The sequence below is a fragment of the Mytilus californianus genome, unplaced genomic scaffold, assembly GCF_021869535.1.
Source record: "Mytilus californianus isolate M0D057914Y unplaced genomic scaffold, xbMytCali1.0.p SCAF_8, whole genome shotgun sequence".
Taxonomy (NCBI): Eukaryota; Metazoa; Mollusca; class Bivalvia; order Mytilida; family Mytilidae; genus Mytilus; species Mytilus californianus.
The window spans coordinates 8,787,617-8,859,705 of NW_026262734.1; the positions used below are offsets into that span (position 1 = coordinate 8,787,617).

The following is a 72,089-nucleotide window of genomic DNA, read 5'->3' on the forward strand; positions in this document are numbered from 1 at the left end:
TCAACTAAGAAATAACAGTAATATGTGGTTAACGATATGTAGCTGTTTACTTCTTATTCAAACCTTCAAGATGTTATTGCACCATTTTGTCTTTATAAACAATGTATTTTGTATTTAAAAATTGTTATTTGCAAAATTTACAGACATATTAGAAACGTTCCACCGGACAATTAATGATAATTGTAAACGCTTGCAGACTTTAAGATAATAAACTCATCATAGATACCAGGATTAAAATTTTCTCACGCGTTTGGTCTACAAAGGACACACCATTGACGCTCGAATCATAAAAGTTGTGAATTATGTAAACATTTATCGTATAAGCTACAAAAAGTAAGGCAATCATCAATACTGAAACTTTTTATTTTATAAAAATAAATAATAAAGGGAGTTTACTATAATCACAATTGGCAAGATATAATTTCTACTGACTTTATATAATATAAAAGTACATAGAAATAATGGGTTACAACGAATACATCATGAAAAAATCAGCAAGTCAACAAAAGCTTGATCACTTTTTGAATTATCGAATCCTAAAAAATTAAAATATAAAAAAATATCGGACAACGGCCTCTCCTTGATCTTAACCCTCTTTTTTATATTACCAACATTTGATTTCATTCGAAATCTTGAAAACATACATGATACTTATAAATCAAATTTGAAAAATTATGATTACTTTAAAAAAAATAGGAAAATAACAAGCAGGTCATCAAAACCTACAAATCAAAGAAAGACAGCCAACACTCTTTGCCAACCCTTATAAAATGTAAAATAAGGTACCCTTCAGTATTTAATGAAAAGACATGCAGGGTCAGGGTACCGTATTGTAATACAAATCCTGCTCCAATGTTGTAACTTTTCAGTACGATTCAACACGTTCAACTTAAATAGAACCAATCAAATCATACTGGTCGATGAAAGATGGGTGACGTCGACGATTATAACTACGATGTGCATATACCCTACCAATATTACGAATATATCGTCACGTTATTACAGGAAATGCTTATTCAGGTTTCAAATAGGAGAAATATTCGACTTTTTTTTTCTTTTTTGTCATGGTGTTGTCCGTCAGCATTTAATTCAAGTTTTCAATTGCTCCATTGATATCTTCTTTCTATTTTGAGTAACAGTCTTTGTAAGAATCTGACAATTTAGAAAAAATTTCAAATATAGATAAAAAAAAACCGCTAACCTAACCATCATATTTTGAAGTTGCCTTCATCCTGAGTTAGAAATGATAAGTCGTTCGTTTCTGTGTGTCTGGTAATTAGAGAAATCTCTATATAAATTTAGTTTAGAATGATAGCAAATTATGGAGTTAGCTCCCCTTAATTGGTAATTTCTAGTCCATTTAAACCAAATTATATCCTAAACTACTATAACAGGAAAAGAAAACAAATGTTATATTCGTTCACCATTATACATTTTGAAATTAAATTAATGTAAACTTTAGTGGGGTTTTTTTGGTCATGTTTTCACCACTGTTTGATTCTTAGACAGATTGGCACTTAAGTTTTAAATAATTGATTAATCAAAGTATATATTACGTTAACACAAATCTATTGTAATGCTTGAAATTCGTCTAATAAAAAAAGCTAAGTCCATTTCACTCAAGTAAAGAAAACAAGTGCAATTTGACATGTATAAACAAAACCGCATATATGAATGGCTATGAGATTTCAAGGCTTATGGAGGTACCTGGTCTAAAATGGGCTTATTGCATATTTATCCAGTACATACTGAGAGAAAAACATCCTGTCAAGTTATTATAACAAATTTGTTGAAACAACAGTGTAATGGGTCTTTTTGTAAATCCACATAAGGAATATTCGATTAATTTTTTTTATTAACGAACGCATTTTGTTTGAGAGGACACATTATTCATTTCATTGGTAAATTATAACGGCCTATTTGAACAGAGTTTCAAATGTACGAAAAACAGCTATTTGCTCTTTTTTTTGAAAATGTAATTTGAACTTTGTCTGTAGTCAGGTTTTTTTTCTTTTAAAGTTTAATTATGCAAGTCTCTACCAAACATAGCATGCGAGGCGTCACGGTTTATATAAGTCGTAGTTCTCAAATTGACGGTGCATTAATTATAATGATGCCATTTTAATGCTTCTATCTATGAAAACTCTATAGAGCAGATAATTTTGAAAGCTTTTTTTATTAATTTTTGCAGCATAAAGTAATTTCAAAGTCAAACAAAAACGTAAAACTTAATAAGAATGTAACCAAAGTAAAATGGTTAATCTTCTCCACAAATACTCCCAAACGACAATTAAATACCAGAGGAAATTGAAGGAACTATCTAAAAACAATCTTTAATTTGTAAACTTTGGATTTACTTTAAATTTATATATTATTTCTACCAGGCTTCAACTTATGAAGTAAAATATATTTTAAATATACCATGCTAACAACGACTTCTTTGGACCTCTATGATAAATGTCTAATATTGTTTCTGATCTTTCTGTTTATTTATATATGGATATTTCGGGGATTTCGACTCCTCATAATTCATCACATATCTTCACGTCCATCTAATTACGTGTATTGTCTGGACCTAACCTAGACAAATTGTCGTGTGATACTTATATTGTTCAATGGCAACTTTTGATAAAAATTGGATTATAAAGTAGTATTTGACTTTCACTTCAGTATGTTTACAAAATGTGACGTAATGTTCATATTTAACGGCGTTTCTCTATCATTGACGTTATACCTCCATAACCCTTAAAATGTCATGGCGGGTCACATATAAGCGAGAACCTTACTCAGTATGATTGTTGTATCAATATAGCTTTCTTATATACATACATAAGACGTCTTAGTTGAATGACTAACACAAAACTCATGTGATACTTGAACATAAAAAGACTCACATTCAGTTAATCAAAGTCTAGTAAACAGGTATAATATATTTTTCATGGGGTATTGAACATATAAAATTATGCGGCATATATAGGTGCTAGCCTTAAATAGTTAGATTATGGTATAAAGATAGTAGACATCTTTGTCGAATGACAAATTTTAGTTATATATCAGATTTGTAAAAACCCAAATAGACGTTTGTAAGGATAAACAGTAAATATAAGAATGTTGGGTGTTGAGTATGCAATTAATAGAATATCCTTAGGTGCGTACATAACGCTTGATCAGGCGAAAATGATTAAGTTATTACACACAATATGTAAAATATACGTATGTATCAATAAAACATTTTAAAAACATGTATATGTATGTATACATCTGAAATGAGCATTTTCCATCAGGCACTTCACCCTTTTTTTTATTTGGAATATTTCTTTGATTTGCCCTCAATGTTTATTGAGATATATTTGAAACAATCTAAAGGAACTACAGACTCGGTCAACAACAAAAATAGCACCAATAGAAAGATTAGTATCAATATTTACAGGGGAACTGTTAAAACATAGTACTCATTTTTTTCTGTAAAACTCATAAATATGTTCCTAAAAGTCTTATTAAAACAAGTGTTTGTTTTTATACTGTATCATTGTTACAATTTCACATCAAAGTTGTAATATTCTATAGCCATTCAAAGCATTTAACTACATTAAAGAGGTTAAAAAGAAGACAGAGAAGCATAAATTGTCCTGATTTACTTTCGAAAAAAAATGTCATATGAACTACTGTTTTCTTGTTCTTTTCCACAGACTATAAGTAATATATAGACATATGCATGCATCAATAAGACCTAGAATATCAAATTCCTTTCTTGAGCTTCGATCACTACTAATGAGACATATAGTTTTGAAATGCAGAAAAGGTGGTCTAACAATTTTGAATATATATGTGTCTGCATTATTTCCATGTAAGTATGCAATAGCAAATATGATAAAGCATAATGTTACAAATAATTTACAAGTGATAGCTATCATTTACAATGTATATCATCAACATACTATGATAATTTCAATACACTGGAATATAGATCAACTTTAAAATGGGTTCGTATGATTTATTAAAGCAGGTATTCTAAAATGTTTCATTTTCAAAATTGCTTTTATTAAAACTCAAATTTCACAACATATAAAATGAAGTTTTTAGGTTTTTGTACAAATTTGACAGATAAATGACTTAAATATAAATTCAATTAGAAGAATTCAAATGAAAATTATAAGCTCTTTGGAAATTGTCAATGACCCCTATATACTATTGTTACCATAAAATTAAGCTATAGTTTTAATTGTCAAACATTATGAAATTATGCAACATCTTGCATAAAAACAAACCAACATTGTGTGTAACAGGGAAATCATATTCTCAAATAAATGTGTATACTTCAACTTTATAAAAATGTATAAACGTAAATTTAGGATAAAATGCTAGCTATTGATTTATTAATAAAATATGAAATTTGTATAAAAAACAATAAACGCTATAATTTTCAATTTTTTAAACTTACTTTAACCACCATATTATTTATCAAAACACACAAAGTAAACAACTTATTTTCACAATGTTTACGATTCTCATGTTTCATTCTGCAGGTCATATCGGGAGCAAAGTAGATATCTTTCATGAATCAACTTTGAAATCACAAAGTCGTCTATTTGTTAAAATAACTGATAAAATAAAATCACTAAAAACAAATCATACAACCTCTAGCAATACTATCTGCAAATGAACGAATGAACACAAAATTTCTAGCAATACTATCTGAAAATGAACGAATGAACACATTATAAAGTTGCACACTCCAAACCCTGCATAATGATGCTTGTACTCATCAAGTAATGTAACTTGGCCAGTGAATAGGAACAGATGTTAAAACATGCATCACCCTACCAATCCGTTAACTTGCAATTCAGACTTGTTCATATACAATAACTCACTGATATAGAGACATGAATAGTTTTGATAAAACTTTTGTCTTTATAAACCGACAATGTATAAATTGAAAATATATTATATATGTATAAAATTGAGAATGGAAATGGGGAATGTGTCAAAGGGACAACAACCCGACCATAGAGCAGACAACACTTAAATACTTATTTAAAATAATATAAACATTATGATTTACTAATTGATTTGAAATATAACTTTCCTAGACTAATTTTTTTATCCAATTCTGTATATACTCTTATATGAGATTGTGGATAGGGGTTTACAGGATAGAGAATAATGGGCAAAAAATATAAAGAATAGAGAAAAATGGACCCAAAAAATAAAGAATAGAGAATAATGAGGTGCTCAAATATAAAGAATAGAGAATAATGGGCAAAAAGTATAAAGAATAGAGAAAAATGGCTTAACAATTTAAAGAATACAGAAATGAAGGACCCCCATCCAGACCCTCTTATATGGGATCTCAACCCTAGGCTATTTCTCAAATGAAAAATGTTCACAAATCTTACACTGTAACGTTTAACATCTTTTATACCCTTATATAATGCAATGAAATACTAACAACACTTTTAAATTCCTAAGTTTTTTCTCTCTATCACAATGAAATGAACACCATTTGAGATACATTCTAAATGGTATTGTTGTATGCCAACTTAAAAAGGCAATTTTACAAAAAATCAAATTCGTAGCAAATATCTGTGTAAAACTATTTGTATCTAACAAGTTTTAAATCATCATGATAACAAAAAAATATTTTCATATATCATAAAAATAAAAATTTTCACATCTATAAATCTATTAAGCAATGTGTAAAACATAATATGGTATTATATCAAAATAGATTTATACAAAAATAATGCGGATTATGAAGGAAACGAAAGTATAACATTTCATTTTTAAATTAACAGCAGGTAGCAGGCACTTAAACTTATTCTTCTTTAGTTTGATTGTTGTTTCCATTGATTTTGAATTGTTCTTTTCTTTTGCTTTTAAGAAAAGGTCGAATTAGATCTGTCTTTAACAACCTCCAAAATAATACAACATTAACAACAGCAACTATAACCATAATAACTCTAAAACAATTCACATAAACAACAGATAGCTGTTGTCTATGGATAATACCATGGCTACCAAAAAGATGAAAAACAATAAATCCTATTGGTATAATTCTACACAAGAAAAATGAAACTAAATTCACGTAGCTACATGTTCGGTAAAGAATAGTGTCAAATCCGACATTTTGTATTTGTAACAATTTCCGGGAATGTAAAAAGAAGCTGTTTATTTCCGCTGTCAAAGCAGTAAGGCTGTATCCTATACAAATATTAGTATGCCAATTATACCAAAATCCAGGAACTACCTAAAATATAAGAAAATGCAAAATTAAAATGGGAATAGAAATAATACTAAAAGTAGTGTTTTCTAAACTATGTAATCGCCTTTGTCACTGAAGTTATGTGTCTCATCCCTCAAAATACATCCAGTATAAAAAAATGAGTGCACGAGAACCAAACAAAAAACCAAATCAACTACATACATACCCATTGATCCAGCTTAGATGTAAGTGAAGATTGATATCTAGAAAAGCTCTAATCTAATAGCTCTGATTCCTTGTCAGTGTTTGGCTCTATTTTTTGTCTTTTTTAGTTTTATCAGCCCTTAAACAATTGTATGAGGTTTTGGATTTACAATTACTTCGGCATCGAACATCACTGAAGCCGTGAAGGGACATAAATTGTTGTAACGCGCATCTGGCGCAGTGAAATGGGTACCGTTAATGTTACATGTGTTATTTATAATAATAATATAAACGTAAACCAGAGGACAAGACAAAAGCATTATTCCCAATAATAACAACACAAATAACAGACAATATGAAAATTTCAACTAAAGCTCAGTAAATGAGGATTTTGAAGAGTAGCAAGCAGTAAGTATGGCAGCTTTTCGGAATTTTCGGGGTTTTAGGCTCTTTGTATTTGATTTAGCCTTCCAATTGTTTTGATTCGAGAGCAACTGATGAGTTTTATGTCGATAGGCGAAACGCCCGTCTGGCGTAACAAATCACAAGCCTACTTTCGTTGATAATGTTTTTTCTAAAGAACAAGATTCCGATGCCGTATATACACATAGTTGCTTGGACTGGAAAAAATGTTTTATGTATCTTATTGTCTTCCCAATTTGGTTGCTATTTTAACACTATCGTAAAATGTCACGACTATATCATGACAATTTTGAGAAAAAAGACTGTGAGTTCCGGCATCATATATCTGTGACCAAAAGATGGAGAAACTACCAAGGGGGGTTGCAAAACAATAAGCCGAAGAAAAACAGCAAACACAAACAACGGAAAGACCAACAACAGTTTACAAAACATAACACAAAAAACCAAAGATTGAGTAACACAAACCCGTACCGATACTGTGTATACACTTAATTGCCTTGGACTGGAAAAAATGGTCCATGTGCCTTATTGTCTTCGAAATTTGGTTGCTATACTAACACTATCGTAACAAGTCACGATGGAAAAGAAAATTAGTCACATTTGTGACACAAGTTTTCCATAACAGTCAACCAAATCATGATGTTTTCTGTAACACTTTCCGTAACACTTTCGAAGGTAAGAGCTTCCTTGTAATATTTAAGAATCATGATAGGAAATGTTAGCCCTGATATATCGTATCTACTGGGAGATATGCACTCGTATACAGACGCTGCTGGAATGTTGCTACTCTCTGAAACCATCTCATGTGTCGTAAAATTAGCATGTTTAGTTCTCAATCAGCCCCAATAGTGAATGTCTAGATATAATTCAAGCTTATTAATGAGTAAAGTTCAATGGGAAAGATGCGATAAACATGGTCACCAAACTTTGAATTATACATTGAGAGGGACGTGAAGTTAAAGGATAATACTAGATTCTTTAATTTTGTCGCGGTTCCCAGTTCCCAGAATGCAATAGTCCATTTTTTGTCGACGGAGATCAGATGATGAATTGCAATAATACGAAGCAGACACTCAACTTTACACAGAGAGCCATCCGAGAGCATCAGTACAGGTATGTACTAAACCACAGGTAAGCAGACGTAACAGTTATTACAGGTATATTTGTCTATGATGCAGACTCGCATAGAGGATTGGTTTGACTGATAAAAATGTTGATAAACAAAATTATTTACATTGTTATTAGTGTCTTTTCCGATCATTCGTTTGTTTTGCAGTTTTGGTGTTACCTTTGGTAACTGTTCAGAGTCATTAAAGTCCATAATATCATGTAGCTAAATTATATATGGTCGCGTGCGACGATCATTATCATTGATATTAGAATGTGAAATAATCGAGTTGTTGTTCAAACTATACACAAAAACGTCAGCAATTAGATGAATCGTAAATATTCATATTCTCTTTAGACCTGTTCTACGCATAAAGAAATCTTTAAATTAAACAGACTGGTATATATTCTTTATTTCATTCAGCAAATTAAAAAATACTAACTGCAACTGACACTACCACGGCACTTATTATTTACAATTGAGAACAACGGTGATGGGACGAACAGGGGTAAGGGATTATGGAAATGAGGGTGGGAAGTGGGAGTCAGGGGAGCGGGAACCCGAAGAAAAGAATTAGTAAAAATAGGGATATTCTAGGGGGAAATGTTTGAACGATTTTCGTCTGGGAATAAAGGGGAAGGAAGTGGGAATCAGGTTTCCCCCTGTCCACCCCCTCAACGGTCAACGTTGACGTCATAATGTGTTTAAATTCGGATTTTTTTATGATTAACTCACAAAACAATCAATTGTCAAATTAGACAATATCAATTCGAATACACCAGTTTCACATTTAACTGCGCATGTCTAACCTAATTAGCCAAACTATGAAATCGCGCGATAATTCCCGAGAATTCATCAACTGGGGGCTTACGGTTGATAAGCAGTGACCATGCAGACTTGGAAAAACAATCACCTGATTAAGTGTTTGCGTTTACATGTACATGCAACACGAGCATCATTTGAATTTATATTGACGAGATAACTTTATTAACAATGACACATTAAAAGATTTTAAAACGGACTACTGTTGTGAAGTTGGTTGCAGTAATAGACGATCTGATACGCCGCCTGACTTTGTACCTTTAATTGTCACGAAGAAGTACTTTGATTCACGCTGAGGTCATTCACTTAGCGGGTAGAATAAATTAGATAAATAAGCGGGGCTCACTTCATATCCATAGTATTAGGTCATAAATTAAGAAGTCAATTAACACCTTAGCAATGTGGAATCCTCGTTTTACCTTGTACAATCTCACCAGGTGACAATTGATAAAAACGTACCTTTTTCTACATACAGTTACTGAAAAGGGGACGACCATTTGATACTATGACGGAAGCTAGGAGGGATTTATTCAACTTTTGTACACAATTATTTCCTGCATTTTGTGTTGCAGATTATTCGTTTTCAACCTGCCTTGGGGAAAATTATTTATTTTCAGCTCTTACTTGACCAGGTTATTCATTTTCTAACCCTCCCTCCCCCAAAAAAAATCAAATGGTCATCCCCTAATATAGATAAATAAAATTTTAACCCTGGTACCTAATTTACACTGAGATATCATGACCAGTACGGTTAATGCAACTAGGTATATATTTTTTTTAATAATTTAGAAGGGGGGTCATTCAATTTGATCTTATTTTATGGTAAAGCGTGGTAAATACAGGATATTCAATTACTTTTAATGATATCTTGCTGTAAATTTTTAAATTAAATTGAAATGTCATTAAATCTATCCTTTTTTTTTTTATAAAATTTTGAAAATTTTGTACACAAAGTATGCTAAGATATGCATTATATAGAATTTGCAAAAGTTGAAAATATGTAGAAATTTACTCTGGCCGTTTGCACTAAACCACTGCTTAGACAAAGTCGATCATGAACATAGCCTAGAAATTAAAATGGTATTGAATGCATTGTTTAAAAGTCTGATGTTTAAAAATTGAAGATAAACCTGCATGTCTGATACGTATTCTAAAACTTCCTTAATTATATCTCACTTCATTATCATGATTGTCTAAAAAACATCACTGAAGCAGAAATATTTGAAACAAATGTATATATAAATAAGAAAATATGGTATGAGTGCCAATGAGACAACTCTCCATCCAAGTCACAATGTATAAAAAGTTAACAATTATAGGTCAAAAGTACGGCCTTCAACACGGAGCCTTGGCTCACACCGAACAGCAAGCTATAAAGGGCCCCAAAATTACTAGTGTAAAACAATTCAAACAGGAAAACCAACGGTCTAATCTATTAAAAAAACGAGAAACACCTATGAATCACACCAACAAACGACAACAACTGAACAACAGGCTACTGATTTAGGACAGGTGCATAAAAAATGTGTTCTATTTTATGTTATATGCCATGTATGCTGTAGCAGGATAAAACGCATGGTGACCCCATTTTTTCTTTTGGTATTCTGAAAGCATTTTATAAGAGCTAGTGAGCTATCTTCTCATTCAGTTTACCTTCACTGAATATTCATATAATGATGCCTTTTCTCTGTACAATCCGTACAAAATGTTTCATATTTCCACAGCCGTTGTAGCTTGAAAACACACTCCGTGACCAATCATTGAGTTTTTTATATTTTCAACATATCACAATATACATGTATACTACATCTTTGGCAAAGGATATATGGAAAAATTCTATCAGTTTTCGTTAATACTTCCATACTATACCATTAGTGGAAATTTCGATTATTTAGTAGCTACATTCTTAACTGCCGGTAACTGGTCCTTGTACCCATAAAATTTCACGCAAAAGTCACCATAACAGTAGCAGGCTTTTGTTTTAAAAGAAGATTAAAAGTTTGAATCTATGGTACTAAACCAAACTGTGGGCCGTAACACTTTACATGTTACAAGAAGATGTAAAAAAAATCAAACTGACATACAGCACTGTAGCGCAGTAAGCAAAAGATAGCACCTGCAAGATTTAGTTCTTTAAACCATTTCGTTCATAAATACAACTATTATGAACTCTTTACATCAACAAGAAGACTTATTTTTTTCGTTTGAATTGTTTTGTGTCGGTACCTTTTATAGCTTACTATTCGGTATGGATTTTCTCATGTGTACTGGTATCATCTGTTTACCTTTCTCCAGCATACACCATTAAGGGGGAGATGTGTGTTATCGGTTGATTTATTATTGTGTTGCTAAATATAAGGGTCAATCGGTTAGCCCCCTGTCACGTATGATATCGTTAATTATCGCGGGATTTAAACTAAAACGCGCATAGGATTTCGAGATCAGCGTTGATAAGTCGCTTATGTGAAACTGGTCTATTTGAAACTTTACATAACAGTGTTAAATACCTATACTTACAAATATGTGATGAAGTGTGACCTCCCAATATGCTATCAATTTCTTGTTTAACACCATATCTATTGTATCATACAGAAAATACCCTGAAAGAATTGTTTACATATATTAATATGTAAGACATTGTATTTTTAACTGTAGTGTGCATGTTATCTTTTATATATTATACACTTTTATGCTTTTATGTTTAATTTATTGTAACCTAGTAGACACTGATGTTTATTGTTTTGTTGGGATACGGACTCATTAACATGATTTACTCAAATCTCTCCAATTCTGTTTTATTCACATTAGCTGTTCAGATGATTTTTGGAAAACTATTAAAAAACTAAAAAAGGAGAACTTCAAGGATCCTAGCTCTAACATACAACCTAAAGAATGGTTTGAATATTTTAATAGATTAATTAATATTGATTATGATAAAAATGTACTTAACGATCAGAAAATTTATACTGCTTTTAATGATTGTAATACTGAGATTTTAAACAATTATAATATTACAACTGAGGAGGTGGTTATTGCAGCTAAATCTTTAAAGAATAATAAAGCAAGTGGTTCAGATTGTGTTACAAATGAAATGTTGCAAATATCTTGTAATATGAATATTGATGTTTATGTAAAATTGTTTACTAGTAATCTTATTCTTAATTAGATATAGGAAGATGCGGTATGAGTGCCAATGAGACAACTCTCCATCCAAATAACAATTTATAAAAGTAAACCATTATATGTCAAGGTACGGCCTTCAACACGGAGCATTGGCTCACACCGAACAGCAAGCTATAAAGGGCCCCAAAAATTACTAGTGTAAAACCATTCAAGTCTGGTATTTACCCAACTTTATGGAGAGAAAATTTTATTAAGCCCATTTTTAAGGGTGGGTGTTTTAATGATCCATCTAATTATCGAGGTATAGCCCTTTCAAGTTGTTTAGGAAAATTCTTTCTTAAAGTTTTATAGAGAAGATTAGAAAAATATCTTGAAGGAAATAAAATTATTTGTCGTGAGCAAATTGGATTCGGAAAGGGAAGTCGAACAAGTGATCATGTTTTAACTCTTAAAAATATTATTGATAAGGCATTTAAATCATCAAAAAAGATATATGCCGGTTTATAGATTTCAGGAAGGCATTTGATACTATTAACAGGGAGGCTCTCTTTTACAAATTGTCTTATTACAACATATAGATGGCCTTTTTCGGTATAATGAGAGATATGTATAAAGAGGTTTTGTAATCCGTGAAGATCTCTGAAGGTGTCACTGATTTTTTTTAATTCCACAGTTGGGGTAAAACAAGGGTGTATTTTAAGTCCCACATTATCTTCTTTATATATTAATGATTTACCCCCTATTTTTGACTCCACATGTGATCCGCCCAAGTTAAATGATAATGATATTTCATGTTTGTTATATGCTGATGATTTAGTTCTTATTTCTGAAACTACTAATGGCCTACAAAAATGCCTTGATAAGGTAAGTTTATATTGCACTAGTTGGGACTTAACAGTAAATCTTGACAAAAGACAAGTCTGTATTTAATGATAATGTTTTGGAACACTGTACAGAATATAAATATTTTGGTATACTGTTTAAACCCTCTGGTAGTTTTACTGAGGCAGTGAGACTTCTTTGTAAAAAAGCCTCAAAAGCTATATTTTGTATTAGAAAACTGTTATTTTCTGAAGATATTAATGTTTTACCTCACCTCAAGCTTGTTGATGCTTGTGTTAAACCTATACTTAATTCTTTATTGTAGTGACGTTTGGTCTCTATATATGATTAAAGATATTACAAATCTAGAGACAAAATATTGGTCATTGGCTACCAATAAAATTCAGATTAAATTTGCAAAAACTTTAATCGGAGTAAATAAAACAGCTGTCAATTTAGCAGTACTAGCTGAATTTGGTATGTATCCAGTTTTTATAGAAGCATTAAAACTGTCAATTGGCTTCTGGTTGCATGTGATAAAATCTGGTAATAATTGTTTACTTAAAGATGTACATAGTTCAAACCTGCAATTAACCTATGGATTTGCGAAAAAGATTCAATTCAAATTCTTTATTTAACCTCAGACACATTAAGTGTACAAGAGGACAATAAACTAACATTGTATACAGATTGAACAGCTACTTGCTACATCAAATTTCTCACATGTTTGGGAAAATCATGATACTATTTCATAAAGGCGTTTATAAATATGCACTTCATACCAAACTTAATGATAGATATCTGAATTATTGGAAAGAAAATATTTTTTGTGATGATAAATCATTGCACGGTTATAAGCTCAGAACATATAGACAGCTTAAAGAAAATAACAAATTGGAAACCTATTTATTGATAAATATTGACAGAAAAGTAATAGGACATTTTGCCAAAATTCGCATAAGTAATAGCGTTCTTAAAATTGAACAAGAACGACACACTAAAACACCTGTAGAAGAAAAATTTGTCCCTTGTGTCTTTTAGAAGTAGAAGATGAATTTCATTTCTCTATAATATGTACAAAACTAAATACAATTAGAGAACAATTATTTTCCAAAATTAGTGAAATAGTTCCCTCTTTTTTAAATATGACTAATGAAGCAAGATTTAATTTTTTGTATACCTGTGGTGAGACTGATATAATTAAAATTATTGTAAAATTCATAAACACCATGTATAATTCGAGAAATGCTTTATTGAGTACTTAATAACTTTGTGGTACCACCTCCTCAGCAGAGATTATATACATTCATTTATTATTGTAACAATATTTTCTTTTAATAATGGAGGGGATATACAGTTATATATATAATATTTATAAATGTGGTCAGATTATGTTTGTATGTTTATGTATAGTCAATGTTTATTGTCTTGGTAACAATCCTATAATTTTGGATTTTAAACCAATAAAATTATCTTATCTTATCTTATCTTATCTTATCTTATCTTATCTTATCTTATCTTATCTTATCTTATCTTATCATTACCTAAAAATATCTAGCAGGGACTGGGTTTTTTTCTATTTTGATTATTTTCAACTGTTTCATATTTTTAATGGCTGTATTTCAAATGATTTGCTTTGATCAGGCTCTTCAACGTTTGTATATATAACATGTATAAGGTTTTTGATTTTCAAATATTTTTGCCTCGAGCATCACTGAAGAGAAATTAGCTGTCTAAAAGCACATCTAGTGCAAATTTGGTACATTTTTTTTTATTAATTTGCAACTTTTTTTACTGTTTAATGCAGAATATCTATTAATTTCGGTATGTTGTCCTATTTTCTCAATAACGAATTCAATGACAAATATTTTTTTTTCATTTTTTAGCTTTATGTTTAGGCATCGCAGAAAATATTTAAATTATTTTTAAATGCTGCTCATAAACATGCTCAATCTCAGCTCAAAACTTTACGCAAAGCAATTACGGTAACAAAACATGGTTTGCCTTAGGGAAACATACTTTTCTTTCATCCATTTTAATCGATCAGTTGATGACGTTCCACAGTAGTGTTCATGAGTAACAATTACAAAGAAATTCTTGAATTTATTGTAAAATGTCAATTGCACGTTTGTTTGTTTGTTTGTTTTTTATTTGGATACGGTGTAAGACATGAGAAAACAACATTAAGTAGAACGGCCTGTCACTGAGCAGTTTTTGGAACAGTTGTTTCGAGAAAAATATTTCCAAGACGGTTTATCATTGGATATACATTGAGGCCTAACGGTAGAGTAAATGTTGGTAAAATTATTCTAAATACTAAGGCACTTCTACCTCATGTACAGATGGCTAGTTATGGCACAACCTTTCTGGGTTTTTTCAATGCTAGTCCAACCTTATAACTGATTTAGCCTTCCAATTGTTTTGATTTCAGCGCCACTGATGATTTTTGTACAGACAAAACACGTGTCTGGAAGAGTTCAATAATAAGACTGGTATCTTTGATAACTTTTCTCTCAGTTTATTTCTGGATTAATTTTAAACTATTGATGGACTTTTCGTCCCCAAGGAAATATCACCTATACTGATATGAAATATTTTTGATATGGTCATGTTCGAAAAAATTACTGTTCATAAAACTGTATAATTTTTCAAAACACTGGTTTTTCTACCCCCGGGCATAGATGGACAATTTTGGAATTTTATGTTTTCAATGGTCTTCAAATTCGTTATTGATTTGGCTTTCGATTTTCGATTTGAGCGACACTAATGAGTCTTCTGTAGATAAGACGCAAGTCTGGTGTACTATATTATAAGTCTGCTGACACAGGATTGTTGCCTGAGGTATGGTTAATAGGAAATGTAATTCCATTGTTTAAAAACAAAGGCTCTGAAAATGATCCACAAAACTAGAGGCCTATAACGTTATTATCTACTCTGGGTAAACTTTTACCTCAATATTGAACACAAGATTATGTAATTATCTTGATGAATTATGTATACTAAATGAAAATCAAGCAGGTTTCAGAAGGGATTATTCTACGACTGAACACATTTTTACTATACATATTTTATTTGAATTATTGAAATTGGGAAAGAAAAGGTTACATTGTGCTTTTATCAACTTTGAAAAAGCGTTGGACTCTTTACATCGAAATTTACTTCTGTTCAAATTATTGCAGAATGAAGTAAATGGGAAATTTTTTCGTGTTATTCAGAATATGTATGATTTGGTCAAATCTCGTATTATACATGAGGGCAAAAAATCCGATTTCTGCCCTTGTGAGATGGGGGTACGGCAAGGGGAAAACCTTTCACCTGCTTTGTTTTCTATATTTTTAAATGATCTTCAAACTTTTTTGGAACAGAAAAATATAACTGTCGTAAAATCTATATCACAAGATATCGAAAATGAGCTGTCAGTATTTTTGAAATTATTTCTACTTTTATATGCAGATGATACTGTTTTATTAGCAGAAAATAGCACTGATTTACAATACATGTTAAATACCTTTTCACGAATATTGTGAAGAATGGAAAATGAAAATAAATACAAATAAAACTAAAGTTTTGATCTTTTCGAGTGGCAGAATGCCAGCAAATCTCAAGTTCATAGTAAATTGCAACGATATTGAAATTGTAAAAGAATACAAATATTTAGGTGTTTTATTTTCTAGAAGTGGATCCTTTTTATCAAATAAAAAATATGTAAAAGAGCAAGCCACAAAAGCTATGTTTAGTGTTTTAAAAAAAGGTAGACAAAACAATTTGTCAATAGAATGTCAACTTGATTTATTTGACAAAATGGTTTTACCAATACTGTTATATGGATCAGAAATATGGGGATTTGAAAATGTAGATATACTTGAACGTGTACATTTACAATTTTGTAAAATGATTTTACATTCAAAACAGTCTACTCCAAATTTCATTGTATATGCAGAGCTTGGCAGATACCCCATTACTAAGTGTATATCATATATTAAAAATATTTTTGATAATTGTGGTATGTCCAATATATGGAATGCACAGTTTGTTGATAAATGGGTGTCAAAATGTATTGAGCAAAAACTCAAAGACCAGTTCCAACAAGAATGCTTTGCTTTTGTTGCATAAAACTTTATGTTATCGTATTTTTAAAAAGAATTTTCAATTTGAAAAATATTTTTCTTCTTTGCCTTACAATCTATTCATACATTTTGCAAATATAGATGTGGAAGTCACCACTTGCCGATTGAGTCTGGAAGGTGGCAGGGTTTACCGAGAGAAGACAGAATCTGCCGTCTCTGTGACTCAAACGACATTGGTGGCGAGTACCATTACATTATGAATTGTGGAACATTTAAGTTGGAAAGAAAGACATTTTTACCGAAATACTGTTTGTCAAACCCTAATATCTATAAATTTGATCAACTGTTTAACTCATCAAATATTGTTATATAAGAAAAACTATGTAAATTTATCAAAGTTATAAATGTGAAAGTCAGTCCTCCAAGTTAATTTCATTGCATTGTTCACACATGCATGTAAAGATTTTACCTTATAGTTATATTTATGTATGTTCTCTATAACTATGTAATTGTAGTTTTATGAGAAATAAAGTATTCGTATTCGCTGTCGTTGACTTGTTTTTACCTGTTGAAAATACCACCATATAAAACACCATTGGACTGTTAAATGTTACAGGGTCGTACACGAACTCTGGATGGTTGTAAATACTGAAATATAGTAATGTAAAGAATATCAATAAATATATTATATTATATTCGTTTATAGGCATAAACATTCTTTGAATCAACAAAGTGACTTTTCTTTTCCAGTTTTGTGACTAGTTATAATAATTTCACCGATCAAAACGTATTTTGATGCCACCAATATGTATCAAAATATAATGCATTATTACAAATCTTATGATTCGTAACTACGGAGTGTTAATTTTTTGTATCAATTTATTTTATTTGCATTAATTAGTTTAATTTGGAGTATTTCATTTGTTAGTTCATTCATTTTTGATATACTACCTCTTCTCATCACCTAATTTGTACTTACCATGAGCAACACGGCGGGTGCAAGTAGTGGGGCAGGATCTGCTTACCTTTTCGGAGCACCTGAGATGACACCCAGGTTTGCTCAGTCTTTAGTTTTCTATTTAGTTTTTTGTGGACTAGTTTGTCTTTTCCTCTTTTTTAATGTATGATTTTGTATTTGAATTTTTCGATCTTTTGCCCATTTCCATACACCATGATTTCAAAACCGTATCGTGTACTGGTATTTGTAAAATGGCATAGTTTTCTCACACTTGTATAGACGATCTACAGCTACATTGATGCACTTGACCAGTCGCAGTTACCTGCATTTTCTAATTACTATTTCCGGACTCACGAAGTTGGCACTTAAGTTGTGATTTTAAGTATTTCCGGTCCGTGTAAAACTTATCAATTCAAAATTTTAAAAAGTTTTCAAATTTTAGTTTTTGGGATTTTAGATCAAAGTTTTGAAAAATTAAAATTCCAATTTTTAATTTTTTTGAAATTTTGAAAATTTCACCAAATAATTAAAATTTTAAAATTATAAACTCCGTTTTAAAATCTAATGGCTTAGATATTTAAGCAAACTTTAATAATACCAAACTGAACGTACAGTTGTGATCATTTCGCTTTTTGAAAGTTTGAATGTTTGATTTTTGATTAAAATATAGGAAAGGGGAAAGGCCTAAAAAGTGGATACCTGTTACAAGTGCGAAACGGAATAAGAATGGAACGAAACGAAATTAAAATTACAAAACCAATCCTGAACGAAAACAATATTTTCTGAAAAACAAAATATGATATTAAACAAGAGTCTAACTTGCTTGATCTACAGGATGAAAATGATAAATATGATTCTTTTAGTCGAAAAATTAATTAGTTAGACCTGATTTTTACACACTAAATAAATGAACAGCAAGCAGAAATTATTTGCCAACTTTGTGATTACTGCTCTGAATGTGGTTATTAATAGTATTTGTCTGTATATTTGACATGGATACCTCCACGAGGGGCTTCAATAATGCTACATTTTTCAGGTGCGGATCCAGGAATTTGAAAAGGTGGGGGCCTAGTTAACCAACGTTTGGACAAATGCTTGTAAAAAGTATATGCATTTATCAAGTATGTAGCTCCATTAGTGGTTGGCGGGATCCCTGCCCCCTAAATACACCTCTGTTTTAAATAGCGAATAAAAGGAAACGGGATATTTGATTTTTTTATTAAGGGATAGTTCCTTATTTGTTATTTGCGCATTTGTAATTTATCGTACGACAATCAGCTTTAAGCAAATGCAGCTACGTCCAGTCAGAATGGGGCGTGTAGTGAGAGTGCCACGCTCTCTGCACGTTAAGAACCCCTGCAACAACTCGTTGGTTGCCTGTAGCAAGGCAAAATTTCTGTCCCCATCCAATATACCCTCATTTTCCACTGGGGATCTTAAGTTTGCCGACCTTCATCCTGAACAGTTTCTTTTACAGGACCATCCTATTGTATTTATTGTTAATTTGATATCGTCCTGAACATGCATGAAATATTTGCAACCAATAATCAATCATTTAAAATAGGCCATTTATTTATAAATCATAAAGAAACTAAGGTTTCAACTCCCTCAGGCAAAGTTGACCTTAGATGGATTTTGCTTTTTTTAATGTCCCTTTTGGCCATACACCTCTTCAATTGTTTCTGTTCTTATATATACTTGGCTTTCAAATATTCAGCTTTGAACGTTTTGGATGTAGGTAAATATAGAAAAGCGCTTCGGAAGTATGCCGTCAAGTGTTATTTTAATTTTTTTATTGGATATTCCATTCACTTCAAATGTTATTGTCAACGGAAAATAGTACATGGGCGGATTAATGTTTTTGTGACTGCAATTTTATTTTTTATGGGGAGTCTAAGTTTCTTTGTAATTTATATATAAACGGCTTCTTCTAAATGATTGATTATTAGCTGCTTAACGTCCAGTGGCAAATATCTCATGCACCTTCAGGACGATATCAAATTAACAATGAATACAATAAGAAGGTCCTGTAATAGAATCCGTTCAGGATGAAGGTCGGCAAACTTTATTTCGTCACTGGAAAATGAGGGTATATTGGATAGGGACAGAAATTTTGCCTTGTAACAGGCAACCAACGAGTTGTTGCAGAGTTCTTAACGTGCAGAGAGCGTGACTCTCTCTCTCTCTCTCTCTACACGCCCCATTCTGACTAGACGTAGCTGCATACTCGTACTTTGCTCAAAGTTGATTGCCGTACGATTAGTTTCAAATGCGCAAATAACAAATAAGGAACTACCTCTTGATAAAAAAATCAAACATCCCGTTTCCTTTTATTCGCTATTTAAAAACAGAGGTGGATTTAAGGAGCAGATGGGCCGCCAACCCCTAATGGTGCTACATATTTGATAAATGCATATACTTTTTACAAGCATCCGTCCAAAAGTTTGCTAACTAGGTCTCCACCTTTTCAAATTCCTGGATCCGCACCTGAAAAATGTACCATTATTGAAGCCCCTCGTGGAGGTATCCAAGTCAAATATACAGAAATATACTATTAATAACCACATTTATAGCAGTAATCACAAAGTTGACAAATAATTTCTGCTTGCTGTTCATTTATTTAGAGAATCAAAGTGTGTCAAAATCAGGTCTAACTAATTAATTTTTCGACTAAAAGAATCATATTTATCATTTTCATCCTGTAGATTAAGCAAGTTAGACTCTTGTTTTATATCATATTTAGTTTTTTCAGAAAATATTGTTTTCGTTTTGATTTGGTTTTGTAAATATCATTTCGTTTCGTTCCGTTCTTAATCCGTTTCGCACTTGTAACAGGTATCCGCTTTTTAGTCCTTTCCCGTTTCCTATATTTTAATCAAAAATCAAAACATTCAAACTTTCAAAAAGCGAAATGATCAAAACTGCACGTTCAGTTTGGTATTATTAAAGTTTGCTTAAATATCTAAACTTTTTAATTTTTAAACGGAGTTTATAATTTTATAATTTTAATTATTTGGTGAAACTTTAAAAATTACAAAATAAATAAAAAAATTGAAATTTTAATTTTTTTTAAACTTTGATCAAAAATCCAAAAAACTAAAATTTGAAAACAATTGATAAGTGTTACACGGACCATTTCCCTCATATCCTTGGAAACAGATAATCACTTGTTCATAAATGGGATTTTCCTGGTTTATAAATAGATTTTTCTTCTGTTGTGAATGAGTTTTGATATTTCTCTACTTAAGATTTTCAACATGTGAGATAGTACATCCTATTTATAAGGGATTACATGTGATTGTTCTTTCACAATGTATGTATGACATTTGCGCATCATTGTTGTTTAAATGATAAGTAAACGTGCAAATACTTACCAATGGTTCTGAAAATGTAATGAATTATTTCAAGGTTTATACAAACTTACAGCTACTTCGATTAAAATCCAAAATTAAAGATGATTATAATCAAAATAAAGTTAAAAATCGGCTGACTATTATTATTACTATCAGTAGTAAATACTTGTAATCATAATGCTGTTTAAAATATTTGATCATACCGTTTGAGGTAAAAACCATGTGTTTCTAGCGTAATAGTCATCAAGTTACGCCCGATTCCAAACATGAACGTCGTGCGGAATTTACATGAAATATTTGCTACTGGACGTTAAGCAACCAACAATTAATCAATCAAACACACGTAAGAATCAATGAACAGAGGAATAAGTAAAGTAAAACGCGTCTAAAGTAATCTTTGCCTGTAGGACTTGCAAAATTCATTTAACTTGGTTTAAGTCAATAAAACATATTTCTTTATCTTTTTGCTGATCCCCTTGTGTGTAGTGAAACCACATACGATAAAAGCTTACAAATGTTATCCTGATACTACGAGTCATGGTTAGATTGTGTATCAACCCGAATTATGTTATCATTGAACTTCTCTTAAAATGTAGGTATGACATTTTTGTATAATTTATGTATTCAAATGAAATACAAACGTTCCGCTTGGTCAAATAATTGTTGATTTTACGTAAACATACTAATATTTCATGTAGTTATCAATGGATCAGAAGTCATTCCCTATTTCCTGTTTTTAAAGGTTTGAACAAGTTTACTATGACTTAAATGAAGTCAAAAAAGTTGAAATAATCAATAAAGTTAAAAAAAAATAAGCTGAATAATATTTTAAGTAATCATTTATGTATGATGTTTTAAAGATTTATTCATACAATTTCATTAATTTGGGATTAAAACAAAATGGACACGTATCCCTGGGATAAACATGTTTTACAATATTGAACAATAACATCGAACTATGACAGATATTAGATATAAAAATATAATAGCTTAATATCGATTTGTTTTGGGTTTATACATTTGTAAGAATGAAAATAAAATAATGAAAGTATTAATTACAGGGTAGTATTGGAATGCACATGTACAATATTAAATACACCCTACATATTGCCCTATACAAGGAGAAACACGCTTCTTTTTAGTCTCTGGAAATTATAACAACTGCAATGCAATTGATATAAATTTATTAAATACTATCTTATCTTATCCTGTTGTAATTTGTAACAATGTAACTTAGTAATAGTGAAACAAGCTTACAACATTGCTTCGTAGCGGATTATCGGGTGTTCGTCCTCAATTGGTGTGCCTGTATACAACTGTAATCATTATGTAGTATCAATAAAAGTACCTCACTGAGGCTGAACAAATTACCAAAAGACAATATCTTAATTTCATAAGAAACTGAAAGTTTAACAGCTTTGATAAACATACCTCAATATACTCCAGCAGCCGCAAACCAAACCATGTATCCAAGATATAACAAGATTTCGCCAACGCCAGGAATCTAAATTAGCACGTGCAGATTTTGGTTTGCCGCGACGTTCGACGAGTATATTAATACAGTGCAGCGATACTAAAGTTACAATGAATACACAATATCCTAGTCTGTTATCTACACCAAAACTTTCCTCCATAATGTATTGCATATACACTAAACATAAACCGACTTTAAAGATACTTTACGTTTGTGTATTTGTATTTCAATTTTCCACACACAGACAGGGTCGTTTATTTATAAACTGTGACACACGTATAAAAGTTATAGAAAGCTGTAATAACAAAACTAAACATCATGTTGTGGTATCGATTTTACTACGATTTAATTTATTCATTTTTTCGTTCTAAAAGGTTGTTGCACGGCGACAATAAACATACATATGTCGTGTTGTGTCGTATATCTTGATCAAATAATGAGCTTTAAATTCTATATTGGTCTCTTGGTTTTGAAGGTTTACTTCGGACACAGATTTTCTACAAGCGTTGGAGATTTTCAAGATATTTCACACTTGAGTTACGAAATGAATTAATCCTAATAAAATCCTCACATATATATATACGTCATTTAAATTGTATTTATTATGCCAAAGATTTGATTAGATGTTGTAATTATATTTAGACTCCAGATTTAAACAATATAGATTTGGATTTTAAATCAATATCAGAAACAGGGTGACGTTTATATGCAATTGTGCAATTCGCTGAAGATCATTTAACATTATTCTGAGTTCTTTGAATAGATAATTTACAAAACCTATCTTTTTAGTGTAAATGGCTATCTATGAAAAAAAAAAATAATTTTTCAGAAAAAGATTAGCATTACAGTACTGTTAACTATAATAATTCCAGAGATTATAGATATTATTTTAATATTTTCAATTACAAATTGCAACAGAAGTACACCAAAACAAAAAAAAATAGAAAGATTCTTAAAAACCACCTGGAGTTGTTGAAGGCGTACGGTTACCTATAGACTTGCTACAATTCCCTTTCTTTTATTTCTTTCTTTATACTAATTTATACTAATTTATATGTTTACTGAAAACTGTAAGTATACTGTTTTGCTTCCTCTGCAGGTGTCAGTATAATTGAAATCTCTTAGTTATAGCAGTAAAATTAAAAGGGGTAAAATTGAAAGAAAATGAAAATTAGGAAGGGACATGTAGCAAGTCTAGGTTGCCTATAATTGCTTACATCCACTTCATTTGAACTTTGGTGGATATTCGTTACCACTTCTCCTTATTTTTATATATGTTTGACTCCAATAAGAGAACAGCGAACAATTACTTTCGTCTTTATGTATATGAATGTGTTAAGCAAATTATTTCTACTTTCCAAGCGCTAAAAGAGGAAAGGTCAATATCCCCTAAATTTATTTCATACCTGGACCAGTTTTAAAAAGCAATCTTTCAATCTTTGCTAACATTTTCAGAATCACAGTTTAGTTTTACAACAACACATGGCGTTAATCTGACCGCTTTACAAAAAAATACGTCCAGATGGACCAATACTGCATTTTGGATGGAATTTGACAAATCGTGTGTACCTACAAAATACTTTAAAAGTAAAGCTATGTATTATTTTTTGGTTACAAAGAAATTTGCTTTGCAAATGTTCTTAAATGGAAAAATGTGCAATATAGTTTTAAAATTATCTCTAACAATAATGTGTGGCGCTGATTAAGTTCTTGTTTAATGGATATGTTTCAATAATGCGAATACTCTTATTTCGGTGCTTTGTGTCTACTCTATTCACTTTAATGGTTTTTGTGCCTCGTACCGATCTTTTGAGTTGGGCCAACTGTAACTGATTATTACAGTTTGTGTGTTCTTATGTTGTGCTGTTACACCACTGTCCCAGGTTAATGGCAGGGTTGAGTGCTCACAAACATGTTTAACCCCGCCACATTCTTTATATGTCTGTCCCAAGTCAGGAGCTTGTAGTTCAGTGGTTGTCATTGGTACATGTGTGTCATATTCGTTTTTCGTAAATTGTTTTGTTATAAATTATGCCGTTAGTTTTCTCGTTTGAATTGATTCACATTTTTTATGTCTGGGCCTTTTATATCCGACTATACGGTATTGGGTTTTCTCATTGTTGACGGCCGTACGTCGGCCTGTAATTGCTTACATCCACTTCATTTGAACTCTGGTGGATAGTTGTCTCATCGGTAATCATAGTACATCTCCTTTTTTATATATGTGTAAAAATGTTGTCAAATTTTTAATGTTCATTATTTAGACATTTTTATACTTAAATCCCAGCAGGTTTTTAAACTTTCGGATTTTACCGTAGCTGTTAAGTGAATCAACTTTAGGGGAGATTGGCCAAACCGTTTAATGAACAAATTTTTAGTATTTAATGCTTTAGATCATATCATAGGGAACATGTGTACTAAGTTTCAAGTTGATTGGACTTCAACTTCATCAAAAACTACCTTGACCAAAAACTTAAACCTGAAGCGGGACAGACGGACAAACGAACGGACGAACGGACAAACGGACGGACGGACGAACGAACGAACAAACGAACGGACGCACAGACCGAAAAACATATCCCGAACTCTAAGGTAAATTAAAAAGGAGTCTATAAAACCTGAGAAGACCAAATGCTCGACAATATCAACCATTAATTTATTTCATTGCTCTTCAAAGTGCAGGTGCTTTAGGTTTTGTTGGTCACAGTTGTTTGATATATAAATATATTTGTCTGTGAAACTACTTTTGGTCTCGAATGTATACGTACCTGATGAAGGTTTATTTCAAAATCATGTGATGTGCCCATTCAGTGAATTCGGTATCGTATATTTAGGAAATATTCGTCACACCCTGGCTGTCCACTCGGTGTCGTCTGAATTGTTTGTGTCGCTTAACTCCTGGTATACAGAAAATTATCCATCATTGCTTTCTTGTTGACCTTTATTTCAATACAATGAATGTGGTTATCCGACTCTTGTAAAATATTTATATAGGTATGTATATGTGCACACATGTTGTTTTCGAGTCCGTATGTTTACTTCTAGCGGTCAGTTAGCTTGTTTGATTTTGTTTTGTTGTGTTGTGTTGTGTTGTTTTGTTTTGTTTTGTTTTGTTTTGTTTTGTTTTGTTTTGTTTTGTTTTGTTTTTTGTTTTGTTTTGTTTTGTTTTGTTTTGTTTTGTTTTGTTTTGTTTTGGTTTTTTTTATGGGGGGAGAGGGGGGGGTCGTTGAGATGTATATCATTAACATCACTATTTATGCTGAACAGGTCAACATATAGCAACCAAACCCGCTCCTTTTTTCAAATAGCATAACTAATATTACTTTATCAACCTACAATTCTTCTGTTACATCTTTAACATACTAATCCTATGACGGGTTACCACTTATTCTTTCTTTCCTAATCCTTGATTAATTGGCCTGGTTTTATATGAATAACACGACAGTTCGTCATGTAGAGAACCGTTGACTGACGCTTCCGAAGTCTGCATTTGAAGGTAATCCTTAATGAATTACTTCTGTCTTTGTCGGGTTTCTCTGTCAATGATTTACTATGCTGCTCCTTGATTTACAGTTCATAAATTCATAAATAGGTTGAAACTTTTACATGATCCTATCACAAATATGGAGATATATTACATAGAGAATAATAATCGTGTCTCCCTGTACCTTTTATGGCATTACTGTGTGAAATCATTACAGTGCAGATGACATGATTCCATATCAGTAGGATAAAGGATAGAGTTGTAAATTATATATCAATGGATTTGTTTGCCATTTAGGGATTATGTATTCATCGCAGGTAGTCTCTGCTAAATTTATACACGATTTTCCTAGACTCCGGATAATTTAGAACTCTGCATATTGTATAGACATATGTCTATTGGTAGAGATCGTATGTTAACCTCTAAAACTTCTAGTGGTCATTTGAGTTATTGAGTTGTTGTGTTCTTGAGTTGTTGACACGTTGGTGTGTTGGTGTGTGCTCCGCATCTCATTGAATACATATCCATAAACAATATATAATATTTTAATAGATATAACCAATGGCAACCAATGATGAGATTCGATACTTGGGCTAGGTACATAAACATGTGATGGGTACTCAACCCTTCCCCTTACCAACCAATGGAATAACACATGGTGCAAAGAAGAACGAATATCTTACCCAAACAATAAAAAATACAATACACAATAGTTAATTAATAAAAAGAATGGTTTATATGACATGTTTCATCATCAATATAAATTACATTTGTACTTCACTTAACCCAGAACATTTTATTTTAATTGCCACTTTGGGTTTGACATAAAAATGTACCCGAAAATAATTGGAATGTTCATCTTTATGGATTTGCCAATCAACCTGTCAAACTCCGCCTCATTGTTGTTCACTTTATGGATTTGCCAATCAACCTGTCAAACTCCGCTTCATTGTTGTTCATCTTTATGGATTTGCCAATCAACCTGTCAAACTCCGCTTCATTGATGTTCACTTTATGGATTTGCCAATCAACCTGTCAAACTCCGCCTCATTGTTGTTCATCTTTATGGATTTGCCAATCAACCTGTCAAACTCCGCTTCATTGTTGTTCATCTTTATGGATTTGCCAATCAACCTGTCAAACTCCGCTTCATTGTTGTTCACTTTATGGATTTGCCAATCAACCTGTCAAACTCCGCTTCATTGTTGTTCATCTTTATGGATTTGCCAATGAACCTGTCAAACTCCGCTTCATTGTTGTTCACTTTATGGATTTGCCAATCAACCTGTCAAACTCCACTTCATTGTTGTTCATCTTTATGGATTTGCCAATCAACCTGTCAAACTCCGCCTCATTGTTGTTCATCTTTATGGATTTGCCAATCAACCTGTCAAACTCCGCTTCATTGTTGTTCACTTTATGGATTTGCCAATCAACCTGTCAAACTCCGCTTCATTGTTGTTCATCTTTATGGATTTGCCAATTAACCTGTCAAACTCCGCTTCATTGTTGTTCATATTTATGGATTTGCCAATCAACCTGTCAAACTCCGCTTCATTGTTGTTCACCTTATGGATTTACCAATCAACCTGTCAAACTCCGCTTCATTGTTGTTCATCTTTATGGATTTGCCAATCAACCTGTCAAACTCCGCCTCATTGTTGTTCATCTTTATGGATTTGCCAATCAACCTGTCAAACTCCGCTTCATTGTTGTTCACTTTATGGATTTGCCAATCAACCTGTCAAACTCCGCTTCATTGTTGTTCATCTTTATGGATTTGCAAATTAACCTGTCAAACTCCGCTTCATTGTTGTTCATCTTTATGGATTTACCAATCAACCTGTCAAACTCCGCTTCATTGTTGTTCACTTTATGGATTTGCCAATCAACCTGTCAAACTCCGCTTCATTGTTGTTCATCTTTCAAAACTTCTCTTAATGTTGAGTGTTTAATTAAACAAAATCGGCAACACATTTTATAAATTAAGGAAAATGTGACCAGGGAAAAAGCAGCTTCGTTTATTATTTTGGACTTTAATATAAATTTCTCAATTTTGATATTTTAGACTTTTAATTCTCTGGGTTTTATAATTCATATTATGTTCGTTTCTATTTACATTTCATATCCAGGACTTAAATCAACATGCTTTGATATGCATTTAATTCTCAGTTTGGACATTGAGTGACATATTTCACTCTGTTAGCTAATTAGTGACATTTTACCCTTTTCATAATTATATGTTTTTAAATATCATAATCAGATTAGTAAATTAACTTTATTCTTTAAGTTCTAAAAATAGTTTAATCCTTGACAGTAAACAATATCACTCCAATCAATTGTTATTTGTTATGTTTATTCTTGTCAATTTAATTGTGTATAAATACTTGTTTATAATTTTCATGAGGAATATTTTGGACTCAGGACTTTACACTGAACACAGTCCATCTGTAATAGTTTCAGTAACGAGAGGCCATTCTGTCAGGCTCCTGTTACACAACCCTACATGTCACCCAGTTTCCCCGGTGACAAAAACCAAAAACTATTACGTAAGCAAACTCATTTTTACTATGAGAATGAGTCCGAATTATAGAAGTTGGTATTGGGTAATAAGACATACCGAATTGGGAGGAGTAATTTGCATCAATTCTTCATATTTTACTCTAAAATAATCCTGTTACCATTCTCCTTCGTGCTATCTGTATTTATATATAATGAACCGTTTGATCAGGCTAGCCGCTATCATCATTGCACATTTCCTGTCGTAATTCACTTGTTTTTGTTCAACATATTTTGGCTGATGTTTCATGTTTCTTGTTTCGGTTGTATACAAACAATATTGGTTCTACAACGTATACTGATACAGATACATATATCTTTTTTTAACCTACTCTGACATCAGACTCGGACTTCTTTTAAACTGGGTTTTACTGTGCGTATCGCTGTGCGTTTCTTTATTCTACATTGGCTAGAGGTATAAGAGGAGGGTTGAGATCTCACAAAACATGTTTAACCCCGCCGCATTTTTGCGCCTGTCCCAGGTCAGGAGCCACTGGCCTTTGTTAGTCTTGCATGTTTTTTAATTTTAGTTCATTTATATGTTTTGGAGTTTAGTATGACGTCCATTTTCACTGAACTAGTACACATTTTTATTTAGGGGCCAGCCAAGGACCACCTCCGGGTGCGGGATTTTCTCGCTGCGTTGAAGACCCATTGGTGGCCTTGGGCTGTTATCTCAATTTTATAGTAATGCATATCTCTATTTCAAGTTCTTCGCAGAGAAACACACATTTAAGTTTGATATCTACATTTCCCATCTTCGCTAGTCAATGGTTACGATCCAGTCCCTCCCTTCATCGTACATTTCCATGCTTATTCTATTTCGATTTCCTATTTCTATTTATCTACATCAGGTGTATGGCGGTAAATTTTCCAATTAACATATTGATAAAGTGATTGACATACATACTTCTATTGTCTTAATGCTTTTTAATCTAATTGCATCATTTTCTTTCTCGTTTATGAACTTGTTCGAGATTAAAAGACCTTCTTTACTCCTCATAACAAATTGCATATAAAACTTCTCTACGAAGAACGTGAAAACAAAATTATATTTCACAAATACGAATACGAAATATTTTGAGCCCGTTACAAAGCATATTTATATATGAGGGGCCTGATGGGTTATTTTCGTTCTTCGTGATCGGCGCATTTTCGCTATCGTGATCCGTTTTACTGCAGATTTTTTTTTTTATATTTTGGTGATCCGTGATCATGGAAATTTATTTTCTGTGAATCGTGATTGACAAAAACATCAACTCGTGAATCGTGATGAGACCCCCCCCCCCCATCAGGCCCCTCGTATATATAGAAGTATTTTCAAGATAAATGTATTAAGCAGGCATTGAAAATAAATAAATATCCTCCATTTAAGACGGTGTTAAAAAATAAACAGAATAATAACCATTGTGTTGTTACTCAATACATATATATATGGCACGCCTGAACCACTTTTATAGATAATCCTAGATTATCTCAGATAAACTAGGATTATCTCAGATAAACTAGCATTATCTCACTATTTTACATTAAGCTCAGATAAACCGGGATTATCTCGATTTTTTTCAGATAATCCCGATTTATCTCAGAATTTTAAGATAAACCGGGATTTTCTCAGCTTAATGCATATTTGAGATAATTCATTATATTCCTCACAAAATTAGATAAATAATTAACTGGAGAAAATCCGGGATTATCTGAAAATTCTGAGATAATCCGGGATTATCTGAGAATTTTGAGAAATCGATTAACTGAAAAAAAAGTAGCCAATAGAAAGCCACGACACATTGGAGGAAAATTTCATGGTCAAAAGGGATAAGATATATAGATACAATGGTGCATCTATACAGATAGAGAAGAATGAAAGATTACGCTCTTACGGGAAACGTTTTAGAAGTTTTAAATTTCCAAATTTGATAAAAATAACAATTGATTTATTCAGGATGTACATGTATGACAAGTGTATCGATAATAATGAAGATCAGAGGGATCTAGAATTTAGAAGTTTGTCTTGAGAGTTTTTTTTTAAGAGACTTTGAATGTTATATCCGTATTTGTCTTTATGAAGATAGTGAAATATGTTACATAAATCTGGCATCCGCACAATTAACTAGGACAAATAACTAAAATGTTGAAATAAGTTAAGCAAAGTTGAAATACACCATTTCGAAGTTCTAATGAGTTTTCTTTTAGAAAGTTATAATCTTTAAAAAAAAAAATATCACGCGCCGTTTTTCTTTCCTTAATTTTCCCTATTAAAAGAGTAAAATATGGTGCAGGAATTTATCATCCATTTATTGCAAAGTGTTACATTTTAGTACTTACTTGGTAAGTTGTATAAAGTGTTTGTTGTCAATTAGATAATCTAATCATGATAATGACAAATGCCCAATACCTGAAATATTTATTACCTTACAACTCTATTATATTGTTAATCAGTTTGTTTTTAACGACACGTGGCCAATGCATAATTAACCTTTAAACAAACGCTGTTAAAACGGGGTTTTGATCCCTGAAGGACGCCACACTTTGCAATGAATTAGATCTATATTTGTTAACGTTTTCAAATTAAATAAACTGAATGGATTTCTTAAAATTCTCAAATCGCTTTAATATTATTACAAACAAAACGAAACGTTTATTTAACATTTTTTGCAACTTTTATCTTTATTTTTGTTCTAAGAAAACCTTTCTTGCTTGGTTAACTAGTATGTGTTGATTACCGTCACTAATTACTAAAGGTCAGACGACCTAATTAAGTATTTGTATAGACCTAATCAACATGATAATTGGTATCGAATATGATCATCGGTCATGCATGACATATTCCAAATAACGGCGCGTGTTAATAAACACTTCAATAACTTCTGAAATATTCAATTAATTTTATTCAAACAAAAATATTAAGATAAAAAAATAAATATTTTATCGGACGCATACCCTCAACGCCCACTAAAATATCTATTACATGTCCTGAGTGCACTCAGGAGGCCCTGAGTGGTTTTAAAACGTACCGCAAAATTATTACTTAAAATAATTTTTGTTGACTGTTAAATGAAATACATTTCAATTCATGGAGTGTCAGTGAGTTATAATATATTTTACAAATGAGGGCCCCACTTTGGTAGTCCAACTTGAACACATTGAGCGATCGTATATATGCAATCAGGAACAGATGTATCCACGAAATTATATTATTATTTTATGAACTTGCCTGCTTAAATAAATCATGTTTTAGTTATAACATACACTTTTAATGTACTATTATTTATAAATCAATGTTTAAAATTCACATATATGTGCTTAGATTAAAACTTCATGTAATATTTTAATACTTTATTCTTGTAAAATTTTTCATTAATAAATACTGTTTAAACTAAGATTAAAATTTCATGTGTCATACGGTCATTCCAAGTGTCATTCGGTCATTCGTGTTACGTATCTCCAGTACTTCTCTATGGATAAGAGCTAAAACTACCAAAAACAAGTTCACCAGAATTAATCGAAAACTTCCAGAAAAAGCTACTAATAAGCTTATACTCTCATTACCAACTTATGTAGCAGATGTTACTATCAACATCCTAAACGGAATACTACCAGTAGAAGCCCAACTACATATCCGAGTACTTGGACTATTGAACAACATCTGTAATCAGCCCGAAAAAAGAATAGATAAATTGCTAGCTGACGACAACTTAAACTGAAAAATAGCCAAAGTTCTAGTTGCGTGTCGCTATAAAACATATGCCCGAGAAGTACGATCTACAAAATGGTACATGGACAACACCGTTTGTCGAAAAAGGTCCAGGGTACCGTTTCACAAAGCCTTCGTAAGTCTACGTGTCATCGTACGTTCATCGTAAATAAATCGTAGGTTTTACAGCCGTTTCACAAAGCCGTCGTAAGTTAAGATGAGAGTAAATAATACGTAAATCCTGGCGTAACTTACTACAGCTATACCCAGTCGTATCTCGATCGTAGTTTGTCCGCGAATATGAATTAAACCATATCTAAGATGGCTTTATTCTCGATCAAGATGCCGCAAATGTTAGAAGACGAAGAAGAATCTTCAATATTAGAACCACACTTTCTTCGTTTGATCATTTTGAAAATGAAATGGATATTATATCCAGATACAGACTGGATAGACACAGTATCAATTAAATAACATTGGCAATAGAACCAGATATAAAACATGATACAAATAGGTCCCATGCACTTACTCCTGAAACGCAGGTTTTGTTAACTTTGCGCTACTCACTGGTTCTCCGGTAAAGCTCCCATTTTATGACGCTGATTTGTCCCACCGTAACAAAGCAAAACTAACGACTTCGAGTTATATACCCGTAGCTTGTTATACCTATATCTGAGATTTTTATATTTCTTTATTATCTACATATTGCACAACGATAGTGATCGTACCGGCCGTCATAATGTTTTCTTCGTAAACCTGTAATTCCCGTTAACGGATAGAAGACCAAGCAAGAATAAATATTTAGCACAACATAGAGTGTGATATGAGTTAAATTTGATTATAAAGTTACCATAAATAATTTTGTTTATAAAATTACCATAAATAATTTTGTTAAATCGTCATTTATTCCAAATCATATCAATCTTGAAAACTAAATAAAGTTGAAAACTGCAGAAATTTGTCAAGCATGTAATCTCCGTGGAATGGTATATCCTAACAAACACCTTTTTTGAAAATAAATTCTACATCCAACAGATCGACATCGGTGTCAACATACAATTTTAATACAGATCTTCAGATTCGCGTATTATATTTTATAAATGGGGGGGGGGGGGCTATAAATGACGAAATCATCGAAATATAATCTCCGTTCATGTTTTTGTGAAGAGTGCTTTCTTTCACGTCCGCACTTCTATCGAGTATGGCATGCCAAATAAACATTTTAGACAATAATTACGGATGGCGAATATATAAATTACAGATCACGACATAAGAAGACACCATGTGACAATTTTAATTAGTCAATTGTTTTAGTGTAACAGAGTTGCTTTTTTCTTAGATCTACAAAAAAAACACAAAAAAAAAACGCACTGGATGTTTTTATATCAATATTAATGCAAGTAAATAATTTTAACCCGTTTTCAATATTAAAGATCTGAAACTTTTATTATTAATATAAATTTGATACAGAATTTAATACGATTAAACAATTATGCAAGTAGTCATAAAAAATGCTCAGCCTAATGAGTTTAATAAATCATATTGCACAGGGAGAGAAGCTTTTAAATACTTTCTTTCATTAAAAATGAAATTACGACGTCGGCTGAGAGGGCATGGTATATATTGTCCGTTACATTTATTAACAACACCTTGTACAAATATTCTTTTCGAAAATAAAAACAGTTAAATAGAACAAACAAAACTATCCGTCACAATGATATATGAGGGTCTGGATTAGGGGGGGGGGGGGGGGGGAGGGTGGTGGGTGGGTTTTACATTTCTGTATTCTGTAATTCTTTTGGCCATTTTTCTCTATTCAGTAAGAAATATGCTTATTCTGTAAATTCTTGTGTTCAGACCGTGCATATGAAAATTTCCTGTTGTATCATGATTTTGACATGATAAGATCTTTTTGTCTGTATCAACGACATATAAATATTTGAATCTACATTTTAAATTGATACAAAAAATCAAAATTTTCTGATCTATAGATTTTCATAAATGGAGTCTAAAATATATCCATAATAAATGCACTGTATCAAATGCATATATGAGAACAACTACTTATAAACTGCTACGCGTCGCATACTATGTATAGAGACATGCATCATAAATCTAAGTTAAAAGACAAATTGAAAAAAGGAATTTTAAAAGCTTTCTTTGACAAATTTTATACTAACTTCATTTTAACAAGTTTAAATTACATTTTCTAAAATAGAGCCAAGAACTGTTTGTAATGTTGTAAATTTAATTCGTTTGAAATTTTTATTCAAATACGCTGTTGAAGATTACTTAGGCGCTAATAGAATACAATAATTTTGTATTTTATAAATTAGTGTCTTCGATAATGAAAAATTCTTCATCGAACAGTCTCATTATCATGTCGGTATTCGAAATGACTCGTTTCATTGTTATTACAAAAAATAGTTCATAATAACATGACAGAGTTTTTTTTGCTTCAGAATGTTCTAGATAAATATACAAAAAGCAAAGTTTAGACAATGTACCCTCATAAGCCTGGAAGTGGCTAGTCACATATAGTTAACAGCGTTTTTCTCACAATGATGTTCTACCTCCATAAGCCTGGAAATGTCGTGGCGGGTCACATATAATCAATCCTTCTGACTTCATAAATTTTGTTAGAGAGTCGGCTGAATTAAGACGTTATATGATGAAAATTAGTTAATTTCCTTCCGTGAAAATGCATCGCATGTACAATAGAAATGAATCGCCCCTACAGTGAAAATTAAAGTCTAGTATCATTATTCGACAGTAAACATGAATCGCATAATGAAAACAGCATACTAGTGGAATTTAATTCAATATCAACAAGCTGAATAACAAAACCTGTTTTAAGTTATACAACATTAATAATTATGTTAAAAGGTACATTTTTCTGCAAATGAAACTTAACTGCTGCTTTTAAATCTCTTGCACGCTCTGTTCGTGAACTATTCTTAATATTTATCTATTTGTGTATCAATTTTACACCTGGATGGCTGTAGGCGCGATGAAAACCCGTCCGCATCTCATACCTATATCATGAATTTATAAAAACAGTACACATTATATCTTATTTCTTATTCTATTCAAAAATCATGAATTTGTCGTCTGTTTATTTATCATTCTACATTAGAAATTCATAACGGATACAGTGAAAATGGTATTTCAGGATTCGCACATTATATACACTGGTTTTGTTTATTTTTATTGGACTTTCTTTTAATTCTTTTCAACGACAACGCATGCAACTTCTTATTTCTTGTTTGAAAATTCTTCTCTTGCTCATAAATCTGCATGAAATATTTGCCACTGTACGTTCAGAAAACAGCAATCAATCAATCATATCTCCTCTAAAATTGCAGTACTATAATAACTTTAGACATTATCAAATAATTGTTAAAAAATTCGTTTAATTCTTTGATCAGATATAAACACGTCTCGTCACTCTCCTATATATTATTTCAAATTTCCGATACAAAGAAAAAAAGTATTATTGAATATCAAAGGAAGTAACCCATCAAAGATACAAGGCTTGTGTTTCGTCTACAAATGAAAAACATACGAACACACCCACTCACCTGATTCGCTCGTCCTCACAAATATAAAAAAATCAAAATAAAGAAACAATTATATACAAAATAAAGGATAAGGTCACCCCCGGATGCCGCACAAATGTCAAGGCAACGAACGAGAAACCGGAAAGGACATACTTGGATTCCAAACCGATACCGCTAAATGCCCAGCTGTATTCCTGGTAGAGGAAAGCCGAAAATCCTACAATAAAGCATCTCGGAAAGAAACTACCGATCCATTAGGGGAACAACAGCTAAAACCCTCAGACATCAAATAGATTGGTCTGATAGTTTCCCACATGGAAACTTCTTATGGATTCCATCTGACCACATGTCTCAAACAAACCTGAAAATATCTGCAGAAACTTTCCTCAACAAAAAAATATAATCCAAAACATAAAATATAAGATGTAAGGATAACAATATTTATCCATGAAACCAATTTGGCAAAACAATTTCAATGATGTTGAAGGATTCTCCCTGCAAACATTTTCACGTCCGCTCTCATCGGCATGCTCGATTCATCGATCTGTGAAAGAAGAGCGTGCCATATTCCGATGTAAATAAACTACGATTCACACCTCCTGTTTACAGCTAGAGTTCCGTTTTACGATACACTTACGATGATACACAGTGCGTAACTTGCGATCAACTTAGTAGTCCTTTACGATGCCTTTGTGAAACACACGTAACGGGAACGTAGAATCACACGTAAACGGATCGTAAAATGATACGGTGATCGTATGTTAAGAAGGCTTTGTGAAACGGTGGCCAGATCAACACAATACAGACAAAAAAAAGTATACCAATAAATAGGACACAAAAGAACGATCTGATAGTACTAGCATTTCATAACCTAGTTCAACATGTTCAAAGTCGGTAAACTTTGATAGATCATACAGAGTGGTGATAGATATGCAGAGTGGTGGTAGATGTACAGAATGGTGATATATAAACGAAGTGGTGATAGATATACAGAACGGTGATAGATATACAGAGTGGTAGTAGATATACAGAGTGTTGATAGATATAAAGAGTGGTGGTATACATACAGAGTGGTGATAGATATACAGAGTGGTGATAGATATACATATTGGAGATAGATATGCAGAAAGGTGGTAGATATACAGAGTGGTAATATCTATACAAAGTGGTGATAGATATACAGAAAGGTGATAAATATACAGAGTGGTGATATATATATATATACAGGGTGGTGGTAGATATACAGGATGGGGATAGATACACAGATTTGTGATATATATACACAGTGGTGATAGATATACAGAGTGGAGATAGATATGCAGAGTGGTGAAAGATATACAGAGTGGTGGTAGATATAAAGAGGGATGGTAGATATACAGAGTGGTGATAGATATACAGAGTGGTGATAGATATACAGAGTGGTGATTGATATACAGAGTAGTGGTAGATTAACAGAGTGGCGAAATATATACAGAGTATTGATAGATATACAAACGAGAGATAGATATTGTGGAAATAGATATACAGAGTGGTGGTAGATATACAGAGTGATGGAAGATATATACAGATTGGTGATAGATATGCGGAGTGGTGATAGATATACAGAGTGGTAATAGATATACAGAGTGGTGATAGATATACAGAGTAGTGATAGATATACTGAGTGGTGATAGATATACAGAGTGGTGATAGATATACAGAGTGGGGTAGATATACAGAGTGGTGGTAAATATACAAAATGGTGATAGATATATAAATTGGTGATAGATATGCAGAGTGGTGGTAGATATACAGAGTGGTGATAAATATACAGAGTGGACATATATAACGTGGTGAGAGATGTACAGAGTGGTTGTAGATATACAGAGTGGTGGTAGAAATAAAGAGGGATAGTAGATATACAGAGAGGTGATAGATATACAAAGTGGTGGTAGATATACAGAGTGATAATAGATATACAGTGTGGTGATAGATATACAAAGAAGTGATAGATATACAGAATGGTGATATATAAACGAAGTGGTGATAGATATACAGAATGGTGATAGATATACAGAGTGGTAGTAGATATAAAGAGGGATGGTAGATATACAGAGTGGTGATAGATATAGAAAGTGGTGATAGATATACAGAGTGGTGATAGATATACAGAGTAGTGGTAGATATACAAACGAGAGATAGATATTGTGGAAATAGATATACAGAGTGGTGGTAGATATACAGAGTGATGGAAGATATATACAGATTGGTGATAGATATGCGGAGTGGTGATAGATATACAGAGTGGTAATAGATATACAGAGTGGTGATAGATATACAAAATGGTGATAGATATATAAATTGGTGATAGATATGCAGAGTGGTGGTAGATATAAAGAGTTGTGGTACATATAGAGAGTGGTGATAGAAATACAGACTGGTGATAGATATACATAGTGGAGGTAGATATGCGGAAAGGTGGTAGATATACAGAGTGGTGATAGATATACAGAGTGGTGATATCTATACAAAGTGGTGATAGATATACAGAATGGTGATATATAAACGAAGTGGTGATAGATATACAGAAAGGTGATAGATATACAGAGTGGTGATATATATACAGGGTGGTGGTAGATATACAGGATGGGGATAGATATACAGAGTTGTGATATATATACACAGTGGTGATAGATATACAGAGTAGAGATAGATATGCAGAGTGGTGATAGATATACAGAGTTATGATAAATATACAAAGTGGTGATAGATATACAGAGTGGGGCTAGATATACAGAGTGGTGGTAGATATACAGAGTGGTGATAGATATACAAAATGGTGATAGATATATAAATTGGTGATAGATATGCAGAGTGGTGGTAGATATACAGAGTGTTGAAAGATATACAGAGTGAAGATATATATACAGAGTAGTGATAGATATACAGAGTGGTGATAGATATGCAGAGTAGTGGTAGATATATAGAGTGGTGATAGATATACAGAGTGGTGGTAGATATACAGAGCGGTGATAGATAAACAAAGTTGTGATAGATATATAAAGTGTGATAGATATGCAGAGTGGTTGTAGATATACAGAGTGGTGGAAGATATACAGAGGGGTGATAGATATACAGAGAAGTGATAGATATACAGAGTGGTGATAGATATATAACGTGGTGAGAGATATGCAGAGTGGTTGTAGATATACAGAGTGGTGGTAGAAATAAAGAGGGATGGTAGATATACAGAGTGGTGATAGATATACAAAGTGGTGGTAGATATACAGAGTGGTGATAGATATACAGTGTGGTGATAGATATACAAAGTGGTGATAGATATACAGAATGGTGATATATAAACAAAGTGGTGATAGATATACAGAATGGTGATAGATATACAGAGTGGTAGTAGATATACAGAGTGTTGATAGATATACAGAGTGGTGGTAGATATACAGAGTAGTGATAAATATACAAAGTGGTGATAGATATACAGAGTGAAGATAGATATGCAGAGTGGTGATAGATATACAGAGTGGTAATAGATATACAGAGTGGTGATAGATATACAAAGTGGTGATAGATATACAAAGTGGTGATAGATATACAAAGTGGTGATAGATATACAGAATGTTGGTAGATATACAGGGTGGAGACAGATATACAGAGTGGTGGTAGATATACAAAGTGAGGATAGATATACAAAGTGCTGATAGATATACAGAGTGGTGGTAGATTAACATAGTGGCGATATATATACAGAGTATTGATAGATATACAAACGCGAGAGATATATTATGGAAATAGATATACAGAGTGGTGGTAGATATACAGAGTGATGGAAGATATATACAGATTGGTGATAGATATGCAGAGTGGTGATAGATATACAGAGTGGTGATATATATACAGAGTAGTGATAGATATACTGAGTGGTGATAGATATACAGAGTAGATATAGTTATAGAATAAACTTGCTGAATGTCTTATAGTAATAGCAAATACATGTTGAATGTCCTTTATCTAAAGCAGGTACTTGTTGAATATCCTATTGGTATAGTAGGTACTTGTTGAATGTTCTATATAGTAGTATATAACAGGTACGTGTTGAATTCCTATTGTTATACTAGGAACTTGTTGAATGTCCTATAGTTATAGCAGTTCCTTGGTGAATGTCCCAAAGCTATAGCAGGTACTTGTTGAATGTCTTAAAGTCATAGATGGTACTCGATGAATGAGTGGAGATAGATATGTGTGTAATGCAGAGTGGTGATAGATATACAGAGTGGTGATAGATATACAGATTGGTGATAGATATACAGAGTGGTGATAAATATACAAAGTGGTGATACATATATATAAAGTGGTGATAGATATGAAGAGTGGTGGTAGATATACAGAGTGGTGATAGATATACAAAATGGTAATAGATATATAAAGTTGTGATAGATATGCAGAGTGGTGGTAGATATACAAAGTGGTGATAGATATACAGAGTAGAGATAGATATGCAGAGTGGTGGTAGATATGCAGAGTGGGAATAGATATACAGAGTGGTGTTAGATATACAGCGCGGGGATATATATACAGAATGGTGACAGATATACAGAGTGATGATATATATACAGGGTAGTGGTAGATATACAGGATGGGGATAGATATACAGAGTTGTGATATATATACACAGTGGTGATAGATATACAGAGTGGAGATAGATATGCATAGTGGTGATAGATATACAGAGTGGTGATAGATATACAGTGTGGGGTAGATATACAGAGTGGTGGTAGATATACAGAGTGGTGATAGATATACAAAATGGTGATAGATATATAAATTGGTGATAGATATGCAGAGTGGTGGTAGATATACAGAGTGTTGAAAGATATACAGAGTGGTGATATATATACAGAGTAGTGATAGATATACAGAGTGGTGATAGATATGCAGAGTAGTGGTAGATATACAGAGTGGTGGTAGATATACAGAGTGGTGGTAAATAACCAGAGTGGTGATAGATAAACAAAGTGGTGATAGTCAGATATATAAAGTTGTGATAGATATAAAGAGTGGTGGTAGATATGCAGAGTGGTGGTAGATATACAGAAGGGTGATAGATATACAGAGTAGTGATAGATATACAGAGTGGTGATAGATATACAGAGTGGAGATATATAACGTGGTGAGAGATATGCAGAGTGGTGGTAGATATACAGAGTAGTTGTAGATATAAAGAGGGATGGTAGATATACATAGTGGTGATAGATATACAAAGTGGTGATATATATACAGAGTGGAGATAGATATGCAGAGTGGTAGTAGATATACAGAGTGGTGATAGATATATAGAGTGGTGATAGATATACAAACTGGTGATTGATATACAGAACGGTGATATATAAACGAAGTGGTGATAGACATACAGAATGGTGATAGATATACAGAGTGGTAGTAGATATACAGAGTGTTGATAGATATACAGAGTGGTGGTAGATATACAGAGTGGTGATAGATATACAAAGTGGTGATAGATATACAGAGTGAAGATAGATATGCAGAGTGGTGATAGATATACAGAGTGGTGATAGATATACAGAGTGGTGATAGATATACAAAGTGGTGATAGATATACAGAGTGGTGATAGATATACAATATGTTGGTAGATATACAGGTTTGGGACAGATATAAAGAGTGGTGGTATATATATATACAAAGTGAGGATAGATATACAAAGTGGTGATAGGTATACAGAGTGGTGATAGATATACAGAGTGGTGGTAGATTAACAGAGTTGCAATATATATACAGAGTATTGATAGATGTACAAACGAGAGATAGATATAGTGGAAATAGATATACAGAGTGGTGATAGATATACAGAGTAGTGATAGATATACAGAGTGGTGATAGATATACAGAGTAGTAATAGTTATAGTAGGAACTTGTTGAATGTCTTATAGTGATGGCAAATACATGTTGAATGTCCTATATCTAAAGCAGGTACTTGTTGAATATCCTATTGGTATAGTAGGTACTTGTTGAATGTTCTATATAGTAGTATATAACAGGTACGTGTTGAATTCCTATTGTTATACTAGGAACTTGTTGAATGTCCTATACTTATAGCAGTTCCTTGGTGAATGTCCCAAAGCTATAGCAGGTACTTGTTGAATGTCCTATAGTCATAGATGGTACTCGATGAATGTCCTATTGATTTCCCGTGTGGGTTATGGTTACCAGAAGTAGAGGTATGCATGGTATCTAAAATTACCCTTAGCACTAGACCAGTAAACGTTTTGAAGCATTAAGGTAGAAGGTGTCTGGTTTGTCACAACGACCACTATTACTATAACCGGCTGTCGGCCATGATAATAGAGGTAGAGATAGAGTTAGGCATTGACCTCTAAAATGGACCAAATCATTTATACATTTAAAAATTATAAACCAAATTCATGAAAGAATCCCACACAGTGATTTTTTTCTGAGACTTATTTTTCGACATTCCAATACACTATGACAGCATGTTTTTTTTTGGTCTCGTAAACACCACAAAGGACCTACTTTGAGCACAATGTAGCAGAAAGGACCTACTTTGAACACAATGTAGCAGAAAGGACCACAAAGGAGTTTATAAGAGCACAAAGGACCTTATAATCACTGTTTTGTAAGGAAATAGTATTTTTTTAAATCTGTATTTCAGAAATGTCAATATATGCTTTGCTTTATCAAATTTTATTTTGGACAAAAACAAAGAATCTACAGAAATGTTCTTACTTTGTGAATCTTAATTTGCTGTGAGGAACAAAAAGTGCACATGGTGCAATAAAAAAAAAGGTGCAATAAAAAAAGGATTGCACAGCTGTCTTTTGGGTATATGTTTCGTTGGGCTGTTTGATGAAACAGATAATATACCTGTCTAGATAACCTCGATATGTAATTGTAATAAAAGTTTATCATCATTCCGTCAAATATATGGCCGTGAAGAATATATTTATGAAAAACTCTCTGAACTTTATACCTTCTAATAAAAAATTTGACAAAATGGTTTCTATTTCTCCCTTTTTTACATCAACAAACGATGAACAATGTCTTTGGTCGTCGCTTGTGTAAATGTTTATTAAATAAATATTATTGTATTTGATAAAGTTTATATGTTTTTAAAGACTATATTTTTTAACACCGAAATTTTGAAAATGTCATGTTTTAAATACTATCATTCAATACACTAAATATAGTTGACCTATTGCTGATAAATTCTAAAAAAACAGACTTATTGCATATAGTATTAGTAAAATTAAAAAAGAAAACATTATTTTGTGCATTCGTCGACTTTGAAAAAGCGTTTGACACGATTTGGCGAGACGCAATGCTTTTGAATAATATGAATGGATGTATGTATAATGTTATTGTAAATATGTATCAAGGTACTATGTCATGTATGTATTTCATATAACAATTCCGTGTCTGATTTTTTCCCATGTAATAACGGGGTTAGACAAGGGGAAAATTTATCGCCTTTTCTTTTTTCTCTATTTTTGAATGATCTTGATTCATTTTTCCAAACATGTAATATAGAGGGCCTAAAATCAGTCTCAACAGAGCTTGAAGAAAAACTTGACATATTTTTAAAACTTTTTATTATTCTGTATGCTGATGATACTGTGTTGATGGCCGAATCCGCAACTGAACTCCAAAAACTATTAGATTGTTTTCTAGATTACTAATACACAGATGTATGGAGGCTAAAAGTAAATGTTGATAAAACAAAAGTCGTGGTTTTTTCAAGGAGACGACCATCATGTAATTTTCAATGTTTCTTTAATGAAAAAAACTGGATATCGTTGATGAATTTAACTATTTGGGCATAATTCTAACAAGAACAGGTAATTTTAATAAAACGAAGCAATCAATGTAGAAAAGGCTACTAAGGCTTTTTACGAAGTGTTAAGACTAGGTCGTCTACATAATCTTTTTATATGTAGTCAGTTGGACTTATTTGATAAAATGGTGAAATCAATATTACTGTACGGTAGTGAATTATGGGGTATTGGAAATAATGAGATAATTGAAAAGGTACAACTAAAATTTTGTAAATTATTATTAGGTCTGAAAACATCAACACCCTCTTACATGATTTATGGGGAGCTTGGAAGATATCCTATAGAATTGGACATAAAAACTAGATTGATCTCATTTTGGGGGGAATTAAATTCTGGTAAAGAGACAAAACTATCATATACCCTATATGAATTGTGTTATCACATGTCTATTAATGACAATGTGCATTTTTCATGGTTAAACAGAGTAAAGACTATTTTAAATGAATGTGGTATCCCCAATGTGTGGGAAACGCAATCTTTTATGAATTGTAAATGGTTAGTTTCATTCATCAAGGTCAGACTTAAAGATCAGTTTGTACAAGTCTGGCATTCTTTGCTTGAAAACTCACCAAAAGCACTTAATTATAAACTTTTTAAAGATTTTTTTGGAAAAGAAGATTATTTTGAAATTCTTGGGAACAAACTGTCTATTGATTTTTGTAGATTTAGGACCACAAATCATAAGCTCCCTATTGAACAGGGTAGATGGAATAATATAGTTAGAAGTAATAGATTGTGTCTTCTATGTAATAAAAATAACATTGGTGATGAATTTCATTACATATTAGAATGCAAATACTTGGAAGAAAACAGGAAACATTGTATGTCACATTATTATTTTAAAAATGCAAATACTGTTAAATACAAGCAGATTATGTCTTCAAAACACAAATCAGAACTGATTTAAACTTTGTAAATTTATAAAGATTATCAACACAGGTATATGTGCTCCTGGCTAAAATGTACTTCATATATTGTCTGAGCAATAGTTCTGTTTGTTCTGTCTTATTGTAAATATTGTACATAAATGTCTTCTCTATACCTATGTACATGTATATTTTAGCCAATTGAGAAAAAAGAAAAAGTATGAGAAAAAAAGACCAAAACTCAGAAACTTAATTTTGACAACTGAACCATGAAAATGAGGCCAAGGTTAGATGACACCTGCAATCTAGACATGTACACCTTACAATCATTCCATACACCAAATATAGTAGACATCTTGCATACAGTATAAGAAAAACAGACCAAAACACAAAAACATATCTATAACCACTGAACCATGAAAATGAGGTCAAGGTCACATGACACCTACCAGTTGGACATGTACACCTTACAGTCCTTCCATATACCGAATATACTTGACCTATTGCTTATAGTATCTGAGATATAGAATTGACCACCAAAACTTAACCTTTTTCACTGATCCATGAAATGAGGTCGAGGTCAAGTGAAAACTGTCTGACGGACATGAGGACCTTGCAAGGTACGCAAATACAAAACATAGTTATCATGTTACTCATAATAAGAGAGACATTGTCATTACAAAAAATATTAACTTTTTTTTCAAGTAGTCACTGAACCATGAAAATGAGGTAAAGGACAATGGACATGTGACAGACGGAAACTTCGTAACATGAGGCATCTATATACAAAGTTTGAAGCATCCAAGTCTTCCACCTTCTAAAATATAAAGCTTTTAAGAAGTTAGCTAACGGCCCCCTATGTCGAGCTTTCAGCGACAAAAGTCGCAGGCTCGACAAAAATCCAACTGGTTGTCTAAAAAGATAAGTCCTTCCTTACATATATGCTAGTTTTCGAGTCAAAAGATATTATTAGAATAAAATATTTGAGAAAAAGATTGAACAGAAACCATAAGAATATAAATCTTTCAAAATTTCTTTTTCGTGCATGAATTAAAATATTGTTTTGAACAGTCTTAAACAAACTTTTATTACTTTTTTCCTGTTATGTGAACATTTATTGGGGGCAGTTGTTATATATTAGCACTATAACAGGTAAAGCTTTGACAATCTTGTCACCTGTAATTAGATTCACCTGTAAGAATAAAACGTTTTGGTTCAAGATTTAGAAACAGAACGAAGAGGTTTTCTCCTGTTTCTTAGCCACGGGTGTCATTCGGTTTATCGAGAGAAATGATAGTGAAAGAATATTTTACGGTGGTCAAGTATTGCGAGACGATCGTGGAATCTATGGTACCGGATCGTGAATGTAATTAAATGTAAATTCTATTTCAGAATGTGTGAAAAAATCGCTGAATTTTCAAAATGCGGAACAAATCCGAACAAAAAAATATGTCTGTCAAAATGATTCAACTTCCTCAACATTACTGTGCAATAAGATAAAGAAAATATGCAGTACTTTATGAAAAAACACAAAAGGCACAATGCATGTCTATGGGATTAATTAAAAAAACACGTTTTTTGTACCTATAATGGTCATATTTCAATATATCATGATATTTTTGAAATTTAATCTTTGTTGTGTCCGAAAGTACAGTAAAATAAAAGTATGCTCTTCACTTAAAAATCGTTCATTTGTTAATGAAAACCTTGAATTTTGTTGATTTTTCATCAAACTTGATCGTGATAGATCAGGCAACGCATTATTTTGATCGTGAAAGATAATGCGTGACCAGACTTAATAATCAGAAATCAATATGTCTTTTACCATTTGATATACCTGCAACTGGTTGAAGCCAGTAACTTTTTTGATAAGAACGAACATGAAAGCTATCATTTGTTTTTTAAATTCAACACTTTACCTCTAAAGTTAAAAAAATTTAACTTAAAACGTGTCTAAATCAGTGTGAAAAATTCAGCTCTGAGAATCGGACTAGTACAAATCAGGCAGACCTCCATTATTTAGCCAATAATATGGGTATGCAACGTTCAAACCAAAAAGTTAATCATCAACCAAAAACTTATAGCAAAAACAGCATCTTTCATGAAAAATTTGAGATTGAACGATAACCAACATTTTGTTATATGTATCTTTGTATACAACGTAGCAGATGTGGATTGATATCCAATGAGACAACTATATATTACAGAATAAAGAATACCAGAGCGCAAATGCTGAAATGTCTCGTCTGCTTTACTTATGATAGTATATTTGTTGAACTTCTGTAATATTAAGGGTTTTACTAGAAGTGTCACATACTCTTAAAATTGTCAATGATTCATAAAAAGAGGTCAAGGTCAGATGAACCATGACATACAGATATCTACAAAAATCCCGTACACCAAATATAGGTGTTCCGATGCTTACAGTACCTTAGAAACTGACAAATGTAAAAGTTATGTTTGGCCAATTAATTCGGAACATGAGGTCGAAAGTATATGAACCCTGACCGACAGTCAGACACAGACATCTTACTTTCATTCAATATATCAAATACAATTGACGTCATATATGAAACATGCAGACAGACATGTACACCATACACCAAATACCGTGGCCCTATAGCATACAGGTATGCAAGCTTTATAAATATAATGGGCATAAAGATGAGAATTCAAAGTTATAAATACAAAATAAAACATCTTAATGTATAAAAAAACAATACTTATGAAGGACGGACAAATGGACTGGTATTGATACAATTTACCAAGTCTGTGTGGTATTATAAGATATTAGATCCAATGGCATTGCACGATTATAGCCCTATTCACCAGCAAAAGAGACCCGGGTCAGTCATGCCAATCTAGTTTTTTTTTAATACCAATAACAAATATTTATTATCATATAATTGAAGAATAATATGAACGTCTTCGTAGCATTAGATCTTTTACGATCCTTTTCACGATCTTCATAAACCAGTACGTGATCTTTCACGATCCGAAATATCAATTTTGTGTAAATATTTCTTTTTTTACCAAGTTTCAGATTATGTTTATACAAAATAACTATGAGAACCATTTGATGCATTCAAATAGAATGCCCTTTTTTTGAAGAAAAATAGTTTATTTTATTGGAATTTGTGAAAAAATCATGTTTGTTTACATTTTTGATGTCACTGAAATGTCGAGGAGCAATATGCCTTTTGTTGTTTTGTAAAAACTATGTACTTTTAGAACTGGATTTTCTCACATACTGATCATAATGTTCGACCATTTTGACAGACAGTTTTATTTTGTTGTAAATTTGTCCGTGTAATTAATTAAATTAGATTATTTAATGACTTTTCATATGTCTTCTCGATTAAATTTCTTTCACGATCCGGTACCAGAGCTTTCACGATCGTCTCGCAATACTTGACCTTCGTTAGATATTCTTTCACGATCATTTCTCTCGATAAACCGAATGACACCCGTGTTAGCGAGTACACACACATTTTGTATTCAGACAATGTACATTTATTGTTCATATCCTACAATTAATAACTGGCGCTTTAAGGTTCGTGGCATATAAACTCTTATGTATTTAATTATTTTGAAAACAAAATGAAAATTATGTCTAATGAATAACCATGATGAAATAATTGTTTTTTCCATAATTGAATCGTGCATTTGTGTATTGGATTACTTAGTTGCCTTCTTTCTAGTGCTATTTATTTTGTTTACTGACAAATGACGAAATAACGCAATAGTTAAAATTAAATATTTTACAAAACTTTGTCACGATTAAAAAATTAAAACCGACTGAATGAATTAAAATATGAGAATTCAATGATTATCGATGTCGAAATTAGCCGTCGGTAATAAACAGTCAGTTTGTGTAAAAGAAATAGCTACCAAATTTGTTTATTACGTATGTACAAAGTATATGTATATTGTATATAATCAGTCCTTCTGTATATTACTTGTTTTTATAATTGATTCAACAAATTTCGCTTGTCCAGGTGTCAATAACGGTGATGTTCACACCACGAGTAGTGATAAATGACACAATAACAGCGATCGATCAGTAAAAATTGCGTGCCGTATGCTGAATGTCGCCCCTCCTCTGAAAAGGACGCTAATTTTTATATAAAATCTCGCAAAATTATGACCCATATTTTGACACATCCCCGTTCACCCAATAATAGGAAGTGAATTCGTTACCATCATGGTTTCAAAGAGAAAGTAAAACGTTAAACGCCGGATTCAGTGTCGTCCAATTAAAACACTCGTTACATTGTTCTTTTGTATATTTAGAATCCGAGATAAACCTAGATTTTCTCGAGAAATGAGATAATTCATTATCTGAAATTGAGAAAATTAATTATCTGGAGAAAAATTAGGATTATCTGAAAATCGATCAGAAAAACCTAGATTTTCTTAATATTTTGAGATAAATCGAGATTTTCTCCAGAAAATGAATTTTCTGTATTTTCTGAGATAAACTAGGATTTTCTCGAATTTGAATTAAGCTGAGATAATCTTAGTTTATCTGAGATAAACCGGGATTATCTGAGATAATCCTAGTTTATCTGAGATAATCTAAGATTAATTAATAAAAGTGGTTCAGGCGTGCCATATATATATTACAAGTATCTCTAGTCACTTAATTGAAAGGAAGTTTCTTCTTATTTCAAAACAAGTTAGTACGAAAAGGGTATATAAATATTAATTGAGGCAGGAAATATACAATGATTATAGCCGGATCAAACTTCATACAATTAATTTATTTCAAGAAGAACAAAAGTATATTCTAGTGATGTCAGCCGTCAACGCACCCAAAGTTCGTATATATAGCTATCGTTTGATCATGGGTTGCTATTTTAGAAAACTAAACTTTTTGTCTTGTCTAGTGGTTCTTATGTTCCTGGAACTACATTACATTCATTACACTGCAAACATTCCATTGCTGAACTTTATATCATAGACATGATAAATCATTCGTCATTATTTTTTATTCATCCTTGTCAAAATTCAAGTCACCATTTTCAAATATGCTTTTGCCGGTTGCGTTATCCAATTTTTGTTTTCTTTTTCCTGAGAAACCTCTTAAAATGTCAGACTTTACAAGTCTCCAAAATAATATTAAGTTTATAACTAGTCCAGTTGTAATAGTCCACCAAAATGTTACAACATACGTTAAACTTACTCTATGAAAATCTAAATATAATCCTGAATAGACACGTAAAATAGGAATAAGGCGGAAAGTAACGAACGTAAAAATGTTAATAAAAGACACAAATCGGTAGAGTTTAGTGTCAAATCCGATATGGCACATCTGTAAGAGTTTTCTCATGTGAAGAAATATAGTGTTAATTTCTGCCATCAGTATTATGACATTATATCCTATGCAGCTTCTTATGTTAAAGTTGTATATAAATGAGGAAACTATCTGTAAAAAAAGGATAAAATTAAAATCATAACAATTTTGTTTCATCTTTATTTTCATCATAGAATAACTTGAACTGTGAGTTTTCAAACGTAATTTTTTTTAAGGGGGGGTAACATGTCCTTGTGTGAACTAAGACCAGAAAAGACTGGCCCTACCGCTGTGTTTTCGTTTTTCGCTATTACATTCTTTTTTAATTTTCATATTTCGTTAACTATGGAGCTTCTTTTATGGAAATGTGTCTTATTCGGACAACTTCATTTTTATACTTATTTATATCCATATCAATATGTAACCATAGTCCAAACCATTTAAATCGTGAGATTATTCTTAACATGCTGCTACCGTATACATAAACCATCATTAGTTATTTGTCTTTGCTAAACAAAATCTTGAGTGCAAAGTACTTCTACCGTTACCATATTTTCTTTAAATTTTAATAGTAAATGTCATCATCTTTGCGTATTTGATTTGCTCAAATACAATTCCTATCTACATGCGTAATCCACCATTTGTATCAAACATCAAAAGAGGTGAATCCTGTCTTGTGTGGTTTGTCAATACCTGTTCAATACTTAAAACACATTGAGATTCGACGTCTCTTAAGATTTGTTTGTGCCACTTTCATCGAACTTGGCTATACATCATGGCGGCCGTTTTTATTTTCTTTTTTTTTTTTGTATTAAAGTGAAGTCGTATTACCCGGAGATAGAACCAGCGAACTTAAAGCAGGAAAACTGGATCTACTTGGCAATAACGATCGAAGTCGAACACGGCTCGCCATGAGCGAGGTTCGAACGCCCACATCAGAGTTAATATGCAAGGGATCTCTCTAGATGTACTACTCTAACCACTCGGCCACATCATTTACTTTTTGTCTGTATGCATGGTGGATTATGCGTCTAGCAAAGTCACAATAACATTTTGCTATGGATAGATATTTCGTGAAAAATTAAAATAAAAGCTTACTACAAAAAAAGAACCGTGGATTTTTATTAGTATTGAAAAGTCTCAGAGTGTCTACGTAATGGAATGTTTTTTCCTCAAATGTTTGCTCTGTTTGAATGCAGTTGTATAATTAATTTGTGTTTTATTTTGTTTTAACCAATGTGTTTACATTATGTTTTACTTACAACAAAATGATGTAAAGTAACTTCCCAGTATGTTCCTAACTTCTTGTTCATCTTCATGTCTATGGTATCATATATGAAATATCCTGCAAATATATACATATTTATAATGTTAAGTGATTGTGAACATTGTGGGGTAAAGATTTTCATTCTGAGTTGTCAACTTATAGAATTAAACATTGCATTGTATTAAGGAAAGCCATTTTTGTTTAGGGCAATGTTTTGAATTGAGTTAGCTTCGTTTTTCTACACTTGTAGATAAAACAGATATATTCATACGCCATGATGTTCTGCAACTTACGTAATTTTCATTTGGTTGTCTTGACAAGTGATCACAAGTATTGTAATACACATACACATTATTGTAATACACATACACATTATTGTAATACACATACACATTATTGTAATACACATACACATTATTGTAATACACATACACATTATTTTATTTTGTAACTGAATAACTGAGTATATGTTGTGTACAAGTTGTAATTTCGTACAAATTATAATTTGTACAGGGTTTTTGTACAAGTTATCAGTATTTTGACACACACCTTCTATACAAGCCTATCTTCAATAATTATCCAGTTCGATGTTTTACTCACAAATTTATGTACTTCAACCTAACATTCATCCTATGTCCACAAAATATATTTTAGTGTTTTTATATAGACTTTGTGTCAGTACTATGTGCAAGACTGTAGAATGTAGTTGTGGAAATAAAACAGTGATAAGCTTAACCAAAGACACTGTGCTTATTTTATCTTATTATGTAAAGAGATTCACAAAATACTGATAACTTGCACAAAAATACTGTACAAATTATAATTTGTAATTCGTACAACATTACAATTTGTACACAACATATATATATTATTAACAAATTACTTGACGTGGGTATGAATAGGATCTTAAGATAGTTCACCTAAGTTGTGCCTACTCACAAAGGTAGAAAATCGGCCTGCAATATGGCTGAATGTAGTTATCAAGCCAGTGACAATACATTGATAGCACTATAACCCCCCCCCCCCCCCCAAAAAAAAAAAATAAAAATATTACGAATAGACGGAGGCCCTTAACGTCAATGTCATGTAACTCAACAATACACATAAACCAATAGACTGTAGAATATGTTAGGAGAGTATGTATTTATCAAGCACGATGTCGTAATTTTTAATATGCAACGTATTTAATATATACGTTTCAATACAAATATGTTTAAGCAACATTAATATGAACTTTTGCAGTCAGAAATAAGTGAAAAACAGGGTATTAATTCCACCAAAAAATATCCTATTTGGCACAATTTTATGCCAAGGAAAGAGGAAGTGTCAATTTTCCATCAATTTATTTCCCACTATAGGGCCAATTTCAAAACTTTCTTCTATCTTCAATAAAATTTACAGATTCATAATATAAGATAAGGAGTTGTGGTATGATTACCAATGAGACAACTATGCAACAAAGTCCACATAAGTTAACATTGATTTATGCATTTAAAGGTCAACATACGGCTTTCAAGAATGAGCAAAACCCATACCGTTTAGTCGGCTATAAAAGGCACCGTCTTGAAAAAAAAAATATCATAAATACCTAAAGATGGCTATAAAAAAATCAATGAGACGAACATTCTCAACCAAAACCAAAGTTCTGTTAGAAGGAAAGCTATGTTAGGTCTTTCAGATACTGGTAAAGGCTGTCTTTTATACAAATGTTTGGAAAACATGTACAATTTGCAATATTTTATCAAAATTGTCTTCAACAGAAATGTATATCACTGAATAACATTTCATTCTATGAACATATGGGAAAATGATGCAAAATAGTATATATTTTTTTTATTATTCTATATTCATATTCCGTTTTATATTTTATAATTTTTTTTTCATTTGAACCCATGAGTAAAACAAATCTGGAAGAAATATTTCTATGTAGCATTACATATTAGTGCTTGAAACAATATCTGCATATTTGATATTCGAAATCAAAGCAAGGAAAAGGAATCAGTAGAATGATTGTCGTAGTGAATTTTTATTTTTAATACATGTAATAGTTAATACCAGTGCATTAAGCATGTTAAGATTAGACTAAAAAGTCGGTGGTCAGACTACTGAAATTGACAAGCCAAAAATAAACTTAGCCCCGCCACTTTTTGAAGGAATTGGGGTAATTTCTCTCCCTCAGGGTGTAGCCTTGGTCCAAAGAAACGCAAAAATAGAGTCGTCTTCAATATGAATAATTTTATTATTTGTTTTAAATAGATTCAGATATTATCTAAATCTTATATGCATTATGTCAAAAGAACACTGTTATGCTTACATATCAAGTTACTACATGATGTAAATCTGTGTTGTTTTATGTCTCACTGAAATATTGAATTGAATTGTATATGTAAAGTATTTAATCCTTATTCAAACTTTAATTATTATGACATATACAAAGGAGGGTTGAGACTTGGTGGGTCAATAAATCATATGTAAATGACAATAAATAAACATGAAGTTAAGTAAAAATAACAATATTTATGATTCATTTATATTCTATTGGATTACAAGTCATAATTGATGTCTTGTAAAATTAAGAATATAGCCGTAATACATAGGAAGAAACAAGCTTGTACAAGCTATTATATTACCAGCGACTCTTTTCACAAAAAATCTTACGACTAAAATTGATCGTAAGTTATACTGAAATGTGTATGACTTACGAGTATTATTACTCTTAAGATTTTTTGTGAAAAGAGTCGCTGAAACGTACAATACGTGTATTATATGTCTTGATTTTACTAAACGTGATAAAAGATGGAAAATGAACCATCAAAAATTTGAAACTAAAAGATTAAGAAAAAAAAGTAACTAAATTACATAATAGAAAAGACTCATTGTAACGGTAACGAAAAATAAGCTCAATCGAAATCCCACAAAGGAAAACAAAAAGTAAATATCCTTCATAGATCCGGAACACTTTTTAAATGTATAATAAGATCAAGATAGGTACTTTGAGGTTTTATCTTTATGTTTAGAAGTTTTTTGTGCCTCGTGTTGATAAAATGAGTCAAGCCATTTCCAACCTATTTTTACAGTTAGTTCTTATGTTGTGCTGGTACACTACTGTCTCAGGTAAGAGGAGGATTGACCGCTGAAGCGGCTTACACACATGGTTAACCCTGCCACATGCCTGTCCCAGGCCAGGAGCCTGTAATGGAATGATTTCCATCGTTGGTTGATGCAAATGTCTGTCATATTTGTTTTTCATTTATTTTTTTTGTTATAAACCAGCCCGTTATTTTTCTCGTTCGAATTGTTACACATTTTGTCATGTCGGGGCCTTTTAAAGCTTACTATGCGGTATGGGTTTTGCTCCTTGTTGAAGGCTTACGGTGACCTATAGTTTCTTACATTTTTGGTGGAAAGTTGTCTCATTTGCAAATATACTACCTCTCCTTTAGTTTATATCAAAATTATTATAACTGTTACATGTATAGTCATAGATAGACATAAAGTGAAAGATGAGCTCATATTTAAAAAGAACAATTACACATACACACAGCAAAAAAAAATAATGACATTGCCACTAAAACATTGTTATATTATAAGCAAATATAATTTTGAGTTTAATTACCTGCAGAAAAGGGCACCATTAGATACATGAAGTTGTTTATATAAGCCACTGGATCTCGTACTAAATCTGGGTATAAAACTAAGCTAGAACACAAAAAAAGTTAAGTACAAATCATTAAGTACAAAATTTGTAAGTTATATTTATCAACGTTTGGTCCACTGGACGTTATGCTACCAACAATCAATCAATCAACGTTTGGTTGATTGACCATGCTGAATTAATGATTCCGCCAAATCTTTAAACCTTATAAACTAAAATGTTCAATGTTATTCAAATGTTTATTATTTTACGTTGATTTCATCTGTTTGTTCTATTTCCAAGGAAAGTTATTAAAGTTTCATAATTATTGTAACGGTTCTCCCATTTAAAAATGCAATAATTAACTCACTTATTGCCAATGATTAAAAGGGTAAAAGCTATCTTTTTTTTATAACAGATTGACACCAGATAATGCAACATACCTGGGGATCGACGATCTGATGTAAACAACACATTTGAAACCATTTTTAAAAAATGCATTTTTAGCACAAAAAAATATAACAAGTTGTAATGAATGTGTTTAAATTTTCGACAAGAAATAAAAACTCGATTTTTTTGTTTCGTTGGAGTCTTTTTGTGCAACAGTGTTGTTGTGTTGCTGTCTTATTGGCGTATACACAAACTCCTCATGCTATTCATCAATAAAGATAATAAGAAATATTTATGGCTATATATCTTGGCTATAAGTATATTAATGGTAAAGTATTTTGTCTCTTTACCATATTTATATAAACATTAACGGAGTTTTATTATCTTACAATTTATTCATGTAACTATTTTCTCATTGTAAAAAGTAACTCTAAATGGTCATAAACTAAGTTATATAAAACAAATTAAAAAAAAGCATGACAGGTATACTAACCATAAAAAAACCCACGTTCCGCATATAACTCCATGTATCCATGATATCGTGATATTTCTCCACTTCCAGAATTCTACCTCTGGAGCAACACATTTAGGTTTCCCGAGTCTATCTAAAATTTCTCCCAACATATAAAACATAACAGTAGTCATTGCACACATAACATACGCTTGCCATACATGTACAGATTCAATGCCATCACCGGTCAGTTCTGTAGTTTCCATGCTCATGTAACTTTATACTCTGACAATGTTGGCTTGAATATTAACTCGAATTATTGTGATAGGAGATCCGTTCTGCAACGACAAGCATAAATTCAATCAATATTTCTAATGAATTTTAATAATAAAACTTAAATTAGGTAAAGAAAGACGGATCATTAAGATCAATAGGACAAAAAGTCAGCGTATTAATAAGGAAGTTCGAGAAATGGCACGAGAATTTACCGTGGCACAAATGATAAGGTGTTATATTTAAACATCGCTATAATAAATGTTGCTTACCCGACAAATTTTGACCAAATGTCTTGTGCTGCACACAAAGTTGAGATTTATTAATCCATGTTCTCTTATTTATGTTTAGTGCTGACAGTGTGCGTTTTGTTTTCATTTACACAACAAATCACAACAAGTCAATCAATGTGTACACAATACCGGAATAACCGTATTTTAATACACATAAAAGTCAACAATAAGAATTTACTTCAGGACACGATTATCACGACGCTGAGGGTCATTTAACATGTTAAGGTTTTTGTCTTTAAAAAAACTACGACGAGCAATGAGGGACATATGTGTATACACATTATTTGCCCATGTACATGATAGGTAAACGTTCATGCTTGAACATGTTAAAATGTACAAAGAAAAAATCCTGCATGATTAGTCAATAGACATATTAGATTAGTTTTTAAATGTGCAGATTAAGAAAGTGTTGGATGAAGGCCGCCCTGGCCCCGTTGTATTGCGAAGCAGTTTACGAAACACGTAAATTCTCTTGTAGGGATTATGCTTTAAAATATTAAACAAGAAAACCAGCCATGAAGGCGTATGCTGATCTATGCTGTTCTCATATCGCAATTGATTTACATGGAAGCTATCCAGATGGCTTTTCACAAAGCAAAGTTTCAATTGATTTCGAAATTGTGAAGGAGTGATGCATCTTGATATTTTAAAATGAGAAATTGTCTTTTTAAGCGCACTGATGTTCTCGTTGCCTTATTTATAACTTATTTTTTTAATTCATCTATTTATTTTTGGAGTAGGGACGTTAGTAGAAAATAAAAGGATATGGAGTAAATGTACATGGGACAAAATCGCACACAACATATAGAAAACAGAGAAAATTATCAATGAACAGGGCTTTTATTCCTGTTCTTCATCTTGACAGTTGATGTAGGGTCTTCAACAATGAACGAATCATTCATACCCTACAACAAGGTCAAGACGGCCCCTAGCGTCGACTTAAGCGGTACTGTTGATAAAAATAAACCACAGTTCACCTTCTTGCTCCCCACCCGCCTCGGAGTGCCAACTTGTGCGATGCTTGTGTGCAATGGTTCTCCAGTCGAAAGCGCCAGGGATACAAGAAAAGTGCAGTAATTTTGAAAGACATCGATCGCCGCTAAAATATGCCTTGAAGTTACACATGTCGGGAGCGGTCAATGAATTACATAATTTATAATTACGGGCGAGGTTTTTCAACATATATTTGTCATACATTGCCCAACAAAAGACCAATAATTTCGAAACAACAAATGATAGACAATACATATAAAACTAAAAACACAAACGATAGACAGCACGGGGTACATCGAAATATATGTAAGAAAACCTAGCAGTTTAAAATAGTATGAAAGGGCAATATACAAAACAGATGACCAGACTAGTATTTTGAAGAAATTTAACCAAACATGAAATTTTAACGGTGTATTAATATGAGAAATTCTCACATGAACAAGCACACCATAACTGTAAATATTATAAGAGCATACTCCTCAAGCACGGGGAAACGTTCTACTGCCTCCACACAGCACTAGAGACAAGCTCTAGAATCAATAGAAAATAAAAGGATATGGAGTAAATGTACATGGGACAAAATCGCACACAAAACATAGAAAACACAGAAAATTATCAATGAACAGGGCTTTTATTCCTGTTCTTCATCTTGACAGTTGATGTAGGGTCTTCAACAATGAACGAATTATTCATACCCTACAACAAGGTCAAGACGGCCCCTAGCGTCGACTTAAGCGGTACTGTTGATAAAAATAAACCACAGTTCACCTTCTTGCTCCCCACCCGCCTCGGAGTGCCAACTTGTGCGATGCTTGTGTGCGATGGTTCTCCAGTCGAAAGCACCAGGGATACAAGAAAAGTGCAGTAATTTTGAAAGACATCGATCGCCGCTAAAATATGCCTTGAAGTTACACATGTCGGGAGCGATCAATGAATTACATAATTTATAATTACGGGTGAGGTTTTTCAACATAATTTTGTCATACATTGCCCAACAAATGTAAGTGGTCATTTTCTTATATATAATAAAATCAGAAAACTGACACATCTCACATTACAGTTTCTACGGTTTGTATTAACACGGTGCGGGCGCGTTGGCAAAAAAAAGATGTATGAAGATTATGCTGTACATATAGTCAGCTCATCATGCTCATGTGATAATAGCGAAATATTTCCCTTGTCTGATTATATTCTCTAACCAACTAGACGACAATCTTTTCTAAAGCTAATATTTTAATTGTAATTTGCGTAAAAGGAGATGTGCGGATACGAAACAGCAAACCAGCGACAAGAAAAAAAACATTTAGTCACTTAGAGAATGCCGCTCTGTTTGGCTCCACAAATTTATTCAGATGTTAGTGGATAACACATACGTCGATCACACGTAGCTGGAACTATACGAGCCTAATCTCTGGATGGAGGTCAGACAATAGTAGTAAATAAGTATACAATGACCAGCGCTTGACATTGGTACAGAGGGGTAAAAGAGAGCGCCGAAAGATACCAAAGGGACATTCAAACTCATAAGTAGCTTCCTTATGAGCAGCAACCCTCTATCATGGAAATCATGATAGGGTTAAGTATAAGCCCTGGAATATCGGATCAACTGGGAGATATGTACTCCGTATTCAGGCGCTGCTGGAATGTTGCTACATAGAAATGGAAAGTTCACAGTTGAGATGATGTTATCATCTATTTTGTCGTAAAGTTTTGTTTTAAACCGACCCTCATGAATAAAGCACACACACTTTTTCGCTGACACGCAAACTGACCACTTCTCAGAATCAAATGGTCGGCTCGTTTTGGTATGATACACTTACTCCTTCTATCTTAAAGAGCAGTTGAAATGAAGTCTAGAACGTTGATTCGAATGAAATATGAATATAATAGCTTAACAATCAGGGACAGATCCAGGGTCCTAGGAAAAGGGGTATAAATGTCCAAAAAAGTAAAACAAAAATCGGCAGCGCATAGCGAGGCGAACTTTTCTTTTGATGATTTACAGCCAAAGAAATGTTTTTTTACGTTCAATGTGAGATCTACGCCTCCCTGAATCTGCCACTGCAATACTTCTATCTTATACCTTTGTCAATTTGGTGAGCGTAGCTTAGGTTTTTGTTTTTACTTTTTTGGTATGTTTGTGGGGGATGAATATTGTTTACGGACTATATATTGACTTGATATGCCAGGATCTCCGCACGTTATAAGCTCTTCAGGACGACATTTCATCTCTAAATGACGTTTCATTTACACAAAAAAAGTAGTCTCTGTCTGTCAGTATCAAATAGAGATTGAAATTTTATCAAAGATATGAACTTTAACCAACACAAAACACCCATAGTGATCCCAAGAGCTCCAGATTTGTAATTCGAAAAACATCATAATCTTAGAAACATCAAATCGTCATACTTTATCTTAAGACTATTGGCAAAATCACCAAAATGTGCAAGCTTGTTTATTTTGTCATTTATATTAATTTCGTTTCTAATACTGTCAGTAATATAACACGACCCCAACCAATAGTTGATCTTTTAGGACGAAATTTCCCGTACTCATTGCTGTCGTCTTTGAGTTGAGTGCTTGTAACCTAAATCATTTTGCCGGACAAATTGTACATTGCCTGTTTAACAAGTGTATATTGTACTATTCTCATTTTTTTTCCATTTCGAACAGCTTCTGTAGGAAGTTATAAAACACCTAGCTTGTTTCCTTTCAGTAATATTCTTCGGTCATTATTTCGATTTAGTTTCGATTTTTTTATTTCTGATTTTTATTTCTTTATTTTTTTTACCGTCTGCACCTTTTCACACTGACATGCAAGTTCGTAATGAAATTCTCTCTTTTTCAGCTCGCATATGAAGAAGGCTTATGCTTACGACAAGGAACTATCTATGATTTTGAATAGTTTCAAATTGAGGCATCCTGTTTGGAAGTATCATTTTGCATTTCTTATTAGGAAATACAATTTATCTTATTCATATGTTTAAAAAATATAGTGTTTCTTTCGGCATTTGCTAACTTGTTGACTACATTTCCTAACAATAAACAACCCTTAATCTGTTTGTTCACTCGTTACTTGGTATAAAGGCTGATATATCTGCCCATTAAAGTCTCAATCGTACACCACTTTAATTTTTTATTCGTTATACATATGTATTTCTTTTTAAAAATATAAATGTTAACCGAATGGCTTCGCAGTTCAATTTTAATATTTTCTCATTTACTTCGGTCAAATTAATACTAGTCGAAACGAGTTGATTCGATTATGGTCATGTTAACCTCCGTTCCAATTTTCAGGGTGCATGTGTTCCATCTGGTAGCTATATTCGTGCCTACTACAGAATCGCCGATGAAGTCGCAGTGAGTATTGATTATGTCAACGGCATTAGTGATATTCGACATTTTTGCTCCGTACTCTTTTCTGTTATCAATTTCTCGAGCTTAATTAGAAAAAAAGAAAGAAGCAAATTGTGTCTTGTTAGTCAAAGCAATTTTAACTTTGACCTTCGTCAAGTCAGTAAAATTCCAACTTGAAGGCTAATCATATCCTGTCATCCGAACATTGGCAAAGCTCCTAAATATCCTAAACATGTCTTGGAAGTTGTTATTACCATTCGAGAAGGTAATGGACACGAATCTACATTGTACTTCATTTTCTTGCTGTTTTACTTTTCAGATATAAGAATACTATAAGTGATGGTATCAATCTGTAACAATCAATACAAGTACATCCTGTTTTTGTCCAACCTCAAAAGTCTTTAAAACTTTGTCAGGCAAGTTCATAATGAGTATAAGTAAGAGATGAAAAGATACATAGACAGACATTATGAACCGAAACACGAAGCATCTTCCCTTTCCGGTATGGAACCTGGTATAATCCTTTAATTTCTTATCGGTAATAGAATTCTTTGGTCACACGACATGATATGCATTAATGATTATACCATTACGGAGTTTACAGACCGAGAAATCAGCTCATGTAGGACCTAAAGGTCAACATTTTTTTGTTTCCTTTCGATAATTTTACATCCGGACGGGGATGGAAAATAACTTTATCGAACCTAACCTAAATGCAGCGGCGTGGGAATATGTTTTTGGTTCATGTTAAAAATGAAACGAACAGCATCTAGTGTATGGTCATAAAGTATATATAGTTAACCAACTGTTAGCAGAGCAGCCGATTAAAGCACTATTATGATAAGCGAGCTAGGAAAACGTAGTGTTTTTCACGATTTCATGCACAATGTTGGTAAAAACACCGAATACTCTTTTAAAGTCTACAGGAATAACTTGAAAGAGCTTGGCCTGTTTAAATCGAACAAAATGCCTTTTATACGCAAGAGTGGCTTTTACCAATCAAACGTGGGTATTAATTCAGTCGGTTTACTATAACTTATCATAGTTTCATATCATAAAACTTTTATTGTTGATAAATACTCTTTAAGGAATGTTCAAATGTGGTGTGATGCTGCTGTTTGATTTGTAGTAATTACTTCTGTAGTAGATACCCCCAGGTCAAATCACACACATACACATCAGAAAGAAGTTATTTACACCTTTGGGTGGCCGTTGGTGTGACGAATTACCACCACCAGGAACACAGTTACGGAGAATTCAGTTTGAGAAACCCTTTTAAATACATGGTAGAATCTCTCCCTCACATCTGATCTTCGTCGATGGGTAAGATTAACAAAGGCATGGCTGTTCCAATCACACTATATTTTAATGTGCCGTATGGAGATGTTTTTCACGGACAGAATTTATAAAACTAAAGATTCCTTTTTGCTTGAAGAAGTCGACTTATATCAATGTTGGTACGTCAAATTTGATGTGAATGAAGACGAGGAAACATTTCTAGACGGGATATCAACTAGACTGAGGGCAACGTGTATTTTAGTAGATATAAGAAGATGTGGTATGAGTGCCAATGAGACAACTCTCCATCCAAGTCAAAATTTATAAAAGTAAACCATTATAGGTCAAAGTACGGTCTTCAACACGGAGCCTTGGCTCACACCGAACAGCAAGCTATAAAGGGCCCCAAACATTTTAGGTCCACTTCCTCCAGAATGATATGCAATGATTTCGTTAAAACTGAATACATGCAACTTTGAGCAAAAGCTGTCAGTAAAAATTCAGACATATGAAAACAATCTCATGAAATATAATACTCAGAACGAAAATGAGCACAGGTGAAACTCTTAACCACAAGTGGGTCTAACGATACCATAACGACTGTTACAGTTGTGGGTATGATATTGCCTGAATGTGATTGAATCCGTTCCTGTTCTAAACGTCTGAGTTTTAAATCTGCAAAAAAAGACAAAGAAGGGAAATGCAAATATAAGATTGAAAACGAATTCACCAATGCTTAAAATGATGTTTAGGTCACAGGCAGGTATTTGGAAATATCGTCGGCTTTTTAAACACTTTTGTCGAGGAGGAACAGGGACTCTATTAGTCTCTTGTGCATCTGTCTGAGGAAATAACCATAAATAAAGATGTGATTTAAACCACAATTATTTAAGTATAGTAGGTAGTAGTATGAGATCCTAGCGAAATTAATCTTTGAGACATCAAACAGCTGCAGGAGAGATTGAGAGATACTAGTACATGTATTGTGAGATTTTTTGTTTGGGTGTTGATATATCAAAATTCCATCGAAAGGCCAGCGCAAAATATGGAAAAGGTTCCTATATTAGCTACTTTCTCATTCTTTTCTTTCAATTTCAATTTCCAATTTTAGACGTTATCTAGTATTATAGTCAATGGTTTTATGATTAGTCTCAATTGGTTACGAGGTTTCGTTGTTTATAGTTATATCCTTTTTATTCACCTGTGGGTACTATTAATATAAATATATTTCTTATTTTTTATGATTTTATTTGTATCATCAATTGAGTGCACATAATTCATGGAGGACTACATTGAGTATATCGCTATGTCTTCCAGCCGTACACACGCACTCAGTCTGATTAAATGTGTTGATTCCGCGTTTGAGTTTTGTCACGTGTTTTAATTAAAACTAAACGATTCAGTTTCAAATGGAAAGGCGATAGGTTTTGTGCAATTGTTGTTGCCAAATATATACTTCCGCTATTGCCTCTTTAAATATGCTTCCGTTGTATTGCCGCTTAAAACATTCATTTCATGTTGCTCTTCTGCATCTGGAAATAAGTTTCTTCTACTGTTGCTAGGGGTGATGTATCGGTATTACTGATACAACTGTGTAATGATGGAACCAGTTTCTTCTTTCGTTACAGATTATCTCTTGCAGCATTTCTTCCTTAAATAGCAAGAATGTATTCATCGGTCTCTGTAGTGATTACTTGTTCCATTTTTCCCCATCTTGTCTCGGACAGTGAAGTAGACTCTTTGATTGTCTACCTTTTCTTTGGATAACTAGTCCTTTTTTTCTTTCAGTCGAATTGCCATCCTACTTAGGTTGCCAACACTATAACGTGATTTAACTCACAGTTTGCAGAATATGATACATGATCGGTGTGATAATGAAATTTCTCCAGCTGCGCTTATTACTAGTACTCTCGAATTACCACTGGTTTCTATAAGCTGTTCAAAGCACACAATCTTGGAAGCAGCTAAGAGCAACAGAAGGAAAACTAATTCGCAAAGATTGGTAATCAAATATAGACATTGCAGATCAGAGTGTCAGGTGCCCATATTTTTCAATTATCCAAAATAAAATTTTAATAATAACAAAGATTACTTTCATTTTTTGCTTATGTGCTTTGTCTATTGTGTCTATATGCCATTTTGTTTTTCCTTGTTGACATAGTTGTTTTTATAGCGATTAAGATTATTACACAATGTTGACTGCTGTACCCCAATTTTTGACATTTTTAACCTATTATGTCTGTTTGTTTTGCTCACACATTGTTGTCAATGTAATAGAATTATATGCGACTGTCATACAAGTGAGAGGTTTGGCTAGCTTTAAACCAGAATAAGTTCACCATTTTTCTACATAAAGAAATGCCTGTACCAAGTCAGGAATATGACAGTTGTTTTCCATTCGTTTGATGTGTTTGAGCTTTTGATTTTGCCATTTGATAAGGGACTTTCCGTTTTGAATTTTCCTTGGAGTTCGGTATTTTTGTTATTTTACTTTTCATAATAAATTGAACTAATAGGAATACTAAAACCAATGGCAGTTAATATTCAAATTATGTCAAATCAACACTATAGCAAAAGGAATCCATAAGAAAGATATGGATTTTCTAAGCCCTCTCTTCGTTGCAGTACTCGTAAATATTTAAGTGAATGTGATTTAACAGAATGCATAGTGACTGTAAAAATATACAGTAATTGTCAGTTTGTTTTCGACTTATGAGTTTGAATATCCCTTTGGTATCCTCTCTTTTATGGACTTCAAAGTTAAGGAAAGCAATATCAAGGAAAGGTAAAACGTGGTATAATTGGTTACTCTTTTTGCGGTTAAAGAAAAGAAAGGTAACGGTTTGTTTACTTCAGAAATCATACTGATACTGATACAAGTGTGTCATTTGACATTTACATCAGATAAATATTGTCTTACTTTCATTATGATACAGTGTTGACCTGACTTAAATGATACATTTTGTCTGTAATTTCCGATCATAAAATTATGTAAATGTACTAAAGCTAAGGTTACAACTACCTTTGGCAAATAGTACCATGGTCCTTTCGTTATGTTTTTTTTTTTCTGTTTTAAGTCCTTTTGTTTTGTATTGTTTATGATTACTTTTTGTTCTGTTTAATAGACATTTTTTTGTTTCTGTGCCCTCCAACGTTTTTGATTTTGGCTTTTCAAAGTTATTCAAGTCACACGTGTCGTGAACAAAGAAATCATGCCATACGATTTTTAATACAACTGGATCAGTACCGTTGCTGGTTGACTATTAGACCACAGGGGTACCATCCACTCTGTATTCAGTGCTAATGTATTGACATGATTTAAAAGAAACATTTTCTCGTAAAAAGTTGGGGTTTTTCATATTTAGAGAAGAATGATAACATCATTTGATAACTTTATTCTAATTTTGATAACTATATTCTTATTTTAATATCTGTTCATCGGAACATTTTTTTTTGTAAACTTGTAATCATAAGCTTCATTAAGGAGAAATATTCAAACATAAAGGAGTTCTATTTTGAACGGAACTGACTTGGACATGAAACAAAAAATCAGTAGTTTTCATGTGTTATTTATTTGAGGAGTGTTACTTACTTACGTTCATAGTGTTTTAACACAATCAGAAAATATGAATACTAGAACTTAACAACAATATTTATCATGAAAACGTTGGTTAGCCGTGTTTTTGACAATCATTCCATTGTTTCGTTTTCTTTTTTTTTAGGTGACAAAGACATCGAAATATATTGAATGCTGGGCTTGTTTTACTCTCTTAGACAATAAATGATTCGACCTACAGTACAAAAATTCGTGCACGAAATACGTAAGCTCCTTTAACGCTTGTTTACCAGATTTTAAAATAAGGTCAAACCTGGTAAGCAATCTCCGCATTGGTAGATCCAGAGATATAATCGTCAGTGACAGTTCATGCATTGAATCTTTAGTATAAACTATGAAATTATTGAAAGTTGTAAATTTGTCAGGTTATATCTGTTATACTGTGCTGCATTCTGTTTCTTTCTATGTATATCAACATATAATTTTGTCAAGGGATATTTTGCATGTTTTTGGCCATGGCGTTGTCAGTTTGTTTTCGATCTATGAGTTTGAATGTCCCTCTGGTATCTTTCGTCCCTCTTTTAAATAAATCATCTCGTTCATTATATGACATATTGTTTTCTTGATTCTTTAATAACTTAACAATTGACACGTATTAAGTTGTAATCAACATAAAGTTTACATATTAATGTCAGTTTCTCGGATGCTATAAGAAAAAGTAAAATTTTATCTGGTGTATACTTAATTATTGTAAGAGGTACCTGCCCGTCTTACAAATGTATATACCACAATCAGTACCAAGCATTTTATTGGCCCAGTCGTTATCTGTTTCAGTTCTGACATAAATTACCAAATATTCGTAGATATTCACATTGTTTTGTGTGAAAATTTCTTAAAAAACAGCAAAGAGAGGCGAAAGATACCGAAGTGACATTCAAGCTCATTAGTCGAAAATAAACTGACAACGCCATGGCAAAAAAAAAAGAAAAAGATCAAAAGACAAACAACAGTATACTAAAAAACACAATATAGATAACTACATGTAACGACTGAGCAACACGAACCCCGCTCAAAACCAGGGGTGATCTCAGGTGCTCTGGAAGGGTTAGCAGATCCTGCTAAACAAGTGGCACCCGTCGTGTTGCTCATGTAAGTACAAACATGGTGATAAGTCTAATTTGGTAGGTCACATTCGAGGAAAAGAGGACGGGATTGTAGGTACGACAATTGGAACATATCCGTCGTCATCTGTGAAACAGATATTCCATAACGGTCAACCAACTCGTGATGGCGTCCATAAAATTAACGAAGCGACGATTTCAACTTCACCACTTGGAACACTTGGTTTAATAGCTTCTTTTTGAAAAGCAACAATCTATCAAGGGAATCATGATAGGAAATACAAGCCCTGGAATACCCTATCAACTGGGAGATATATATACTCCATATGCAGGCGCTGTTTGAATGTTGCTACATAGAAATGGAAAGTTCGCAATTGGGAAGCTGAAATCATCTCTTTTGTCGTAAAGATTTGTTTTCAACCGACCCTTATTGTCAATTTCTAGATGTTAAGTCAAGATATGGGGCAGACTTAACTGAATCTGTTGTATCCTTTATCTCAAGTTCGATGAAGAGGAGAAAATGTGTACGCATTTAAAAAAAAAAAATAACCCACTTTGATTGCACAAAGATTATTGCAATTAACAAGTTAAAAGGTGCAAAAAGTAAAATCACAAAAATACTGAACTCCGAGGAAAATTCAAAACGGAAAGTCCCTAATCAAATGGCAAAATCAAAAGCTCAAACACATCAAACGAATGGATAACAACTGTCATATTCCTGACTTGGTACAGGCATTTTCTTATGTAGAAAATGGTGGATTGAACCTAGTTTTATAGCTAGCTAAACCTCTCACTTGTATGACAGTCGCATCAAATTCCATTATATTGACAAAGATGCGTGAAGAAAACAAACAGACGCAATAGGTAAAAATGTTAAAAATAGGGGTACAGCAGTCAACATTGTGTTATCGTCTTAATCACTATAAAAACAAACAAATGTAACGAAGAAGCACAAAAAGGCATACATCAAATTTAACATCCTCATTTTGCTTTTTCATTATACGATTTTATTTATCTATGTAAAATCCACCCATAAAGGATGGAAGGTTTTAAGTACTGGCGTAAAATCGCTCGTTTGAAATTCGCACAGGTAGACAAAAAATAATTTTGTGGTTCAAAGTATGACGGGATACATATGTAAAGAGTCACGTAAAACGGATGTCACAAAAACAGACTTAACAGTAAAAGTAATATAAATAAATAAAATAATTTAGTGGTTCAAAGTATGACGGGATACATAAGTACAGAGTCACGTCAAATGTATATCACAAAAAACAGACTTAACAGTAAAAGTAATATTTATAAAGACAAATAAAAGAATACTATAACACGTTATTAAGATGATAAACAACGTCAGTACGCAGAATCTATACAAAGTCTTCAAGACCATCGTGTATTATTTGTGAAGTTGATACGGAGTATTTATCAACAAGGTCTTAATTGGTACCTTCCGATAAACTTTTTTAGAAAAAGGACGAGACGTTCTTTGACATACCCCTGGTTCATCAACTTTCTGCTCAGACACTGGTGACGTTTTACAAAGTCTGAATAGGAGCTTCCAGAACTGCACATTTATTGAAAGATTTTTTTTTATTTCAAAGGTTCAAAATCAGTGACCTAGACCTTTGACCTAAATACCCCAAAATTAATAGGTCTCTTCTCCTTCTATATGTTTCGTTTGTTTAGACACAAGGACGGACGGACTGATTGACAAATGTAGTCTTTTGTTTTCCTGGAAATGTTAAATTTGGCATCAGTGCAAAAGTAGATGAAGTCACTACACAAATACAAGCTGTTGAAGATATGGTATGATTACCAATGTGACAAGTTTCCATCATAGACAAATGATGTAGATGTTAGCAACAATAGGTCAGCGTACAGTCTTCAACAATGAGCAAGACTCATACTGCAGAGCAAGGTAGAAAAGGCCCGACATTTCAAAATGCAAAACAATTCAAACTTGAAAAACAAACGGCCTGATTTATGTACAAAACCACAAACAATAAAATGCTCCGCAGGGAGCAGCTTGATACGACCGCAGAGGTCGAACCCTGAACAGTTGGGGCAAGTATGGACACAACATTCAAGCTTGATACAGCTTTGCATTTGGATCGTGATTAAATATTTGACACAGCATAGGTTTCTGACACAGAATGAATGTGGTCTAAGAACTTAAAAATTTTAAATTGGACATTCACCTATTATGGTCCAATATCCAAAATCTAAATACATCGTTAGATTCAGCATATCAAAGAACCCCAAGAATTCAATTTTTGATGAAATCAAACAAAGTTTAATTTTAGACCCTTTTGACCTCAATGTGGACAAAGTTGATAACGGGGCCCAAAAATCAAAAATCTAAATACATGGTTAGATTCAGCATATCAAAGAACCCCATATATTCAATTTTTGTTGAAATCAAACAAAGTTTAATTTTGGACCCCGATTTGGACCAACTTGAAAACTGGGCCCATAATCAAAAATCTAAATATATGTTTAGATTCAGCATATCAAAGAACCCTAAGAATTCAATTTTTGTTAAAATCAAACTAAGTTTAATTTTGGACCCTTTGGACCTTAATGTAGACCAATTTGAAAACGGAACCAAAAATTAAGAATCTTAATACACGGTTAGATTCGGCATATCAAAGAACCCCAATAATTCAATTTTTGATGAAATCAAACAAAGTTTAATTTTGGACCCTTTGGACCTCAATGTGGACCAATTTAAAAACGGGGCCCAAAATCCAAAAACTAAATACACGGTTAGATTCAGCATATTAAAGAACCCCAAGAATTCAAGAATAAAACCCCATTGAAATTGGTCAAGAAATAAGCAATTTATACGAAGTATCTTCTTTTGCACAATACTGTGCAATTAAATATTTCTTGCTATTGCGCAATACTGTACAATTGACAATTTCTTGCTATTGCGCAATATTGTGCTATTGGATATTTCTTGCTATTGCGCAATACTGTGCAATTGAAGATTTCTTGCTATTGCGCAATACTGTGCAATTGAAGATTTCTTGCTATTGTGCAATACTGTGCAATTGAAAATTTCTTGCTATTGCACAATACTTATTATATAATAATTTACACATCCTGTTTGGTGTGTATCTCCTACCATATCATTATTATTTGATTTTAAATATAAATCAGAAATAACCAACTTAAAATGGAAAATTTTAAAAGAAAAAAAAAAGGAAAAAAAGAAAAAAAAGGAAAAAAAAAAAAATCCCTCCCATGATTTTTTGAACCCCCTTATGATTCATCACCCCCAAACTCAATCCCAGCCTTCCCTTTGTGGTATGGTACCTTGCAGTACAATTTCAGAGAGATCCATACACTTGAACACAAGTTATTGTCTGGAAACTAGAAAAATGTGTTTTTGGTCCCTTTTAGGCCCCCCAATTCCTAAACGTTTTGGCAATTACCCCCAAACTCAATTCCAGCTTTCCCTTTTGTGATATGGAACCTTGTAGTACAATTTCAGAAAGATCCATACACTTACACACAAGTAATTGTCCTGAAACTAGAAAAATGCTTGTTTTTTTGCCCCTTTTTGGCCCCTAATTCCTAAAATTTTGAGGCAATTACCCCCAAAATCAATCCCAGCATTCCTTTTGTGATATGGAACCTTGTGGTACAATGTCAGAGAGATCCATACACTAACACACAAGTTATGTCTGGAAGTTACAAAAATGCTTATTTTTGGCCCCTTTTTGGCCCCTAATTCCTTTACTGTTGGTACCATAACCCCCAAAATCAATCCCAACCTTCCTTTTGTGGTATTGAACCTTGTGGTAAAATTTCATAGAGATCCATTCACTTAAACTCAAGTTAGAGTGCGAAAACCAATGTGTCTTCGGACGACGCCGGACGACGCCGGACGACGACGACGACGACGACGACGCCAACGTCATACCAATATACGACCACAAAATTTTTTTTGCGGTCGTATAAAAATAAATGATATACAGCAACAAACGACAACCACTGAATTACAGGCTCCAGATTTGGGACAACCACATACAGAATGCAGCGGGCTTAAACATGTTTGTGGGTGCCAAACCCTCCACTTACCCGGGAAAGATTTTTAACAGCACAACTAAAAAACACACCTAAGAACAATTGATAAAGCCTTGACTAATCAGATCGAGACCCGACACGAAAAAACAGCTAACAAAAAAACGTAAGACACAAAGTACCGATCTGAAAGTACTCGAAGTTACTAAAAGCTAGTTCAAAGCAAAAAAAAAGATATAAAATCATGTTTATGAATTCTTAACTTAATTGAAGTACCGGAGTTTTGATGGTATAATACAAATGTTGACATTTAAAAGTATTTCTATCTTCACACTTTGCAAAAGGAAAAGATTGACATCCGTATACAGTACAATTAAGGAAACTTTGTAAAATGTATTTCCTGGGGGAAAAGGTTTTAGTAATTTGAGTACTTAGTGTGCTAGAAACAATATATAGGTAAGGTTTAAAGAAAACATAAATAAACTGTTATCACAGAGATATGTCTCGCCTTTTTGTAATTTTGCTAATGCAAACGTTGAAATTAAAATAGCAATACTTTAACATGGAAGTTATGCAAATATTCGAAGTCCATGAACCATGACTGAAGGTACATGGCTGAACAATCCCCATGAAAATGAGATGTGCCAATGCTAATACAACTGCATACCAAATACCATTGACTTATTATAAGTCATTCCCTTTAAACAAACCTAAACACAAACCTAAACTTGTAAACTATGTAAAAGTTTCAAAGTCAATAAACCATGATGGGGGGATGGGGCTTTATAATATGATACTTGCAAATGCCATAAATTTGCATACCAAATATCATTGACTTTACATAAGCAGCTCATCTTAAACTGATCTAATCACAAACAAATACATGTAAACTAAGCAAAAGTTTCAAAGTCATAGACCATGACTGAGGGGGCGAGGCTAAATATTCTCCATGGAAATGGGATGTGCTAATGCTTATACAACTGAATACCAATTATCATTGGCCTACCACTAATGGTTCCCCTTGAACTGACCTAATCACAAACCTTAACTTGTAAACTAAGCAAAATTTTCAAAGTCAATAGACCATGACTAAGGGGGTGGAGCCAAATAATCTCCATGGAAATGAGATATGCCAATGCTTATACAACTGCATACCAAATGTCATTGACCTACCACTAATGGTTCCCCATAAACTGACCTAATTACAAACTAACACATGTAAACTTAGCAAAAGTTTCAAAATCAATAGACCATGACTGAGGGGGCAGGGCCAAATAATCTCTATGGAAATGAGATGTGCTAGTGCTTATACAACTGCATACCAAATATCATTGACCTTCCACTTGTGGTTCACCATTAACTAGACCTAATCACAAACTAATACATTGTTGACGCCGCCGCCGCAAATAGCATACCTATGTCTTGCTTTTTGACTTCGGCTTGGCGAGACAAAAATGAATAAAGCTGAATCCCATAACAAACTTGAACATATTAATGCAAAAGTTTCAAAGCCAATGGACAATGGATGAGAGGATGGGACCAAATGTTCTTCATGGAAATGAGATGTTC

At 32.6% G+C, this 72,089-nt stretch overlaps 2 protein-coding genes and 2 long non-coding RNA genes across 5 annotated transcripts in view; 1 reads left to right on the forward strand and 3 right to left on the reverse strand.

The window, feature by feature from the left end:
* Nucleotides 1–345: 345 nt before the first annotated feature.
* On the reverse strand, nt 346–23,069 carry LOC127710462 (TLC domain-containing protein 2-like). Its single transcript, XM_052216328.1, has 4 exons — nt 22,514–23,069; nt 17,337–17,419; nt 11,277–11,359; nt 346–6,247 (listed from the first exon to the last, which is right to left on the reverse strand). The coding sequence occupies exons 1-4, from the start codon at nt 22,726–22,728 to the stop codon at nt 5,816–5,818; spliced, it is 813 nt and encodes a 270-aa protein (XP_052072288.1). The 5' UTR covers nt 22,729–23,069; the 3' UTR covers nt 346–5,815.
* Nucleotides 23,070–26,656: 3,587 nt separating this feature from the next.
* Nucleotides 26,657–28,060, reverse strand: LOC127711346 (uncharacterized). 2 transcript variants are annotated; one of them, XR_007986645.1, is made up of 4 exons: nt 27,884–28,060; nt 27,630–27,680; nt 27,340–27,376; nt 26,657–27,086 (listed from the first exon to the last, which is right to left on the reverse strand). It is a non-coding gene; the product is annotated as an uncharacterized LOC127711346 (long non-coding RNA). The 2 variants fall into 2 exon arrangements; XR_007986646.1 differs by lacking the exon at nt 27,340–27,376 and having other exon boundaries at nt 26,657–27,072.
* Nucleotides 28,061–49,324: 21,264 nt separating this feature from the next.
* Nucleotides 49,325–56,473, reverse strand: LOC127711104 (TLC domain-containing protein 2-like). Its single transcript, XM_052217054.1, has 5 exons — nt 56,166–56,473; nt 55,663–55,958; nt 54,762–54,844; nt 51,141–51,223; nt 49,325–50,010 (listed from the first exon to the last, which is right to left on the reverse strand). Exons 2-5 carry the CDS (start codon nt 55,890–55,892, stop codon nt 49,573–49,575), a joined length of 834 nt encoding a protein of 277 aa, XP_052073014.1. The 5' UTR covers nt 55,893–55,958; nt 56,166–56,473; the 3' UTR covers nt 49,325–49,572.
* Nucleotides 56,474–68,480: 12,007 nt separating this feature from the next.
* The window catches only part of LOC127710578 (uncharacterized), a 7,423-nt gene continuing 3,814 nt past the window's right edge, over nt 68,481–72,089 (forward strand). Inside the window, exon 1 of the long non-coding RNA XR_007986231.1 lies at nt 68,481–68,534. This is a non-coding gene — a long non-coding RNA (uncharacterized LOC127710578). The remainder of the gene's footprint in view (nt 68,535–72,089) is intronic.

Excerpts from the sequence above, each read along its gene's own strand:
- LOC127710462 (XM_052216328.1), bottom strand. The coding sequence starts at position 22,728 with ATGCAATACATTATGGAGGAAAGTTTTGGTGTAGATAACAGACTAGGA. Across the intron at positions 17,420-22,513 it reads GGCTGCTGGAGTATATTGAG|TATTTACAACCATCCAGAGT; the intron begins GTATGTTTATCA and ends ACTATATTTCAG. Across the intron at positions 11,360-17,336 it reads TATGGTGGTATTTTCAACAG|GGTATTTTCTGTATGATACA; the intron begins GTAAAAACAAGT and ends CAATTCTTTCAG.
- LOC127711104 (XM_052217054.1), bottom strand. The coding sequence starts at position 55,892 with ATGAGCATGGAAACTACAGAACTGACCGGTGATGGCATTGAATCTGTA. Across the intron at positions 51,224-54,761 it reads AATGGTGCCCTTTTCTGCAG|GATATTTCATATATGATACC; the intron begins GTAATTAAACTC and ends ATATATTTGCAG. Across the intron at positions 50,011-51,140 it reads TTACTTTACATCATTTTGTT|ATAGTTTCCTCATTTATATA; the intron begins GTAAGTAAAACA and ends CTTTTTTTACAG.